General features: G+C 43.5%; 3 protein-coding genes and 1 long non-coding RNA gene across 8 annotated transcripts in view; 1 reads left to right on the top strand and 3 right to left on the bottom strand.

Moving 5' to 3' along the window:
* Positions 1-2448, top strand: part of Hnrnpa3 (heterogeneous nuclear ribonucleoprotein A3) — a 10203-nt gene extending 7755 nt beyond the window's left edge. For 3 of the 4 annotated variants that reach the window (XM_032903517.1, XM_032903515.1, XM_032903518.1), the window contains one exon: positions 1-2446. This exon is cut by the window's left edge and continues 1578 nt beyond it. The gene's annotated coding sequence lies outside the window, so the exon portion shown is untranslated. The other variant, XM_032903516.1, reaches the window with a different exon arrangement.
* A 5606-nt stretch (positions 2449-8054) lies between these two features.
* On the bottom strand, positions 8055-35218 carry Nfe2l2 (nuclear factor, erythroid 2 like 2). 2 transcript variants are annotated; one of them, XM_032903520.1, is made up of 5 exons: positions 35032-35218; positions 11669-11935; positions 10833-10922; positions 10074-10241; positions 8055-9728 (listed from the first exon to the last, which is right to left on the bottom strand). In XM_032903520.1, the coding sequence occupies exons 1-5, from the start codon at positions 35074-35076 to the stop codon at positions 8505-8507; spliced, it is 1794 nt and encodes a 597-aa protein (XP_032759411.1). In that variant the 5' UTR covers positions 35077-35218; the 3' UTR covers positions 8055-8504. The 2 variants fall into 2 exon arrangements, with proteins under 2 accessions (XP_032759411.1, XP_032759410.1); XM_032903519.1 differs by having other exon boundaries at positions 10074-10262; positions 35032-35217.
* Positions 35219-37636: 2418 nt separating this feature from the next.
* On the bottom strand, positions 37637-39503 carry LOC116901538 (60S ribosomal protein L10-like). Its single transcript, XM_032903521.1, has one exon. It carries the CDS (start codon positions 38366-38368, stop codon positions 37751-37753), a length of 618 nt encoding a protein of 205 aa, XP_032759412.1. The 5' UTR covers positions 38369-39503; the 3' UTR covers positions 37637-37750.
* A 25661-nt stretch (positions 39504-65164) lies between these two features.
* Positions 65165-71667, bottom strand: part of LOC116900214 — an 18658-nt gene continuing 12155 nt past the window's right edge. Inside the window, exon 3 of the long non-coding RNA XR_004387926.1 lies at positions 65165-65429. This is a non-coding gene — a long non-coding RNA (uncharacterized LOC116900214). The remainder of the gene's footprint in view (positions 65430-71667) is intronic.

Genomic DNA, 71667 nt, shown 5'->3' on the forward strand with positions numbered 1-71667 from the left:
TTTCAATATGCTCTCTTGTTGCTCTACTTCTGTGCCTCTGTGCATTAATATTTGGATGCATGCAATGCTAGCATGGAACTTTGGTCTTCACAAATACTGCAGTTTTTCCAGAAAACACTCACAAACCAATAAATGTAACAGACAACATTCCATTTGTTAATGGGCATATGTGCATAAGCAGTGTAGAAAATAGGTTCATGTTAGAAACTGGTTACATCCTTCATAACTAAAAGTGTGGTTATTTGAATGGACACTGTCAATGTTCATAGCTTAAACCTGGGTACCTGGTCAAAATGCTTAGGAAACATTAAAATTGAGCTAAATTGTCTCAAGTCCTTTTATTCATATAATAAAGATGGAAGGGATGGGATGGGGGAGGCTGGTAGTTCCTGCTTTGTTTGTGAAATTGTTGGGCACAACCTTGACAGTATCCTTAAATGTAATGAGGTCAATTGTATTGTTAACCAACTTTTTATGTTCTGGAACTAGTATCATAGTGAAACCTTTTTCAGTAAGTTGATGTTTACAACCTATAATCAGGTAAAACCTGTATGTGGCCTGTTTATAAGTTGTACTAAGTTAGGTTTTGTGAACAGTGTGGAAGAGTAAGCCATGAGAGCGATTTAACCAGCTTTAAAGGACCTAAGTTGTGCTTTTTAAGCACTGGATCAAAGGAAAACCCACTAAGACAGGACTTCAGCAGCCAATTGAGTATGGACAAGTCAGCATAAATAAAGAATGAGAAGGCAGCAGCAAGAGCTTCAACAACAGACAAGTGGAGGCATAAGATACTATGGTGATAGTGAGCAACTTCCCAAAAGCTAGTTAAAGCTGCTTATTGCAACTGAAATGTCGAAGAAAGTAGCAGGAAGGAGCTCCGCCATTTGGAACATCAATGAGCTAGTTGCCACAGGCACTAGGTCTAGCGTTTAGACCTGCAAGGAAGGGCAATAAGCATTAGGTAAGGCTTGAATTTGATTTTTTTTCACTAATTAAAGAATACTTTTTGTAAAGCAAGGTAAGAGTAATCTTTTTGATTTGCAGGTGAATGAGAACCCTACCTGCCTAACTGAGGAATGTCTTTCCCACCACCTTAAATACGAAGGTTTCTGGCTGGGTAAGGTTTGTAGCTCACAGTAAAAACCGATGACCGTTGGTTTCCCTACAAATTAATGGCACAGTTTGAGACATTACCCCTCAAGCTCAGTTTTATCTTGGTACCCCATAGAACAAGTTCTAAGCCTTAGGCAGTATATTCTACCATGCCAAGGGTATTTGTCATGAGCCAGATGTCTTCTCTTTATATGTACAACTTGGTGTTCCAAGGGAAAGGCAGCTTTCCATAACGGAAAATCATGTTGGCTTTTCAGAAAGTAATTTTTGGTGTATGACTTTATAATGAGCTGCTAGTTTCCCTAGTTCCACCCTAGGGAAAGCAAGGAACTTTCACAATTGTCAAAATGTCTTCCTCAAAGTTCTCTAGCTTAAAAGTTTACTATTGCATGGACCAGCAGGGACAGTCAGTTTAGTTATGTGTTTTTAGTCTTCCCCCAAACCCATCACACCAACAGGGTCTCACTGTTGTCCTAGCTTGGAACTCAGTCCACCAGCCTTCTGTCACCCAAGTGCTGGGATTAAAGGGTGGTGCCTATATGACAACTCATTCCTTTAAAAAAAAAATCCAAAGAACGGCTGGGTTACTATTAAAATGTGTTGCTGATTGTCCAAAAGGGCTATTTCTGCTGCCCTGAAAGGGCTTCTTTGAAAACTGCTTAATTCAGGTTACTTTTTAATAGAATATTTTCAGGGGACAAATCTGCAAAATGTTTCCTTCACAGGGATACCCTGCATTGCATCAACAAGTTTGTGTGGCATTTAAGTCAGGATGAATTCACAGAAATAGGTAGCAGTCTTTCAGTGGTGGTTACTTAATAGATTTAGAAAAATACGTTTTCTTAAAGGGCATTTACAGTTCATTTCCTTTCTGAAATAAAATTATTTTACTTAATATGGTTCCACTGTCATTTCTGCAAAAACCGTTGGTAGCAACAGTGAACAAGAAAACAAATGAGGCTGACTTTGGTTTTGTTGGACCTGTGGGATACTGCTTCCAGTTTACGTCTGAAAGCTGTGTTCACATTCATGTTGAAATTAGGGAACACATGGAGAAAAAGTTCTGGTAGGGGACTACAGAGAGTTCAACTTGGTTTTTATGAGTTGTGTCACGATTTGAAACGCCTGACAACGGTACGGTGGTTGGCATGGCAGCAAGCATGCAGATGTGCGAGGTGCTGTGAGGATCGGTAGCCTGTCCAAGTATTCAGTTTTGAAGCTAACGTTTTCAGATCTTTATGACAGCAGAGGTGGTCTGTAATTCAATTGTTTCATTTGTAGCATAATGAAATGTTACAGAAAGATGACCTTTTCATTAAAATATTTTTAGAAATGTGTGTGTGGTCTTATTTTTCAGTATTCCTTTGACTTAAGTGGATATAGACATTTTAATGTGAGGTATCATAGGAAGTGGAAGCAGGTACTGCCACTCAATACAAAGACAACATGGGTAATTGGTTTCTGGTCAGATTTTCTGGGTGGTAGAGGATTAGGAATTGGGAAGGCTAGGACTATAAGGTGAGTGCCACATGTGACATCGATTTAATTTTGGAAGGCAATTCCTTGGCTGAACATGAAGGTAAAAGGAAGTGTCTTTCAAGTTTTCTTAGTTTCTACTAAGAAAACTGCAGTAGGATAAGTAGGATAGTAGTTACCTAGTGACAGAGTTAACAGCCTTTACCTTTTGAAATTGAGGCTGCTTTCTCATACCTGAGATTTCATTACCTTGGGTTCTTAAGTACTGAGTTTGAAGGTGCCTAGCCACATGAATCCAGGTGAGAATTCTTGGTAAGATTTTAACATTTGCTTTGAATAATTTTGTATGTGTGTGTGTTATGAAATTAACCACAAATTGCCTTATTTTAAGGAGATCTGTCCTGAAATAAGCTAGCTCAAGTCCCAAAGTGCTGAGGATATGTCCCCATGACATTTGCCTAGCATGCAAGATTCTAGGATCGGTCCCTCCCCTGTACACAAACAGAAAGCTGCTTAACATTAAAGGAAGATTAAGGCCCTTTAATTTTCTTTAGCAAAATCAGGGTATTAAGCAGTGAGTGGGTATACGTTTAGGTTTACTAGAGAGTGACGGTTGGCTATTAGCGTTGAAAACCATGGTAGGCATGTTCTAGTTGCATGTTCACAAAGCTGCAGTGGACAGTTCTGGGAACTGGAAGGTAAGTGTTTTAGGTACAAACAGGTACCAAATTATATATAGGTCAGTTTTGATCTGTAACATAGTAAATAGGTACATGAATACATTTTATACTATGTCCATATGGCATAACCCTATTTTTAGGGGTTATGTTTTGCCTAGATGCACATGTGTATGCCTGGCATCCTTAGAACCTAGAAAAGGACTTCATTCCCTGGAGCCAGAGATTTTGAGTTACTGGGTGCTGAGAATCAAACCTTTGTCCTTTTAAAGTAGCAGGTGCTACTCCCCTGACCCTTCCATTGTAACTTTTAATGGCTTCAAATAGTACATTGGATCCATCTGGAGTTGGAATAGGTGATTTTCTTTTCAAATACACATTCTTTCACTGTGTAGTCATGGAAACATCCTTTAAGCTAAAGATAGTTGCCTGCTGTGAATTTCAGTTGTCTTAATGTCCTCATTTAGTAAGTTAGGATACAGCTAGGTTCTGTTTAGTATTTAAGCTTTGCCTATCAAGTTTAGATAATGAATTTAACCATGTGGGCTTGGACAATTTGAGGATTTTGTGTTTCCTTAACTGATAATGCCAAGCTTAAAATACTAGGTTTTGGGCTTAGTGGCTAAGGATGTTACTTTTCCAGAGCACTGGGTTTGATTCCCAGCACCCACATAAGGCAGCTCAACTACTTCTAGTCCCAAGGGATCCTGTGCCCTCTTCTGGCCTTTGAGAACACAAGTGCAGACAGCCATGATTACAAAACACCCCCAGACATAATTTTTTAGATTTCTTTGGCTGGGAATTGTACATGCCCTTTATCCCAATAGGGGGCAGGTAAGGCCTTTGTCAGTTCAGGGACATCCAGGATTATATGGTGATACCCTGTCCTTTTTTTTAATTTGGTTTGTTCAGAAACCACCCAATCTGGCATAAATAAATATAATCTCACTTTGAATGTCTTATATCAGAGGCTGGAGAGATGGTTCAGTGGTTAAGAACACTGGCTGTTCCTCCAGAGGTTCTGAGTACTGGCTCAGCAGTAGGTGCTTTATACATTAAATTCTCATTTCATTCAATGGGTCTTAGATCTTTGAAGTTACTGCCCAAGGATCATTTGAGTCTTCACTATTATTACTATTGTCCAGGATATGAAAGGAAACGTTAATTTTTGTTATCAGAATTAAGTAACTTTCTCATTAAAATCTTGGTACCAGTTGAGAAGATGGCCCACTCAAAGCTCTTGCTGTGGAAGCAGTTTGAATCTTTAGTACCAATGTAAAAAGCCAGGGTGATCATATGCCCACTGGGGCTTGCTGGCTGCTAGCCTGGCTCCAGGTTCAGCGGAGAGAGCAGAGAGAGACCCATGTTTCAAAGGTAAGGTGGAGTGAAGGCAGTACACTCAATGTCTTCTGGCTACCTGTGCATATAAAATTCCAAGACCTAAATTGGTCCCTTAAGAACTATGCAAATATAGAGAGTATTGCCTGATGTTAAGCGCGGAGATTGGCTAAAAAGGTTGCCTATCTAAAGAGTGCTTTAAAATTATGCTTGGAAGCATACTTAAAATCTAATGAGTGGGGCTGGAGAGATGGCTTAGCGGTTAAGAGCACCAGACTACTCTTCCAGAGGTCCTGAGTTCAATTCCCAGCAACCACATGGTGGCTCACAACCATCTGTAAAGACATCCGGTGCCCTCTTCTGGTGTGTTTGAACAGCTACAGTGTATTTATATATAATAAATGAATAAATCTTTTAAAAAAATAACTTGTTGCTAAAAAAAAAAAAAAAACTAATGAGTTAAGTTAGAATCTTGAATTTTTTTTTCTCTTTCCCTCCCAAGTAGAGATCTATCAATCAATCTATCTGCAGTCTATTAGATGGTAAGAGTGATACTGCCCCCTCTTCCTTTCCCCACCAAATTGAGACAGGGTATCACAGTGTAGTCCTGGCTGGCCTGGAACTCTGAAATCTACCGGGCTGTTGAGTGCTAAGATTAAGGTATGCACTGTCACACAGCTTCATAATCATATAAATTAAGGGTGTGGCAGTACATTTGAATAGTATCTTCCTATTCACTCGAAAACAGAAAAATCTTAGATATGTCTTAAGATTTTTTAATATTAGGGGCTGGGGAGATGGCACCGTGATTAAGAAGAGATTCGTTGCTTTTGCAGATTCCCACTCAGGGTAGCAGTTTCAGAGGACATATTTGCTGGTGAACCTTCAGACACAGAGAGTCATGACTTGGTTAAGAGCGGGTGTTTTTGCAGAACACTAGAGCTCGACTCCCAGTAGTCACGTTAGATGGCTCATACCCACCTGTGCCAGAGAATCCATTCAACACCCTCTTCTGGTCTCCACAGACAACCGGATTTACATACGCGCGCGCGCGCACACACACACACACACACACACACACACACACACACACACACACATCCAGATACGTAAGTTTAAAAAATTAGAATATGTTTGACATAACAACAAAGGTGTGCATTTTAGCCTACAGAATTGAATTAAAACAGTTCAAGTAAGGATTAAACAGACTAGTACTTCAAATGCAGAACAAAGGAAATTTTGTTCTTAATGGTTAGGTAAGCTACAATTTAAGTTTTACATTTCTTATTTTCTTATATATTTGGTTGTGAGCCTAGCCTTTAACAGCTGAGCCATCTCTCCAGCCCCATTTCTTATTTTCTTAAAACTGTGCATGGATGTTTTGGTTTCATGTCTTTCTGTGTAACTGGTGCCCACAGAGGCCAGAGGAGGGGGTTGGGTCCCCTGGAACAGTAGTTAGAGATGGATTTGAGCTACTATGTAGGTGCTGGGATCTCTCTGAAGAGCTCTTAACCAGTGAACCATTATCACTCAACATAAGCTCATGTCTGTAAGGTCCTATGGTGAGTTCCTTTTTAGGAATGGCAGCATCTTGTCAAGTTAGACTGTGATAATGAAGACGGATGCAGTCTACTGTGTGACTGCACCCAAGGTTCCTCTGTTTCATTTTCATTTGGAATAGTGTCTCCTGGGATCATCCATCACTGCTACACCTCCACAGGAGATTGACAGTGGAAGAGACTTGGACCAAGTATCTTACGAGCCCTAGGTCCACTTTTGACTCGACCCTTCAGTCAGGGCATACTCTCTTACTAGTTTTTCATGCTACCAAAAATGTCTTGAAGTAGATGAACAAAGTGTCCACTTATGAGTGTTTCCGTCTTACAGATGAGACAAGGCTGAGTGCTCCAGTGAGTGGCTGGAGGCCATTCTCTAGGAAATACTGGCAACAGGCTCATCTAGTGCCGGGCCTTTACATGATTGGTTCTAGTGTAGTGATAGGACTCTTGGAGGATAATATACAAGCCCATGCTTATCAACATGCACAACTCAAGTGCATCTCTAGACCCCCTTCCTCAAATACCATTATGTAGCCCTGGGACTGCTGAGGCTGGGTTTGACTGTGTACTTCTCCAGAGTGCACCAAAACCCCCAGCACCCAACGTCTACAACAGCAAAACGCCGTACAGTGATGAGATGAAGCTGGTGTGCTGACAGGTTTCTTGTTCTAAAGGACTGCTCATTGTCCAGTTTAGGGCCTTTGTTTTCAACCTATCCACATGTGAGCCAGTTTTCCCACTTTAGAAATGGTGGGGCACACCTTTAATCCCAGCTCTTAGGAGGTGGAGGCAGGCAGATCTTAAGCCAGTCTTCTGGGTGATTTCTAGGACAGCCAGGGCTAGAGAGAAAACCTGCCTTGAAACCAAGAGAGGGGGTTGGGAAGAGAATATATATACATACACCACATAACCGGCCTCTCTCGTCCCACCCCTCACCACCTACACTGCTCAGCTTCAGAACCAGAGGGTAAGTCTCATATCCCACCTCAGCCTTCGCTGCTCCTCTCTGGAGACTGCCCACTCCTGTGCTGCTTACAGCTGTTCTTCCCAGCACTTCCAGCCACTGTGCCTCCTGCTCAGCCCTGGTCTGTGGAGTTGCTGTTAGCATGCGATGCTCTGAGAGCGGTCTGACCTCTGCCTTCAGATGTTGCAAGCTCCTGGAAGTTGTGATGCTTTTTACATTTGTTTGGATTTTTGACACAGGGTATCTTTCTACATAGCTCTGGCTGTCCTGGAACTCTTTGTAGACCAGGCCGGGCACAAACTCACAGATTTGCCAGTCTCTGCAGCAGAGTTCAAAGCCAGCCTTGTCTACAGAGTTCAGCTATTGAAGGTGGAAGCATTATGCCCAGCTTTCTTTTTCCTTCCTAGCCCTCTTAGGGAATGCTGCTTCTGAGAGCACAGGGAGATTACTGGCTTTGTTCTTTGTGTCACAGTACTGCACAGCAGGCATACCATTGTGAATAAACATTTTCATTGTGACATGTACCATTTCCTCCGTACGACAATCCTAGGAACATTTAGTATGAAAAGGGTTTTGGTCTTTTTTGAGACAGGTTCTCATTATGTAGCCTTGGCTGTCTTGGAGCACAGAGATCTGCCTGCTTCTGCCTCCTGAATGTTGAGAATAAAAAGCATCTACTGCCATACATGGCTATAAAATGCTTGTGTGTTTTCCTTTTTCTTTTCTTTCTTTTTTTTTTTTTTTTGGGAGCTGGGGACAGAACCCAGGGCCTTGCGTTTGCTAGGCAAGCGCTCTACCACTGAGCTAAATCCCCAACCCTCTTGTGTATTTTCAAAACCATTCTGAAAATGTAAAATAAGCAAATGTGGTAGGTGGATAACTGTCCTATGGCAAATACTACTGGGAATTAACTCAAACAATCCAGAGTAATTTAAGTCATGATATTCCTTTATTAGTGCTAGCTCCTTTTAATTTTTATCAGAGCTAAACAATTTAATATAAAAATGTCATTTCTTGTTCATACAGTATATAAAAAAGTATAGTGGTTTGGTTAGTTTTCAATAGTTTGCTTTTAGCCAGATGTCATATAAGTCTATGACTGTAACAAATGAGAACAGTATAAATAAGTTCTGTAGTATTTACACTTACACAGAAACTAGCCCAAATGGTGCCCAAGAAATTAACTTGAGAGTTAAAATGAAACTGATTCAACATTGAGACTTTAATGCTTTGTAAAGTTTCATATTATTTCTACACTAGCTTTGGCTATAATTCTGCATAGTTACTTATAAAGTGTTTCTGCATTTCACATCACAGTAGGAAGTTTTAGCCGTACAAAACAAACACTAGCTCAGAAAAGGCTCCATCCTCCCGAACCTAGTTTTTCTTTGTATCCGGCTTCTTGCTCTTGGGAACAAGGAACACGTTGCCATCTCTGGTCTGCTGCAGAGAGTACTCACTGGGAGAGTAAGGTTTTCCATCCTCATCACGTAACATGCTGAAGACTTCCAGATACAAAGTGCTGAGTTTCCTTTTCAGAAGATGGAGGTTTCTGTCGTTTTCTCCCTTTTCTCTGAGTAGTTTTTCTCTCTCATCTTTTAAGTGGCCCAAGTCTTGCTCCAGCTCTACAATGTTTTCCAGCTTCCTTTTCCTACAGTTCTGAGCGGCAACTTTATTCTTCCCTCTCCTGCGTATATCTCGAATTAATGCAAGCTGAGCTTCGTTGAATTGCTCCTTGGACATCATTTCATTGAAGTCATCAACAGGGAGGTTAATGATTTTTTCGACAGGGAATGGAATATGGAGAGCTTTTGCCCTAAGCTCATCTCTTGTGAGATGAGCCTCTAATCGGCTTGAATGTTTGTCTTTTGTGAATGGGACTTTTTGATGACCAGGACTCACAGGTACTTCTTTTTTTGTTGTATTTTCACACTGGGATTCGTGCACAGCAGCACTGTGCCCTTGAGCTGGCGACAGAGGCTGTACTGTATCCCCAGAAGAATGTGTTGGCTGTGCTTTAGGTCCATTCTGTTTGACACTTCCAGGGGCACTGTCTAGCTCTTCCATTTCCGAGTCACTGAACCCAGGCGGTGGGTCTCCGTAAATGGAAGACTCCACAGAGTGCTCTGGGGATGCTCGGCTGGGACTTGTGTTCAGTGAAATGCCGGAGTCAGAGTCATTGAACTCCACCGTGCCTTCAGTGTGCTTCTGGTTGAAAGCTTTACACAGGGACAGATCACAGCCCTCAATGGGCCCGCCCAGAAGTTCTGAGAGCGACTGACTGATGGCAGCAGAGGAAGGCATGCTGCCACCGCCACTGGGCTCTGCTAGGAAAGCAGAGTAAAATTCATCACCGAAATCTGTGTTCAAGGTGGGATTTGAGTCTAAGGAGTTCAGCTGGCTGGCATCATCCGTGGAGAGGATGCTACTAAAAGAATCCTCAAAACCATGAAGGAAATGTGGACTACAGCTGTCCATTTCTTTTTCCAGTGAGGGGATCGATGAGTAAAAATGGTAATTGCTGTCCATCTCTGTCAGTGTGGCCTCTGGGCTGGGGACAGTGGTAGTCTCAGCCTGCTGCTTGTTTTCCGTATTAAGACACTAGAAAAGAAGGTCACATTGTATGAATGTTTTAGATCAGTTCCCTACTCCCAAATCCAAGGTCTTCTTTTCAATAATCCTGATAACTCCCATTTTCAACAGATAAATATTTTATGGTTGTCAGAACTCTAAATTAGCTTTCAGTCTTACAGTGAATTTGTCCTGAAATATTCAGTCTGATTAACTAAAAACTCTGTGTGTTAAGTGAGTTTGGGAAGCTCTCCTGAGTAATTTAAATGCGCCATCAGTTTCTTCCTTTGAGTAGGTAGCATGTCAATAATAAATAACCAGGATGACTAATTTAAAAGGCCCATAGAGGACAGCACACTCATCGAGCTCTCTCACCTGTAACTCGGGAATGGAAAATAGCTCCTGCCAAACTTGCTCCATGTCCTGCTGTATGCTGCTTAAATCAGTCATGGCCGTCTCCAGAGAGCTATCGAGTGACTGAGCCTGATCAGGGGCGGTGAAGACTGAGCTCTCAACGTGGCTGGGAATATCCAGGGCAAGCGACTGAAATGTAGGTGAAGAAACCTAAGATTGACAAGGTATTTACGTGAGTGAGAGCAAAGACCTGTAGAACAGACAGCGGCAGGAGCTGCAGCTTTCAGATCACTAATGGTTGCTTTTATAAAATGAAACATTTCTTCCTCCCCAATGTCTCCACATTTATCCACTACTAGCTTATGTCACTCCATGTACTTAAAGGTAGACTTCAAAATGGATAAAAACATTTCTTACGACTTAATTTGTACCCATAATATTTAGCAAAGTGCTTCAAACAACAGATTAAGATTTTTAATCCAAGTACGGATTAATAGTTGCTCTTTACTAGACAAAATATTTTATATACCTATATCCATTTTTCCAGTTAAAATTATTCTGATTCCTGTTTCTAGCTATCCAGTAAAATGGACTTGTGGTTTAGTATTGTATGCAGGTCTTATTTTTAAATGTTGTATAGATATCTGATACAGTTTATTTGATAATTTCTTTGATCAACTTTTTCCTTCTAAAATTTTCTTTTATTCTCTCAATTGGATACACATGAAAGGGACTAATTCCAGAAAAGAGAGTTTTGCTATTAAGCAAACATTTTTATACCTCATGGTCATCTACAAATGGGAATGTCTCTGCCAAAAGCTGCATACAGTCTTCAAAGTACAAGGCATCTTGTTTGGGAATGTGGGCAACCTGGAGTAAGGGAAAGGCACAAAGGAACATCATTTGTTAAATGTTCTAAGCCCAGGGGCCATGACTAGCATTAAGAGCTGTTCATAACGGGGTTGGGGATTTAGCTCAGCGGTAGAGGGCTTGCCTAGGAAGCGTAAGGCCCTGGGTTCGGTCCCCAGCTCCAAAAAAAAACCAAAAAAAAAAAAAAAAAAAAAAAAAAGAGCTGTTCATAAAATAACCTATGAACTCATTTCAGAAATCAATTTGTTTTACAGATTCAAACCAGATCACTTGTGTTCAAATCATTAGTCCCTAATAAACTGTGCTAGGGGACCGAACCCAGGGCTCTGTGCTAGGCAATAAACTCCCTTCATTTTTGAGTGATCTAGGCAAATGATTTAACCCTTGTGAGCTTTAGTTGTTTATCAACTTATAGCATGGGAATTGTACTTGACACAGCTACATCAGTTACTCATACAATTCAGATCACGCCTGCCACAGCAGTGAACAATGCCCACTCCTCCTACCAACAGAACGCCTGCCATGTCTGCTCCCTCCCAACAGGATGATTCTGTAACTCACAAAGTATGCCCCGTGATCTGTGTCCTGATCATCGAAAGAATTCTCAAAGGAGCTCAGGTACTCAATTCATCAGGAAGCTAAGCTTGGGAACTTAATATCCCCACAAATGGCAGACCAAGAGCTCAAATCCGATGGTCGGCTTTCTCAGTCGAGTTTTCCTCAGACCCCACCAGAACCAAGTGTACCTGGGAGTAGCTGACAGATCCACTGGTGTCTGTCTGGATGTGCTGGGCTGGCTGAATTGGGAGGAATTCTCCGGTCTCTTCATCCAGTTGTAACTGAGCAAAAAAGGCCTTCTCCTGTTCCTTCTGGAGTTGCTCTTGTCTCTCCTTTTCGAGTTTTTTCTGTTTTTCCAGCTCATAATCCTTCTGTCGCTGACTAAAGTCAAACACTTCTCGACTTACCCCAAGATCTATGTCTTGCCTCCAAAGGATGTCAATCAAATCCATGTCCTATGTTTAAAACAGAAAAGGGAGGAGAAACCACGGTTAAGGTGGTCCACATGGGTTCATTCACTGCATGCCATCACGGATGGGGGAGATACAAACTAACTGAACGAGTACAGATGGAGGAAGCTAGAAGACTGTTAGTCCATTCATTCAACACATACTTGCTAAAGCAACAGCATACATATAGCTACCCATTCCAATCAGTTTGGATCACTAATGACTGCAAAACAATAGAAATAGCCAAACTTATGCTTCTAAGAACTCCACGTCTCTCTCCTTTTAAAAGATTTATTATATATCCAACGTTCTGCCTGCATGTATGCCCGTAGGCAAGAAGAGGGCATCAGATCCCATTACAGATGGTTGTAAGCCACCATGTGGTTGCTGGGAATTGAACTCAGGACCTCTGGAAGAGAAGCTAGTGCTCTTAACCACTGAGCCATCTCTCCAGCACATGCATGCACACACACCTACAGACATACCCTACCTCTTTAGAATAGAGATTACAGCAGATGCATGAGCCACTCATGGCTGCCATGAACGCTGTCTCAACAAACACACACCCCAGAATAAAACCAATATCCAGGGTTTTTGCTTTGTTTTAGTTGAGACAGGGTTTCTCTGTGTAGTCCTGGCTGTCCTAGAACCTGATCCGCAGACCAGGCTGCCCTCAAACTCAGAGATCCCCTGCCTCCGCCTATGCCAGGATTAAAGGCATGTGCCACCATGGCCCAGGCAGGTTTTTGTTTTCTGAAACAGAATCATGTAGCCCAAGCCAGCCTTGAACTACTAACCCTCCTCTCTGTTGACCAAGTGCTGGGCTATACCACCACCACCTGCTTCCACTCCTAATTATGCACAAATGAGGACTGAAACAGTTTCTGTTGAACCACCTGTTCACATGTCTGACCCGAGCCCTGAAGGACTTGATGACAATTTCTAGGGACTTACCCTAAAATCATCAGTGCCAATCATGCCCAGAGTTGACTTTAACAACTGTTTTTTCCTGTTTCCACCATATGATAATGCTTCAAAACTTCAGAAGGTGTTAACTATTCTTTCCTACCCCAGCATACAGACAGAGGGTTACCAAAGGAGACAAATTTCTTCACAAATATAAAATAAGCCAGTGTTAACAAATGTTCACTAATGGGAGATCTGCTATAAGCAAGACCAAACTTCAGGCCAATGTGTAACAATGAAATTGTGGACTCTGAATTAACACTAGACTAACTGAACATTATCCCAAAATCAATCATGAATGTGTCCTAATGAAGCTCCTAGGTCTTGCTTTGAGGCATGTTAACATGCACTTTTGTTGTCTTTGAACTTTAAGGGGGCCGAGACATACCCATAAACATGGAGTTTGGTGGTAGTTGGAATCTTGAGAGCAGTGAGTACCTCCATGTACTTTATATTAGCCACAGACCCATTCAGTCAGTCACCACTAACAGTTTCTTTTCCTATGGTGACTTTCCCTCAGTGCACACCCTAAGCCAGTCCAGTAGATCTTTGTTTTTCATTTCCCATAATGTGATCAGAAGAGACACCTTGGAGGATCCTTCTCAAGAACCAGGAAGGCTCAGCTCACCTGGTTCTGAGCTGAAACAGTGGCTCCCCCAGCCTAGCATGCATTTCTAGCAGGAAGGCCACCAAGAGGTGTTTTCACCTGTTCTTTTTTTGTTCTTTAGGGCATGTAGCCCAGGCTGATCACAAACCAAAACAATCTAGCCTTGACTCCATCTTCTCAGCTGCATCTCCCAGTGCTGGGATCACAGGTATATGCCAGCCATACCTGGCTGTTACCAGTGGCTCAGGGGATATTCAGTATGATCACTGTGGCAAGCACACAGGCTTCAAAGGGTCCCAGAAGTTCTTCTTTGTATTTTCAGGTTTGTGCTACCAAGTGTGCAAAAGAAAACTGCTTTTTAAAACCTAGCAGTGCAGACCACGCACTGCCCAAAGGACCCGGCACCCATGTGCCAACTGCCGAGTTCACAACTGCCTGTAACTCCAGCTCTAGGAAATCTGACACCTCTAGCTTCTACACACCACACACACACACACACACACACACACACGCACACACACACACACACACACGCCCTTAAAGTAAGTTTTAGAAAGTAAAGCAAAGTTGATTTTAAGCATCTTTTATACTTTGGATTCCTAAACAGCACACATTTCCCATCAAGCTCGGGCTGACCCTGCTTGGCATCAAAACTGATAGCCCATGTTCACAGTGATGCTCATAGGCCTGAATGCAGACATTCTGATCTGAACGTAGGGAGTTTCTTCTTGTGCCTAACACATTTTGTTATTTTAGATTTCCACACAAGTTTCAGAAGGAAAATGTCTGAAATTTGATTTTTCCCCCTTTTATGACAGACAGGTTTCATACTGCTCACTGCAATCCTCCTGCCCCAGATTTTCAAAACTAGGATTACAAGTGTGTGCCACGGTGACCTAGCTTCAGATACTGTATGAAAGAGTCAAAGCATTACACTGGGAAGAAATCTACAGAAGTCTGTTAACCCACAGCACTGCCTGGGAGGCCCACGAACAAGTGCTATTTTCTGTAATGAACAAAGCACTCAGCATTTCCTGTGAGGAACCTTGTGACTGGCACATGACTTATACCACAAAGTCCTATCCCTGACCCACCGCTCTGTGAAACCGGAACATCATCTAAGAGGAAATACTAGGGTGGAGCCCTTAACAAGCGAGAACACGACAGCAGACAGAGGGAAGAGAAGTGTCTGAGGGGACCTTCCACTATTCACAGCCAAAGCTTTGAAGAGCAGCTAGCTGTCTGACCCCCACCTTGTGGGTCTCCCAGAAGGGAAGGCCACACAATCAGTCTGGGAAGGAAACCGAAAGCAGGGAACCGATAGCGCAGCATTCCAACAGGTATCTTCTTAGACTGGAAAAAGCTGCCCAAGGGTAATCTAAGTGCCAGGGTAAGCCTTGTGACGTATGGGGCAAACACTGCCTGCCACTTATGGATTCCTGGGTGTATTCCAAATTCTGCTGCAAACTTAGCTTATGCAAGAGACAGTAAGAAGCAAAATGTTGGACAAGTCACATCCAATTGCCATCTACTCTAACAAAAAGTTATATTCAAAATGTGGAGTACTTATTTGCTGTCTGGGTAATCCATTACAGGCCTCATAAAATGGTACAGTTTGACAACAAATTCATGCCATTTTGAAATAAACATCTCTGCACAAGGATAAACAGTGACCTTGAACACTGAAGTCACATGTGTTTTAAGCCAATCTTAGTCCTTTGAACAAACATTTAGCAGAAGATTTTAAAACAATCCCACCCAACACTAAAGCTATTTAATAAACTGAGAACTTGGCATATTATTAAAATTAAAATTGTATCTTAAAATAAGATTTTTATTACTTTGTATTGGGGTGGCAGCAGGATGCAGGGGGAACCAGACACAACATGTGCCACAGAGAATGAATAGCAGTCAGAGGACAGCTTGCAGAGCTATTTCTCTCTCTCTACCATGGGGTCCTAGGTAGGCACTAAGGCTACCAGGTTGGGAGCAGGTGCCTTTACCTACAATGCCCTCTTTCCATCACCACAAAAACAGTAGCTCAACAAGCTGTTAAAAATAATAAACTGTACTTGTCATTTAGCACAGAATAAAATACTGGTCTTTGTTTCTAACTTTAAAGTAAAGATTGTTCTCCCCTACCCTCACCCCTTTATTGAGACAGGATCTCACTATGGAGGCCAGGCTGACCTCATCACCCTCCTCACTCACCCTCCTAAATGCTGGGGTTACACACAGGCATAAACATACTCCAAAATACCGACCTTAGTTTAGCCTCTGTTTCTCTGCACCCTCTTCTTCATGCACACATTAGTTACTAGAACGTCTAGAGTGAGAGAAACACTTGGCTACACTGTCCTAACATATATCTCATTATGATATCCTGTGAACATATATTATTCACCTAGAAGGTAAATCTGGTTTAGCTTCCCCCTTAATAGACAACGCCCAAATTTTTTTTAATAAAACTGGATATGTTCTACAGTCTGAAAGTCATCCAGGAGAGAGCTGTCAGATTCTGTAAGGGCAATGAGGGAACGCACAAATCTTAACAGAGTAACAGCTGCACAATCATTTACAAGGTCCTACTGTGTGGTCAAACTGCCTAATAAAGTCTTTATTTATTAATACTTGTAGTATTACTTGTAGTAATAAATAACTCCAGACAGATTTACCCATTTACTTCTCTAAGTTTCCTGTCCCACACTGCATTACACGGTGGACAATATAATGCCATCTGCTTTTCAACACAGATCCCAGAGGCAGAAGACGCCCACAGTTCACTGCAGTCAGCCCCACACCGAGCTCTTTTGGGTCTCGGGTTAATTTTCTAATTCTTTCTGTTATTACTGTGGAATAGGTGATAAAATATATAGAATAATTAACTACAGAATAGTGTGGGTTCAAAGAGGGCCTACAGCTGTCTAGATCAGGTACAAATATTGCTGTTTGTGTCTGTTACCTCAGCAACAGTGGAAAGAACTGGTTAAACAACTCAGAGATATACTTGGCAGACTTTTACACTCAACACCAACCCAAGTTTTCCTCCTACAGAAATCCTCATAGTCAAAAACTAGAGATTTTCACCACATAAAAATTCCCAAATTCATACCAAATACAAACCACCCAGCAAAATTAAAGCGTTTGATCACGAATGTACCGTTCACTCCCTAGGCTGTGGAGACTCCTCCACTTTGTTTAGGCTAGAAAGTGGTCTGCTTCCTCAGCCTGGCAGGTTACCAGGCACCATGCACACTCTCATGGGCTGCCTCCTGTTCTCAAGCAAGCTTCTTAGCAATGACTCACTCAGTCTAAGAACTGTGATCCGGCCAGCTTACTGGAACTCTCATCCACTACGCAGTCCATAACCTGCAATGCATGATGCAAGACAGCGCAAGGCTGGGAAGGGAAGGCAGTCAGAACCCCGACTTTCTCCAGAGGCATTATCTGTAATGTGGTCAAAATGAAATCACAAAGGACATTCACTTTCCAAACACTGGGTAACCCCCTACCTGTTGGAGAAACCACCGAGCTCTGTCTGACTTCTCCACAAGAAGTTTCACAGTTGGCTTTCAAGAGTTACAATCTGGCTGTGCTGGTGCAGGGCAGGGCTAGGGTTTATAAGAGGTTACAAAGGGTGGCCCCAACACTGCCAGGAGAACAGCAATCTTTAGGATACAGTTGTCTAAATCTCCCCATTCTGCGTGAGCAAGCCCCCCAGAGAAAGCACTTGGTGAACACGCTTCAGTTACTGTTAGAACGCCATGCACTCATCATTACCAAAAGAACCTTTGGGAACACTGTCTCCATCCTCCTAATCTACTTTACCGAGTGGAAACAAACCAGGAGACTCCAGGCAGCTCAGTGCCTTGCTGTCTCCACCCTTGACCTCTCTGACCCGGTCAGCTCAAGGAGGGAGGCCTCAAATCAGAGATTCTTCACAGAAACTGCTGGTGCTTCTCAATGCTTCAAGCTTCTTTATCCTCTTTTAGGGTCCCCAAACTAAAGTATTTAGTTCAGTATTCAAGGTCATTTTTAGATCTAACCAATTAACAATTAGCTAAAAATAGCCAACAATCACAGACAGCCAACCTAGGCTGAAGGATAGGTAAAAACTGTTGCAGTCAGACAAAGACCCTGGATCTTGAGACATGGCTATGTTGGTATCAGTGGTGCCGAGGGATTTTCTATATGAATATAATGTAATGAATTATATTTAGATCATAGAGAACACTTAAAAAGTTTTTTTTTTTTTTTTAATGAACCACAAGCACTTTTAGGGTACTTCCCAAAGGCTCTGCTAACTTTTTTATTATATATAAGCACAATGTAACTGTCTTCAGACACACCAGAAGAGGGCATCAGATCCCATTACATGGTTGTGAGCCACCATGTGGTTGCTGGGAATTGAACTCAGAACCTCTGGAAGAACAGTCAGTGCTCTTAACCACTGAGCCATCTCTCGAGCCCCACTCTTCTGCTAACTTTTTTAAACTGTGAACTTTTTTAAAATATGATTCCCCCCAGACAAGGTTATTTGGTGTTACCCTGGCTGTCCTTGAACTTGGGAGATCTACCTGCCTGTGCCTCCTGATTGCTGAAGCCAGCAAGAGCAAGCAATATTACAGTAATATGCACTGATGGCTAAAACTCTGGTCAAAAAGTGGTCGTTAGGAAAGTGGCAGTCAAGAACAACAAGGTTACAGTACAGTCTAAGTAGATCGCTGGTCTATCTACCATCTACATCCACACAGGTCACATCCATGGTGTCAGAAACAGTGCAAGGTGCCAGGGATGCAAGGATAAATAAGCAGTCCCCGTTAGGAGACATCACGAGCAGCATTAAGGACCTCTGGCAGCACCGAGAAGAGCCACTAAATCTGCAGAGACACAACAGAAGCAGTAACTGCCGCCACATACAACTCTCATGAACACCGTGACAAGGGATAAGTCTGGACTCCCGAAGTCCGACTCAGTGAGTGAAAGCAACAGGTGTCAGGCATGGCCGCGCACACCTGTAATCAGTGCAGCAGGGACACTGAGTTCACGAACCGGGGCTCAAAACAAAACAAGCACTAAGGCATACGGTCAACCCAGCCCCAACCGTGTGCTCTTGGTCTTCCTGCTTGACAGTGGCAGTGTTTTCCCTTGTTCTCAACTGTGCGCACCCCCACCCCCAAGCTTCAGTTCCCTAGCTCAGGGAAAGCTGTCATCCCTGGAGCCTTCCTCCTTACATCTGGACTTTTTGGTACATGGGACTCAGATCACATGGGAACCACTGTTTATGCCACACAGTCATGGAATGCCTACTGCTGAAAGGGCCGTGGGAATCAGCTAGATAGTCCTCTCGTCCTGCAAAGGAGAGGTAACTTGCCCCCCCAAGGGCAGAGGGCAAGGAATTTTAAAACTACCTCTAGACTACTTCTCTATCATTTTCTACCATGCTAACAGAGGAAAAAGGATGTACCTCTATTTCACTCTCCCTTTTCAATGAGCTCCCGCCCTGAGCCCCCAGACAAGGCTTCTCTAACTGCCCTGGAACTCAGTCAGTAGACTAGGTTGGCCTCAAACTGAGGGACCCACCTTCTCTGCCTCTCAAGTACTTACTGGGAACCACCACACCTGACTGCTTTTAAAAACCTTTCCATGTTTTCGTGTGTGGGTGCATATGCCAACACATGGGAGTAGAGGCCAGAGGAAGGTGTCCTCATCATCTGGTCTTACCACTTTGAGGCAGGGTCCCTCCTTGAATCTGGGGTTCATGTTTTTTTTGAAAGCCAGGCTAGCAGCCAGCAAGCTCTAATAATCCTGCCCCCCAAGACCCTGGGGTTACAGGCATGCACGAGACCTTGCCTGTTTGTTATGTGAGTGCTGGATTCCCAACTCAGTCCTCATAACTGTGCACCAATCACTCAATCACTGAGCCAGCTCTCCTGCCACTAGGTTCAGTTTACAGAATGGTGAGATGGCTCAGCCGTTAAGAGTACTCACTGTTTTGTTTTAAATTTAATTTATTTATGATGAGTGTTCTGTGTGCACATATGGTGCATGCCAGAAGAGGGCATCAGATCCCATCACAGATGGTTGTGAGCCACCATGTGGTGGCTGGGAACTGAGCTCAGGACCTCTGGAAGCACTCTTAACCACTGAGCCATCTCTCCAGCCCCAATAAACTCACCTGAGTCCATGCTCAGCCACGCTCTAGCCAAGCTCCTGTTCAGCTGCCTGCCATCCACAGGGATAAAATCCAGAGGATGAAGTGTACAAAGGTAAGAGTAGGTGGGGGAAGTCTTATCGGCAGCAACACTCCAGCACAGCAAGCACAGCCAAGCCTCAGACTGCTGAGGACAAGACACAGAAGAAAGGAGACAAGTCCAGCCAGGCTGGCCCATCACTGGCTCTTTAAAGTCTAGGAAAAGATTCCTTCTAAGACTGTGTCTGTCTGTTGGCCATTGACTGACACTTAGAACATGATGCAACTGACCGTAAAGAAAGCTAACAGTGATTTAGGAGCTCACAGCCAACTCCAGGGCTATAAACTAATAATCTGAGGCTCAAGATGCTAGTGGACAACTGATGACAGGCTTTTTGTGACTGAGCAGAACACAGGAGAGCACATCTATCTGGTCCACGAAACACACATTTCATATAGACTTTCTCATTACAATTCCTTAAAATCCTTTTAAATTTACTTTATATGTGTTTTGTTTACATGATTTCATCATGTACGTGCCTGATATGCCTGCTGCGGTCAGAAGAGGGTGTCACATCCTCTGGAACTGGAGTTATGGATGGTCATGAGCCACTGTGTGGATGTTATGACTCAAACACAGGTCCTCTCCAAGAGCAGCCTGTGCTCTTAACTGTTTAGTCATTTCTCCAGCCCCTGCATTACAGTTTCTTCTACTAAGAAAAATCACAAACTTCTATGCATCTCTCTGAACACCGACACTGATACTGTTGCCAGGTGCACTAACACATACCCCATCATCCTGCACGCAGAATGCAGGGGCAGAAAGAAGTACTGCTGTTAAACTGGAAGCCAGGGCTGGCTCAGCGGTTAAGAGCACTGACTGCTCTTCCAGAGGTCCTGAGTTCAAATCCCAGCAACCACATGGTGGCTCACAACCATCTGTAATAGGATCTGATGCCCTCTTCTGGTGTGTCTGAAGACAGCAACAGTGTACTCACATATATAAAATAAATAAAACAAATCTTTAAACTGGAAGCCAGCCTGAGCTACAAGGCAAAACCTAGTCCAAGCAAAGTAGGACAAAAGCAAAAGCCAAAAACAAACAAAAACCCCAAATAACAAAAACCTGCTGTGTGGAACTTGGCTGTGAGGCTAAATTAACATCCTATAAAACCCTGTTAACAGAAACCCAGCTGACATCTGACAAGATAAGGCCTCCAGGGACCCTGAACCCTTCCACAGAGACATGCCTTCCTCACCAGCAGTTCTGAATAGCATGCTTTAATACAGAAGAGCAGCCCTCAGCCCCTGCCACAGCCTATCTAGAGCTGACCTCTAGGGTAACCTGACCACAAACAAACAGCCTGAAACAAGTGTGGATCAAAAAGGCCTGAATTGGACAACGTAGGCCACATACCCACTAAAGCAACACAAAGCTGACTCTAACCTCCCAAGACTGGGCAATTGGGCAATAGCCCTTGTCCACCCCTTGAGAAAGACAATTCTTGGGCACTGGCTCTGACATTCAAGTAACTGAAGGTCACAAAACATTCACTTGTATCTGTATGTCATGTGATTCCTATGCCTCTGTGTAAAGGTCATGTGAGAGAAAGAAGACACGAGGACGGGGAACAGTCACAGACGGAAGATACATAGACTGTGTCTGCAGTTCAAGCTGCCGGCCACCTCCATACCTGAGGGTTCTGGTCACAGATATCAAGTCAGGTCTGGGAAATCAGAACGACACAAAAAGGCCTAAACTTTTAAGTGATCTCAGAACTCTATCTAAACGGTCAAATTCTTTGTCTTTTCTCTTAACAAAAAACTATGGGTTTGGTTTAAAAGTTTTTTTTTTGTTTTAAATTTATGTCTTTGAGTTGGGCATAGTGGCATCCCCTGCTCAAAACCTTTAATTCTAGCACTCAGTAGGCAAAAGCAGGTAGGTCTCTGAGTTTGAAGCCAGCATGGTCTACAGAGTTTGTTTCAGGACAGCCAAGTCTACTCAGGGAAATCCTGTCTCAAAAAGCCGAAATAAAGCATCTCTGGCTTTGGGAGGAAAAGACTTAAGTTCGAAGGGGAAAACCAGTATGGAGTTCCAACATGAATGATCACACAAAGTACGGGAATATGAACATTAGTGTTCGTGGGAGTGTTACTACATTGCCCAGGAATAACACACAGCAAACACCCACTGAACACACTCTTTCCACTGGTGAGCAGACAGCAGCCACATTCCTTTCTACCCGCAATACTGTCTTCTCTGTGTCGGATTTTCTGTTTGTAACAGGAAGAAGATGAAGCTCTGGTCTACTGTGTTGCCAAGTCCACTGTAACAATGACCAGGGCCCAATCAATTTATAAACACGTTCAGACGCTTTCTGCACCTGTAAGAGGGTGGGGTTGAATTAGAAGATTTCTAAAATCTCTAAGTGTTTCTGATTTTATAATGTCTGAACTACAACTGAAAATACGTTTTAATGTAAAAATGCACACTAATTTTAGATTACAGTATGCTCTAAAGGAACTCTATGAGAAATATAATGTAGTGATATTGTTTGCAGCTCAGACGCAATAAAAACACAGAGAATTCAATTTGAACAATGTACTGAACCCAATTTGGTGCAACGGTATTTTAACATGCTAACAGGAATGGTGTGATGTTAAAGGTGACAAGTGTACTGAAGCACACAATAATCTTACCTAACAAGACAGCATGCAGCGTTGTCCTACAACAGCGTGACCAGGAGCCCCCAGCCCCAATTCCTGAACTATGGAGGGCTGCTTACGGCATACTAAACAGAGAGTTAGCTTCTGCTCTTCGTAAATGTCAAGTTCATTAAAACTAAAGTTCCAGCCTCTTGGTTTCACTCATCACATTTGAAGACTGCAAGGTGGCTGCGGGCTGAGGCAGCGCAGCCCTGGAGTGGCTCCACTGTAAGGCCATGCACTCCTCAGGAGTCCTCTAAGCAGATGCTTCTGTGTGGCTAACAAGGTCCTGAGGCTACAACTGTGGACATTAGCCCTTCCGAACTGCCCTAGGTGTTAGCAATTATCTCACAGAGCTGGTGGGACTCTGAATCACAAGGAGGGCTCTCAATGACCTACTCAATCGCTTTTTATGTTATTCCGTAATAGCGTAATTTACAAATGAGATGATTACCATGGTTACTAAACACATCGTGTAAAGAACAGACAGAAATTAAGGGACTCTGTGCTTCCAATAAACATAAATTAACCCTGAGCTTGGAAATTATACTTCAACTACTTTCATATGTATATATCTGAAAATGCATCATGGTACTCACCATTGTTGCTGACTGCTACAAAGCCATTTGGGTCTATTAAGAAGTATTATTAGGGACGTAACCAGTGGGGAAGAGCACTCACTGCTCTTACAGATAAGCTGGGTTCTGTTCACAGAACCTATATGGCAACTCACAACTGTCTGTGCCTCCACTCCCCAGAAATCTGATACTCTCTTCTGGACTCTGAAGGCATCAGGCACACGTGTGGTACTCAGAAACACATACAGCCAAACACCCGTGATATATAGTATATCACTATATAGTTGGGCAAGACGTTGGTCACACTGGGTTTTGAGGATGGAAGGTTATAATGCGGACAGTCTAAGTCCAGAGAGAGTAGACCTTATACTGCAACAGCCAAGTCTACTCAGGGAAACCCTGTCTCAAAAAGCCAAAACAAAGCATCTCTGGTTTTGGGAGGAAAAGACTTAAGTTCGAAGGGGAAAACCAATATGGAGTTCCAACATGGATGATCACACAAAGTACGGGAATATGAACATTAGTGTTCGTGGGAGTGTTACTACATTGCTCAGGAACTGATCACATACTTTCTACGTGCTCAAAAAACTTGTTCCAGAACTGGATGCACAGCAATCCACCAAGCGGGCAGTAAGTCACCGTCATTCTGGAGTAAGGAAATGGAAGCACAACGAGCTTTAGTACTTTTGCCAGCAAACACCCAACGCTTTGTGACAGTGAGAGCCACAGCACGCACAGTGACCTTGCAGAGAGAGTTCTCACCCGCTCTAGAACACAGGCTTCTACTCCTCAGCCCCCTGCTTTGGGGAGGCTGCTTGAAAAATGGACAGCACACTACAGCTCGGAAAGACTTGAGCAACCTTGCTGTTCACCGTGTAGGTGATGATGTCCACTCCCCTACCCTCACAGTGGGTTCGAATTCAGCAGAAAGGCAAGGCCACGCCAGTCCTCAGAATGATCTTTCATATTAAAAAGGCGTGGAAGTGCATCTTTAAAGTATAAAGGACAAGCTGGGGTGTGGCAGCAACACTATTAATAAAGCTATCTCCCTGAAGCAAATGCCAGTGACTGTGAAAGCAGCTACTCTTTCTGGGTTTAGCCACTGCAGGAAAAATAGAAGGTGAGGCCATAACTTGTTTATGTACCCAGCACCTGCATGGCAACAAATGCCTTTCAGCTGTGCCATCGCTCTTCCGGTCCCAGGAGGTTTTTCTTTTCTTCACTGCTCAGCTAACTTTAAAAGTCAAAGTTATTTTGGAAGAGATATTATAAAACAATACTTTAAAACCTTGAAAGAAGGGGTGGGGGTGAGGAGAGGACAAGGTTGGCTCGGTTTGCGTTTGGATTTAGCCTTCCTCCAAACTTATTATCCAGCTGTAATGACAGGACCCTAGGTTCCTAGGCCTGAATCCCTGAGTAAAAAACTTTTGTGCAAGTGAAGAGACAGATCTGAAAGTCATTCTATTCCATGGCTTATCGACCCGCTTAATGACAAGGGATTCAGCAACAGGTTGGAGGGTCCTCAGGGGAACTTGGGCAGTGTATGTGGCCTTTGTGGGCTGAGATTCACAAAAGGCCTGGCCAGGAGGCTCCAGTTTCCAAGCAGGTGGCATATAATAAGGTTGGGGAATGTGTAAGAAAGGCCACACAAAAATAGGATGTTTATGGCAAAGAAAACCATGGGGCAGAAGTCTGAGCTCTGATGAGGCTACAAATGGAGGAGGAATTTTGTTTACAACTGGCCAATGGAAACCTCCCATTGCTACCCATCCAAATTCTCCCCAGCATGACAACCGCAAGTACCACTTGTTGAATATCTGTGTGCTTGTTTTACTGATATACATCACAGACCAAATCTACAATAAAAAAACAATAAAACCCACTGCAGCAATCTATCTCTAAGGCCTCCCGCGAGGCCTCAGTTCTTTGCTGAAAGAGAGCTCCCTCCATCGCAGGTGCGATAGGATTGTGCCCAACAACAGTATTTTGTCATAGCACACAGTGCCATGCCTGATGGCAAAAGACACTGCAGCTCAGGTCAGAATTCTGTCTGTTTCATTCTTCCTTTAGTGAATATTAATAGTCAGTATGACTGGAAGCCAAGGAAGGATTGCTACAGACAACACACTGACCTCAGAAGGGCCAAAAGAGGTACTCCCCCTTCATGCCATTTCAGAAAAGAAAAGAACATATTCTGAAAACAAAGGACCAAGTCTCACTGGGGTCCCCTGACCCTCATCAATGGCACCGAGCATACTGGCAGGGGAGTTCCTACCAGAGCACTCCAACATAGGCCCTGTGAGGCCAAGCACAGCTGATTTTGTGCTGTAACCTATGCAGAAAATCTACTCTTTTAAAAGTTTTATTTTTGGGGGGTGAGGAGGAGCACTGGTGGTTGGGTGGATAGGAATTGAGACAGGGTCTCATATAGCTCAAGCTAGAGTCAAACATGCTCTGTAGCTCTGGCTAGCCTTGACCTCCCGTGTGCTGAGAAGGTACAACCCAGCTGCAATCAGAGATCCTCAATACATGGGCTGGTGGCAAACAAGCCCAGGCATGAGAAGAACATTCACGTGTACTGTACAGCAGGGGCCTCTCACTATCCCCTGCAGCCTCTAACCTGCCCATCTTCTGACTCACCACAGAGCCTGCTTGTCCACAGCCAATCCAGGTACACTGCCCTTTCTAAAACCTTCCAAAACTTCAGGCGCTCTGTGATCCAGACGCAGTGTAATTAACAACACAGGTGAACTGGAGCCCTCCCCAAGTTAACCTGCCCTGCACCTTCGATGCTGAAGTCTTGCTCACACTTGCTCTCTTCCCCAGTTTTCCGAAAGGGCTTCTAAGCTAAAAACAAATGGAATCTATAGGCTAGAAAGTTCAAAAGCCCAGTGAAAATGCTACCTTCTTCTAGATATCCTAAGAACACAAGCTACAAAGGGTAGGTAAGAGACTCCCTTTCAACTGCAACTATTCAACCGCAAAGCATCATAAGAATCTGTACCCGCAAAGGACAGACCGCATTAATGGAATTACGCTAATTACCATATAATTACCATAACCTGCAATTCAGGAGTACCAAGAGCCAAAGGGTTAGAGTAATTAGAAAGGGCAATTTCAGAAACTTACATCCTTGAAGAACAACTGCTGTACTATCTCTAAGATTAGAACAAATCTTCATGCCATGCAAGTCTGGATGTAGACCTCATAAATATTTGTGAAATGAGTAAGAACACATTATTTAGTTTCAGAATCCAATATTTTTATTGTAAACCATAGGTATCTGAAGTTATAGCTCAAAGTAACAAAGCAACAAAGGCACATTTTTTCATATGATTTATGACCAAATACCAGTTGCAAAAAATTATTTAGCTCCATTCCTCTATCAATACTTGGACATCACTGAATACAAGAATAAGTATTGTATCTCAAGGATATTGGCACACTCAAGATAAAAACCTCTTATAGGAAGAGTGGGGAAGTTGCTAGACATCAAGCCTTGGGCCTGGTGCACACTAGGCAAGTGCTCTACTATTCCCAAGCTAGACTTCCAGCCTTAATTCTGGTTTTTAAGAGAACAACTAGGAAGCGCAAGGCCCTGGGTTCGGTCCCCAGCTCCGAAAAAAAGAACCAAAAAAAAGAGAACAAATACAACTATATCTTGAAGTGTTCACAAAAAGAATTCTGTGACCTGGATGCTGGGTGCTGGGTGCAGACCCGGAAGCTCAGCATTCAGGAGGAGGCCAAGTGACTCTGTGCGCCTTAGGCTGGCCTGGACTTCAGTGTTCAAGGCTAACTCTGCCACATAGCGAGTCTGTTTAAAAAGCAAGAGTCAGATGTTTGCAATGCAGGAGGCAGTAAAAAACTAATTAATCCATCAATCTAACTGCTGACTAGGTGTATTTTCTTCATGACATAAGCTGTTCCCCTCATGATGGTCAGAAAAGATGAATTTGCACCCAGAGGCTAGCTTCTTTTAAAGCACTAAGCTATTCCCTAGGCATCACAACTTAGCCAGCCACTCACAGCTTTCCGCACTCTCACCTCATTGTTCAGACTTCTTCAGGTGGAGAACACGAGGAGAAACAAACATGGCGTGGTTTTTAAGTCTGCCCTCAAATACACTAGACAAGAATTATATTGAATCATCTTTTTAGGGCCAACTCCTGGCAGCTATAGGCTCCTGTGTCAGTGTTCTAACACACCAGGCAACACTGCCCTTGGTGGGAAAAGGGGTCTGAGCAAGTTACTCTAGAGTCAAGCAAATGTGTCGGCCTCTAGGGCTGTCCGTGAGCTCCTCTCCCTTTGCCTCCATTACACGCAGTTCACCAAGGAGATGGGGGGGTCCCCTACAAACAAGACAGTAATTATCCTTCAGTGTTCTGCAGCCAGGAGTCTTGTATGGGAAGCAAGGGGTGGGGCCTTCTGGTACCACAGGCCTGTTCTCCATGGAGAAGCTGGGCACAGGAGCACACAGTGCCCCTTTGGCAGGAACTCTCTAGCACTCTGCACAGAGTCCTTCATTCTCCAGCAGCTAACAAAAGAAGACCCTTTCACTTTCAGAGAAAGACTGAAGAAAGGGTGAGGTGGTAACCCAGAAGCCAGAGCAGGGATCAGGGAAATCTGTGTTCCCTGTACTGTCACATGCAAACTGTGATCCTGAAAAGTAGCTTAACCACTCCCAGTAGCTTTTGTCAACTATAACGGGATATCCACACAGACTTAGTACTGTTGTGTGATGCGTGCATGTGGAGGTTAAGGATAGCTTTGTGGAGTTAGTTCTCTCCCTCCACCTTTACATGGGTTTGAGAAGTTGAACTCAAGATGTCAGGTTTAACAAGTGCTGTACAAACTAAGCCATCTTCCCAGTTCCTTTTGTTAAGAGTAAACAGCAGAACGTGTCTAGGGCCTGCTACTAGCAGAACTTCAGCAACTTGTCCTACAAACTGCCAGTGCTGTAGTCTAGTTGGCCCTCCAAATCCAAGTGTCACAATGTTGGTTCAAGCACCCCTCTACTGAAAGAATTCTTTAAATTATCTGTTACTATGTATGCTTTATTACCCCTAGCAATGTACCTCTGTATGAAGCATTTACATTGCATGAGTTATGTGTATTTTACAAGGAAGAGTGGAACACCTGAGGGGTTTAGTACCATAGGTTCTAAAGCTACAGTCCCTGAGACACTGAGGCACAGGTGAGTTGGTAACAGAAAGCCAAGATTGTCTCTTCTCTCAGTTACCATCTTTTGCAGCACGTACCCAACACTTTACAGCCACACAGCCTTATCAAGTGAACTGAACAACTGAAACACACAAGACACAGACCCCTTGAACTTTGGACTTTCTGCAGTTCCAGGACAGGAGAAGAACAGGTTTGTTCCTAGAGGAGCCATTTTGACCCACATCTCTGGAGACAGACAGAGGACTGTACTTGTCAAGGTCAATGAGACAGAGTTAAAAGTGACTAGACACGCCTGCCCAACAACATAGCAGAGACTGGGCCCTGGATTAGTCAGAACTAACTGCTTCAGGCCAGGTAAAGATTTCAAGGGACTGTCCCTAGAGCAGGGCCACTCTCAGCCTGGGAACCAGTAGGAACGACATGAAGCAAAACCCTTTTGAGAGTGGCTTTCAATGTGTATTTCACTGTTTCATTGAGAACTGCCACCAGCAACAATAAAACATTCAAAACATGGCAGTGTTTCCTACTGCAGATAAAAATGGTGAATGTCCTGATTTTCATCACCAACATTTAAATGGTTTAATAACAAAAGTTCATGATTCTTCAGCACTCTCTATTCACAGAAGCAAGATCCTCTGCCTTGCCAGGCCTGGTGTGTTCACACTTGTAAGTCCAATACTAGGGAAGCAGAAGGGAGCAGGAACTGGATTTTAGTGAGTTTAAAGACAACTTGGGCTACTGTAAGAGATCCTGTCTCAAGAAAACAAAAAACAAAACCAAACAACAAAAAACTGAATCCCTGGGTCCAGTTCTGCAAAACGAACCTGGTCACTCCTAAGAGATGTGATGATTCCATCAGAGTCGGCTCTGCAAGACTCTGCTCATGGCAGGCACCAACCACAACCTCTTCCCCTCTAACCTAATGCCGTGGGCTAGACAGAGGTTAGCTTCTGCTCCATGTGCAAAGCTACAAATTCCTGCTACAGCTGAGCAGAAAGAATGTCAGATCTGACACACAGGCAAGTTCCAACTCCCCCATTCAGTGTGCCAGTCGCTTAATCACACAATCACACAGCCCTAACATTCACGGCCTTCCTCTCAACACATATGGCAGGTACTGACACACTCCAAATCTCAAGTCTTTTAAGAACAAAAATAATATTCTATTCTTCAAAATCTTAAAAGCAACAGGAGTCAAACTTTTACCAACTTCCTGACAGGTAAATTATACCCCACTAAGCAACTAAAATGGCTAGGGTGGTGCCAACCAGCTCTGCCTGGGAGCCCTGAGCGGGGGAGGCAGAAGTGTGCTGCAGAGGTCACTCAGCAGTCCACTCGCACTACACCCATCAGCACAGTCAGCCTCTAGTACCAAATGTGCAAATCAGAAAATCATCTGGGCAATAAGTATTGATCATTGTGGTCGGGACTATAAAGTTTCCTCAGTCAGGCACAACCAAACAGTGGAGCTGGCTTGGAGGTGCCAGGGTTTTCTTTGGAGAAAGGAAAGAAGCACAGGAATGAAGAGAGTGCAGGAATCCACACTCACGCCCACCCAGCAGGAGCATTCCATTCTCCTCCTGTTTGTTTGAAGACAGGGTTCTACATACCCTGCAGGCCAGGCTGTCCTCCAGCTGCCTGCACTCCTACCTAGGAGCTGGAATCACAGGAGTGATCACCACACTCCTGACTCGCTGCCTTTTAAACTTCTTACCTGTGGGTGTGTAACTAGTGCACGCAGGCGCCAGGGGAGGTCAGTGACCTCGGTTGCTCTGGAGCTGGGGTTCCGGGCAGTTGTAAGCCACCTGACATGGGTGCTAGGACCTGAACTCGGATCTTCAAGAGCAGCAAGCACTCTTAAATTTCTTAGCCATCTTTCTAACCTCCACCTGACAGCCTTTTAGCATGCCGTTTCTAAGTAATCTTATTGCAAGTTATCCACACTCCTGAAAGAGTCATGGAAAAGTCCTACTGGTCCCTAGGGTACTAGTTCTCAGTCCTCTTTGGAATCCAGTGGGATGCCGTAACACATAGCACTAATGCCTAAAGCCATCCCTCGAGATTTTGACCGAATATAGAATACAGCGTGGGCAACAATATTTGACATACTGGAGGTGAATCTAATAAACAACAAAATTTGGAAGTATAAAAAGTTGAAATGACTCAAATGTTCCTCAATTTGAAATGTGATATGCCTATATAATGTAGTATTCAGCAATCCAAAGGAATAATGATACAGGATACCTGTTATAACAAGGGTATCAAAATATCATGCCAAGCCAGTCATAGAATGGCTCCATTAGTTCCAATAGCTCCATTGTCCATTAGCCTGGACAAATCCAGAAGAAAAAACAGGTAACTCCGTGGTTATTAGGAGTTTGGGGAACTTGGAGAAATAAGTGGTGGCTACTAGTGGGCCCAGGGTTTCCTTAGAGAGTGATCAAAATTGACTATAGGGTTGATTATGTAAGTATAAACACACCAGATTCTAAATGGGTTTAACTGGATGAACCGTGTGGCAGGCGGTTAGACTTCACTTCATCAGACTCTTCAGAAGGCAGCTGCTGCTGGACTATAATGATCTGAGTCTGAGTCAGTCATCAAAGGGGCCTGGATAAGACAGGCTGGGTGCTCAGAATCTAGCCTAGGCCCTGGATTTGTCTTCACACGACAACGGTATGGACTAAGTTTGCTTACATTCTAGAACGGAGAGCCTTTTACAGCTGGGAGGTAAGCTCAGTGGTAGAGGTGATTCATGTAAGGGCCTGGTCTTTCCCTAGCACCCCAACAATGTACCCCAGAAAAGAAGAATCTAACACAGGGCTTTGTGAAATCATATTATTGTTCAGATGTTTGTTTTTTTTTTTTAAAGATAAATTAACATTATGCTGCTTCCCACTGATAGAATTATTCAAATTCTTAACATCATTATAGCGAAGCATATATAGAGAAGCCCAATATAGGAGTCTGTTTTGTTTTTTCTGAGGGACAAACTCTCATAAGAATGCACTTGTATTTTCCATAAACTTAAACCCATTTTTGCTTTCCCATCTATAAAACATATCATTATCAACTGTCCAAGTCTTGGTTTCTTACCTTAAAGCCCTCCTTCCTAAATGCTGTTGGCACTTGTGGCAATGAAATTTCAGTACCTTCTGGATATCACATCATCAAAATAAACTCTTCTACATATCACAGTAATGTGATTCCTTTTACAGCCACGGACGGAGCAAAACAGGGTAATCATTACCAAACTCTTATCAAATTCACCAAGTGTTCAGCACATGCTGAAGTGGGTGACCCAGGCAAGAATCTGGACTTACATACAGGAAATTCAGGTAAATAATCCGACAAACCCTAATGGTCCTTTGAAGTATATTTAACTATTGTCAGTAAAATCAGACAATAATTCCTAACAAAATTTAACAGTAAGTAAGACCAGGAAATAAAGTAGTTAATCTTCAAATGTACTAGTCTCAAAGCTCCAGGTAAACCAGAGAGTCTTGAGGCCTAAACGCTGTTTTCAACCAAGGCAGGGGCTTAGTGTTTAGTTTGAGCCAGCAGGTTTCTGCTAGGTATGTTCAACCCACTGTCCCCCAACCCCAAACCTACCTTCCTTCAAACTAGTCTTCCCCTGTTGTTCACACTGTACAACATATCCTTACTAAACATAATTTTGATCATCACCCCAGAATAAACACAGGAGATTGTGAATAATGAGGCAAAGACAAAGATGCCCACAGCTAAGATTTAACTTAGGAAAGGGTAAATGGTCACTGGAAAATGTGAAGCAGACTCTCAGACACTGCTTTAAAAACGATTATTACAGGAAAAAAACATCCTGCCTCTCCAAACGAAAGCAGCCTGGACCTGCCTCTGTCTTCCTGGACTGGACCACAGGCACCAGCCCACTGCCGGCTTACTCATCCTTGCTGTAATTGAAAGGATCCGCTCCTTCTCACATGGTTATTAAGAACCTAGGTAAGTGTGAAGGGTGTAGAGCCTTTATCATTCCGGCCTCACCTCCTGGGTCCCCCACCCCCTCCAATCTACCGAGTTTCAAAGGGAAGCTTTGTGCTTCTGCTTTAAATTCCCTTTGGTTCAGTTTGGAAGTAAAGACTCAGCCCTTGGAGTTAGGCTACATTTGAATTCTAGCTTTAATACAAAACAGTTGGGTCATCCTGGAGGAGTAATGGCCTCTTTGCCTGCCTCTCTCCTAACCTGGACAGGGAAGATAAAAAGTCGTTGATGGTGGTTTGGAGGGGTTACTGAGAAATTATACATCTGAGGCAGTTACCGTATTGTTTGACTTGAAAGGGAGTGTCCACTAACTCTCTAACATGTAAGCACTTAGTTTTTCCTACATCCTCAAGCTAATCCTAGTTCAAGACAAAGTTAAGAAGGATATAGTTATGAAAATCTTTTAAATATGCTGGATTGTGGCAGAGGAAATATCTAGAAATAAGGGTAACTACCCAAGTGCTCCCCTTTCCTGCGGCTTTGCTGAGCGTGACACATCCTAAATAAAAATAAATATATTAAGAAAAAACATATATCTGGCTCTCAACTCTTCCTGTTAATCCTAAAAGGGGGCTGTTCCTCAGCACTGCTTTCAAGGGCCACTGTTAATACAAATGGAATTTCGAAATGGTCCTGGCTATTTTTAAGGCAGAGAGACTGATGTAGCTGTGTTTAACCACCTGCGTGTGGCTTCTGTAATGTCTCAGAGATTCAGAGATGTTCCACATATCTAGAAGTCAAGTTTTTCTTAGGTTGTTCTCCCTTCTTCTCCGTCACTGGAGAGGCCAATCCTATGTGTCTGTAATAATAATCTCGCATGTCTCATTTAAGAGCAACTTCATCTTTTGTCTTCAAGAAAAGTATTTTATCTCCCCAAGACACCAGGGGAAAAGTAATGGATGGTTTCCCCCTGAGATGAAGAAGCACTGAGTCTACTCGCTGTTGTGAGCATAGTTAAAAAATGTATCATGCCACAACTATACAACTGGCTAACGTCTCTAACCATTTGTTCAAATATAGAACCCAATTCGAATCCTTCTGGACTATCAAACAACTCTTTAAGATTAATTATGATCTTAAATTATTTTTTCAAAGTCTTCAAATAATTAAATCAATATCTGGAGAGAACTAGAATTATCTTTAGCAAACAAAGCTTTCACGTGGAAGAGAAAGCAGCACATCTGCCATTTCTGTAAATGAAATGTTATTCTACACACAAGAGAGAAAAAAAACTTTACAGTCAAAGTTCATTTGTATCCTGTGGCCAGAAAGCATTCCTTTTGATTACTAATGAAGGGCAGAAATCAGAAAGTACAGTTTACTTATCCATCCTAATGAAAACCAGGCTACGAACCCAATCATTTCTAGGGCCAAGTTCAAGGGACGAGTAGAATTAATGTACTGTCAGTAGCTTAAAATCTTACACCAGTACCTTCCAAAGTCGGCTGAAAACTTTACATTTAAACTAACTGTTTATTGAGTTATACATTTCCTTGAGCTAAATGGTTTCTTTTTCTAAAACTCCAATTCAGACTTTTTTTTGGCAGTGTAAGCATTTACTTCTTTAAAAGTGCCTGAAGTATAACCAGAAACTGGTTTTCACTTACATAACAGTGTCGAAAACTTAGCAAGAAAGTGTTATGAAACGCAAGCGTCCCATTCTGTCTTCATAAAAGTGCGCAACATGCTAAGAAAATTGAGGCAGAATCTCAAACAGCGAGGAAAAAAATGTATGAAGGACACAAGGGAAGGATAATAAATGTCTAAAAGCAAAACTTCTGCAACTGTATAAAAAGCAACAAATTCTAATCTATTACTCTTACCCTTGACGGCAAGGAACTGAATATTCTGCCTTATACATTTTGGCATTGCAACTCTGTAATGCTAAATCCAAAGACAAAGCCGCCCAGGGGAAAATAACAATTGCGCAACTGATCAACAGCTCCAACTTGTCCCTTGGCCCCAGAGAAGCGAGGTTTGCACGCTATAGAGCAGGAAAGGGCCAACCGAGGGCCTCTGTGACTGCCAACTGACCGTTGTAAGCCACCCGGAGGCCACAGCCACGCACACAACGTGGGGCCCCGCGAGTCACGATACTCAGAACATACAGCCCCGCATGGGGCCGACTCGAACCTCGAAGCCCGCCGCCCAAGTCGGCACGTCCTTGCGCCGGGCGCGAGGCCATCCCCGGATTCCCAGGTCGAGGGGGCGCGCGGAGCCCTGCCGGCAGGCCGCCCGTCGGGGCGCCTGAGCACGAGGGCCACCCGGTGACTTTCTCCTCCGCCCCCGGAGGGCTGGGCTTTTCTAGATCAAGACGGACAAGCGTGATCCTACAGACGATCAGCTCTCGGGCTGAGGCTACAGACGGCCGAGCGCACCGCGTCGTAGGATGAGAGTTAGGGAGAGCTTCCGGGCCGACGCCGAGGAGAAACCTCAGCTCCCCCGAGCGCGGCCCCGTGACTAGGCACATTTTTACCGGCACCGAATCTAGGAAACTACGCTGCCCCGGAAAAGGCCGGGCGGCGCCGGTTTAGACCGCCAGCATCCACCTCCTCCCGCCTCGCCGCCGCTGTGCCTCCCCACCAAGGGGGCGGTGGTGTCCCTGCCTGGCCCCGCGAAGCCGGAGCTTCCTTCATACCCCAACCCCGCCGCCCCTGGGGACCTTAGGCTAGGACCCCACAATCGTCGCGGCCCCAACATCCTCCGTCGCTCTCCTAGCCCGGCGGGGCAGTTCCCAGGCCTTGCCGTCGTAGTCCTGGCTCATACAGTCCCTCCCTCCCGGGGCCACAGTCCCCTCGAGCCCTTGCCCCATTCTTGGCATAGCTGAGGGGCCCGAAGGCCAGGGCAGCACCTGCTGGGACTGTAGTCCTGGCGGTGGCAATTCCAAGTCCATCATGCTGAGGGCGGACGCTGCGCTAGGGCTCCCCGACGGCGAGGCTACTGGCAGCAGAGGTGAGGCGGCGGCAATGGCTAGTCGGAGCAGCCGGGAACCAGCAGATAGCCTGCTCGCTGGAGTGGCAGGCCAGCCTTAGTCCGCCCCGCCCCCGCCCCCTGAGGGCGGAACAAGGACCTAGGGACGGGACAAGAACTTAAAGGCGGAGAAAGGGCTAGGGCAAGAGGCAAGGGCCAGAGGCGGGACAAGGGCATGGGGGGCGGGGCAAGGGGCGGGGCGAGGGCTTGGAGCCTCGCACAAGGGCCAGGGGGCAGGGCAAGAGCCCGAGGGGCCCGGCAAAGGCCTAGGGCGGGGCAAGGGTAGGGGGACAAGACGGGGGTCAGGGGGAGGAGCAAGAGGCTAGGGGCGGGGCAGGAACTTGAGGGCTTCCGGCCGGAGTTCCCGCGTTCTCCTGGACCGCACTGTTGACCCTCCTCTCGTGGTCCGGGGCATGGTGGAGTCAGGTGGGCTGAAGTCCCACGGGGGCGGGGCGCGAGCTGGAGGCCTTGGCTCCCCAGTCCTCTCGGGAACAGCACCCCCTTGCTAGAGATTAGCAGCTGTTTGCCGAAGGTCGCTCTGGCCCTGGCTCTGTGAAGCAGTTTAAACAGTTGAGCAAACACAGCGGGAGCCTGGGCCCCTGCGCTGCTATCGGAGCTGCGCCTTCCTGATTTGGACCCACAGAACCTTGCCCGCTTTATCTCGTCCCACCGGCTGACTGTGGCGCCAGTCCGGGGTTGGGGCTCTGAGCTGGGACCCGGACTATGCAAGAGGCCAACTGCTCTCTGGCCCAGGTCACGCTTAGTGGCTGGTGCCTGACACCTCTGCCCCAGGGAGATGGATGAGTCCACGCTGCAAGCTCGTGCTCGCTTACTCGAAGGCCCTCCATTTCTCCCACGTGCCCTGGGCTCCTGGTCCAAGCGGCCGCTCAGTATCACTTCACCCACCCAGAGTCCAGCAAGCAGGCACAAATAGAATCACGGAGGTGGATTCTAAGACCACAGGGTTCCTTTCCATGTACTTATTTGGAAATTTTGAGATAGGGTCTCATGAAACCCAGGTGGCATTAACTACAATCCTCCTGCCTCCACTTCTCAAGAGCTGGAATTTAGAGCAGTGGTTCTCAACCTTCCTAATGCTGTGACCCTTTAATGTAGTTCATGTTGTGATGACCCCCAACTATAAAATTATTTTTGCTTCTACTTCATAACTAATTTTGTTGCTATAAATTGTAATGTAAATATCTGATATGCAAAATATCTGAGATTCGTGGGGTAGTTATCCACAGGCTAAGAACAACTGTACTGTAGAATCTGCCACTAGGTTTTGTTGGTGGTGGCGGTAGTGACTTTTTTTTACAACATTCATTCCCAAATATACTTCCCTAACTGCCGCCCCCCAAAAAATCAATTTCTAAAATAGTTCACATGGGCTTAGAATGTGTTAATAGTTGGAAATTCTGAGTATTTTTATCTTTCTCTTTGTTGTTTTAAGTATGTTTGAAATCTACAAGTATCTTCTTTTGAAATGTATTTTAAAAACCATTACCCTACGATGGGCCTGGGGTCCGTTAGAGATTCACCAATCTGACCATTAATACATTTTAACCATTTTAACAAAGAAGAGGCCCTTTCTCAGATACTAGCACTAGATCTATATAGCTGGGACTCACTCAGGATTCCTGAATGCAGTGCCCTGCCAGCCATTTTGATAAGTTCTCAAGCAAGCAGAAGCTCCTCTCCAGCAAAACAAGCTTGTTTACAGAAGCAGAAACAGGAGTAAAAAAATTTTAACCCTAACGGCCCTTAACATTTGAAGGTCTAGTTTTGCTTTATAGTTCTCTTAAACAGAGAACATTTAAACTTTTAAACATAAAGTTAGCCATCAACATATTACTGTCACATTCCCTGCCCCCTTGACCCTGAGCCAAATACTTCACTCCGTGGTGGGTACCTGTTCATACTGAGACTTAATTACCATCATGGTTCCTAAGTGGCAATTTATACACCTGGTTACAGAGTATTGATGATGCAGGGCCAACCTCACTCAGCAGAAGCAGGAGACCTAAGGGCCTTATGACAATCGACAGTAGAGTTACTAGTCAGGGAGAACTTGAGAAAGATAATGGGAGTTTTTTACTTCTTTCTTGTAGGGCCTTTTCCCTCTCTGTGAGACTTTTTTTCAAAGCCAAACTATACTGAATAGTTTGCTTAGTAGTTTGCATAGAAACAGCAAGTTTCCCCAAGGTCATACAGTAACCTCTTTGTCTGCATAAAGCAGATCAAGTGCCCTAACATGCTGTTAGACTACCTCAGCTAGTGAATCAACCGCTTCTTCTAATTTTACAGTAGACTTTTTAAAAAAGATTTATTTATTTTATGTATGGGTACACTGTCACTCTCTTCAGACACACCAGAAGAAGGGCATCGGATCCCATTACAGATGGTTGTGAGTCACCATGTGGCTGCTGGGATTTGAACTCAGGACCTCTGAAAGAGCAGTCAGTGCTCTTAACCACTGAGCCATCTCTCCAGCCCCCAGTAGACTTTTCTTTTTCTTTCTTTTTTTTTTTTTTTTCAGATTTGATGTGAGATTTATTGAACGTGATTTGATAGGGTATAGGAGAGCACTGTGGAAGCCTTCAGGAATGCAGGGCTCTCCACTTGTTCAGAGGACCATGATTGGGGATATATTTGACACCACAGCCATCAGGAATGAGCCACTTATCAGCAACCATGTATTCAAATTCATCTGCATTGAACTTGGTGAAGCCCCATTTCTTTGAGATGTGGATCTTCTGGCAGCCAGGGGACCTGAACTTGGCTCTGCGCAGATGAACATGATGACTTGGCCAACGTGAACCCTGTGTGCCCTGGGGCTTCCCCAAGGTACCACGCATCCCTGTCTGGAGCCTGTCAGCCGCAGCACAGGACAACATCTTGCTGGTCCGGATGACACGGAAAGGGTGCAGCCTCACCCGGATATGAAAGCCATCCTTGCCACAAATCTTTACCATGTATTTGTTGGCACAAATACGGGCAGCCTCCAGTGCTTCAGAAGAGAGTTGCACATATTCATCTGACACCCTGTGGCCACAAAGTGGGAATTCATCCACTTTTGCTTTCTTCCATCCCAAGTCAAGGATGCGGATCTTAACATCAGGGACACCACTACAGAAATGAGACTTTGGGTATGGCTTGTTCTTACAATTGCGATAACACCAGGCGGGGCAGCGGCCCATGATGACAACTAGGATCATCGATGGCCCGCCAGAGGAAAAGAGCCCAGTAGACTTTTCTAATGCAAATAAATACTGGGTTATCTAACATCCTAAATTTTTGTAATGACATCAAGCCATTGTTGTACCTGTTGCCAGCAGAATGGCTTCAGCTGTTAGAACAGCAGTTGTCAATCCTAAGTTTACTATGAGGGGTAGAAGGAGAGGAACTACATGTTTCTCTGTCCCAGGAGGCTGGAAAGATTTGCAAAGACAAGTGCTCTCTCCGTGCCACACCATCATATACAAACACAGGAATACTAAGAGACAAAGTTCGAGGCCTTGATACACGTGCCAAAGAGCTAAGTAGGGATGTAATCCATCATCACATGCAAACCAAATAGTTTCAACCCAGAGGTGACAGCCCAGGAGCTATGAGACATTCATGGCAAGTTTATATTTGTTCCTAAAAGGGGGGTCTAGACATATACTCCATAAAGAGGGAGGGAACATAGACAAAACATTAGTCTACAATTAATACATGATGTGACAGCTACATGGCAGTCTTATCTTTAGTGGATCTTCTCAGGCCTTGGTGACTGTCCATTTTTCTGCATCAGGGTCATCATCCCCTGATGATGTATCCCGGTGTGGCTATGGTCTTCCTTGATAGCAGCAAGGTGGTAAGCATGATGGGGTATGGGCTTTCCAGTGAGGTCCCAGTTTCCTTTAGACCTAACATTTCAGCCTTTTGTTGAGGATAAGGGAAGATGTATGTTCCTCTGTAACTGCTTCTTAGCTGAAATTAGTGTGTTGTCAGGGCCCCGGACGGCTGTAATGCCAGTTAAAGGCCAAGGGGTGGAGCTTTAGACAGGAGCTGAAAAGCAGGGAGCAATCACACAGCTGTATTGGTTTATATCAGCTTTCAGCAAGCTCACAGCCATTTGGAGCAGTTCGTAGTCTGCAGCTGATCCTGGGTGGGGTGCATCAGCCAAGGGAACAGAAGTTAAACTTTAGGAACTTAAAGGAAAATCTTACATTTAGAACGTCCCCCGTCAGGAGTAAGTAGTAGGTGAGGAAGGGTAGGCTGTTAATTGACAGGAAATCTTATCTGGAGTCCATTTGACCTGTGACAGGTGAATCCAAGTCTCAACTCCCTGAAGTGTAAACATGAATTTAAAGTTTACAAAAAGAGATAAAAGTTTTTAGATATGTTAGCATTACCACGGTTTGTAACCTGTACAGAAATCTACATGTAAACACAGCAGCAGACCCATACCTTTGAATCACACTAAAAGCTTTGGGACCACCAAAATTAATTATTTTGAGTTAAAAGCACTAATACATTTTCCTTTGTTCAGAAGACTGAATTACACACACACACACACACACACACACACACACACACACACACACACACACACCACAAGTATGATAAAGATGATTTAAGCACAACAAAGTACCTTTTAGTCTACATTTAAAAACAACCAAAGGAAATTTTAAATTTTGGGCTTGTGACTATGAGAGAGCAGTCAGTGATTTACAAGAACTCCACTGATTAATATGTTAAAACTCTAAACCTGGAGGGGGCGGGTTTGGGATTTAGCTCAGTGGAAGAGCGCTTGCCTAGGAAGCGCAAGGCCCTGGTCCCACCAGCTCCGGGAAAAAAAAAAAAAACAAAAAAAAAACAAAAAACAAAACTCTAAACCTGGGATTGGGGATTTAGCTCAGTGGTAGAGCGCTTGCCTAGCAAATGCAAGGCCCTGGGTTTGGTCCCAGCTCCAAAAAAAAAAAAAAAAAAAAAGAACAAAAAACAAAACAAAACAAAAAAAACCCTCTAAACCTTTATAGTCTTAAGATCACATATCAGCCCTAAGTTTTATTATTATTTTCTCAGACCCTTACACTTACATAAACCTGGAACCTTGTCCATTTAATCATTTACCATAAGTCACAGCGGCTGATTACCGAGAGCAGTCATTGTAACGCAAGCTCTTCAAATAGAGCAATTGTAAAGGCTACATGGAAACCTGTTTTGCGAGCTTGCCTTTTTCAAACCAGGAGACCTAACAGCTCTAGAAAAATCAAGGCCTGCTTTTCATATATGGAATTCATTGACCAGGCCGCTGCTGCCAAACTGTTAAAGCTCCGTCAACCCCACCAGAGACTGGAGACGGATACATCTGAGCAGGCAGTATAAACCAAATGGCCTCAGTATTAACAAAATGACAGGTACTTACCCACCGCCCAGACGATTACTATAGGCTCCTCCTCGGCAATCTCCATGGATGAGGAATAGTTTTAGTTCCCAGGTGTCACACAAGAAACCATTAACTCTGACGGCCACAAAGGGCAGCCTCAGCCTTCAGCTGCCAGGCACAAAAGGGACTTTCCAGTGAGTGGATTAGAAAGTTGAGAGGCTGGCCTACCTTGATGAGGCAATGAGAGACAGTCAATTCTCCAGTGTCTAGGCAGTCCATAGTCTCAGCAGGGTCCTGGAAATGGATGAAGTATGGGGCAGTTTCAACCATTGGTTAGCGTTCCCACAATCCAGGTGGAGTCATCTTTGGAGGAGATCTTAGGGTTGCCTCTAAAAACTAGATTTTAAATGCCTTATTCACCATATCTGTGAAGACTTTTCGAAGGCTATCCATTAAGTACATATTACTTTTTTAAAAAAGACTTATTTATTTTATATATGTGAGTACACCGTATCTGTCTCCAGACGCCAGAAGAGGGCACTGGATTGCATTACAGATGGTTGTGAGCCACCATGTGGTTGCTGGGAATTGAACTCAGGACCTTGGAAGACCAGTCAGTGCTCTTAACCACTGAGCCATCTCTCCAGCCTCTTTACTTGTTTTTATAGTTATTTGTTTTAGGCTTATTCTTGAAAGCACATAAAGAAGTTTAAACGCAGCTTCTCCCTGTTGATGAGTTATATTTACTCAGAACTATACATGAGCATGTTGAAGAATTTGATCATGTATAGTGATTGACTAATAACCTGCATGTCCTATGTCAGCTTCCATTTTTCAAAACCTACTTTAATAAATGTACTTAAATGCTTTACTCACCACGCACTAGAGGTAGTGGGGGAAAAAAGGTTAATAGGGCAAAGGAGGATGTGGACCTGTCTACAAATAATTCTTTGAAGCAAATTCATTCTCTGTTGTGAGGATATCAGCAGTGCAGTTCACACAAATCAGCAGCAGTAACTCGATCCACTGGCAATCACCATTCACAGACCCAGCTATGGCATTTTGATCCAGAAGGAACTTTGATGCTCTGCCAATCAACTTGAGTCAGAGAAAGCATCAAGAAGCCTCCGGAACACCACCAGAAGTTTGTTGGTGTGATTCTTTCTATGAAGTCATGACAAACAATAAGCAGCGAAGAGTGGCAAGGTGAACCAATACCACACAGTGTCAGGGTCGTTGGTGTCCACCGTCTGTTGGGTTCTATTTATACCCTTTCTAAACATCACGTTTTCTCTAGGAAAATATCACATGCCCTTTTTTCCGGCACCTTCCAGAAAAATACCACATATCTGTTCCCAACAAAATATCGTCCCATGTGTCTTCAGCAAAAACATCCTCTTACAAGACAGTTTCCAGAAAAACATCACATGATATAACTGAGTTTTCAAATAAACCAGAAATTTCCACTTCAGTCCTACTTATAACCTTAAAAATTTACAATTTTTGAGTTGAAGCTCCTTTAGTAACAAAAAATAAAACTTCAAATCATAAATCTATCTAATAGAGAGACTGTGAATCTTAATTTTTGATCCTTCTACAGTGCATCATTACAGACTATCACAGTGTCTTGTGTCAATCGGTTTATCCAAATAGCTAAAGCTTAACAAAGCCAGACATACATTTTCAAGCCAGCTTGTTAGCCTGACTAGATTTAGGTGAGGAGAGATATTCCATAGACCCTTCCAAACTGCTTAGGGCAACCTCTTGCTGTATCGTAAGATAGGAACACCTCAGTTCCTGGTCCTCAGAAGCTGTGGCTCTAACTCCTTAGCTTTACCTCTCCTTCCCCATGCTTTTAATTTTTCTCATATCTCTTTTCATCCCAGGCCACCTTGTTTCCTGAGCCTCTGTTATTCTTTATCTAGACTAATACAGATCAGTACATCTTAGCTTGTCCAAAACCCTGGCCAGATCCTATGTCATGTCTCAAACTTCTGCTGGTCTTTTTTTTTTTTTTTTTTTTTTTTCTTTTTTTCGGGGCTAGGGACCGAACCCAGGACCTTGCGCTTCCTAGGCAAGGGCTCTATCACTGAGCCAAATCCCCAACCCCTCTGCTGGTCTTTTTAAGTCATATTTTTAAACCAGAAGACCCAACTAGAAGCCCTAAGCCGGGAGGCCTGGGATGATTTACTTTTAAGATAGCTTCCTTTCTGGAGCTTTCCGTCTTCTTTCTGTTTCTGGAAACAATTTCTGTCTTGGCCCTTTTAAACGGATTTCTCAGGCCTAGTCCTCTGGGTCCTGAGCTGGTGTATCCTGTTAGCTCAGGTATGTAGCTGGCTATAGCCCTCCATTTAACATAAAAATTAGAACTGGCAAAATGGGTAGAATAATCTTTGCATATATCAAACAATGCTTGCAGATTCAAAGGATTTTGAGAACATTCACTGAGGACAAACATTTTGGTTTAACCCATGACATTATTCTGAGATAAAGCTGACCTGTTATTTAGCCACATTTTTCAAAAAAGCAAAAAGTTACTGAACACAGAAAATGAAACCTCACTTATGTTGCTTTGATGAGGAATAAAAATCATTATATTTTCAACCATTATATCTTTTTCAGTGTTGTTTCCCAATCTTTAAAAAATAAACCTTATTTTCCTGATTTCCTTCCTTATCTGTTGTTTTTATTCTCAGGACAAGAATCACCACACAAAAATCTACCCCAATCTAAAATATCTTAGAGACCTACTGTTACCTAAACCAGCCATTTCTTTAAAACAAGAGATGAATCCAAGTTACACATGTAGTAGGCAGCAGGAAATTAAGGTTACTTATGTATAGATTTCAACCTTCAGCCCTGATGCTGTAAGTTTTAACCTTTCGTTAAATATTTTACAGATCTTTAACCATACTGAATAAACTCGCAAATTTTGAGTTATAGAAAGTTTACGTAATAGTCTTATAAGTCTTGAGGTAAGATTCATATGTTAGTAAACATTTGGTTAAACTCAAACCAGAGAGTATGAGATGAGGAACAATAATGCCCACTGGAAATAGTCTGTCCTTTCGCCCTGTTTTGCTGTCCTTTCGTCCTGTTTTGCTGTCCTTTCTCTGTCACATGGTCACATGGCTTGCCTGACATGGGACAGAGACGTTGGAGGAAACCTTTAAACAAACGTGTTTGAGTTTAGAGGAGTGAGAGCCATAACCCAGCTGCAGAGCCAGTTTTTCACTGAAGTAGAACAGCATAAAACTACAATTTAACATCACCCATACCTGAAAGACACCTGAATCTCTAGAAATTTGAATCCAGGGACCATGTGGAAGAAACAGAGAAAGCTGAGAGCAAAGCAGGCTCAGAGACAAGAATTTGTTTCAGAAAGAAGATGCGACACCACAAACGCAATCTAAGCAACATAGAACAGACTGACAAAACTCTACAGTCTGGCAGTCATCCAGACAAACCATAGTCAAACAGGGGCCTCTGACTTGGAAATCGGCACCGTACCAGCTCTTCTGTAAGTCTCACAACTGCACACTGCAAACAGGATCCTTACCTACACCACTGGAAGTTTTCTGGTGCCTCTTTTCTCACAATCTAAGTGTTGAGAACCTGCTGGTGGTTCCCTCCAAATGCTAGGCCTATCTGATTTCTTGGCTCCCAGAAGGCCAAGAGCCTCCTCCAGGTTCCCAAGGCCAGCCAAAAAGGAAGGTAGATCCAGGTGAATGCCCAAATCTCAGACAAGCCCCCAGATGTTACAGGTCTGGAGTTTCTCAGAGATTCACCAGTCCGACCATTATTACGTTTTAACAAAGAAGAGGCTTTATTCAGACACTGGTGCTAAGTCCATACCCAGACTAGGAATTCCCAAATGCAATGCCCAGTCAGCTCAGTCAACGCTTTATAAAAGCAAAGACTACAAAGTAACAATTTGTTTTCTTGCAAGCAGAAGATCCTCTCATGTAAAACAAAATTGTTTATGAAGCAGAAACAGCAGTAAAAATTTTAACCCCTAATAGCCCTTAACATTAACATTAATAAGATTTAATTTTGCTTTATAGTTCTCTTAAGCATGAAGATTTTAAACTTTTAAACATAAAGTTAGTCATTTATATGTTAGCCATCACAACCCTAAGTCAGGTGTGGTGGCACATGTCCTTTTAAGTCCAGCATTTGAGAGGCAAAAGCAGATAGATCTCTGAGTTCAAGACCAGCCTGGTCTAGAGAGGGAATTTGAGGACAGCCAGGGCTATACAGAGAAGCCCTGTCTTAGAAAAATAAAACAAGGGGTTGGGGATTTAGCTCAGTGGTAGAGCACTTGCCTAGCAAGCGCAAGGCCCTGGGTTCGGTCCCCAGCCCTGAAAAAAAGAAAAGAAAAAAAGAAAAAGAAAACAAATATCACCAACAACAAAAAATAAAATCATCACCCATACTGCATAGGCACGATGGTGTCAGACTTTAGTCCCAATGTTGTGTGACATGGGTAACCTCAGATAGGGAGCCAATTTGGTGAACCAATAAGTTTTATTGGGATAAATCTCTGGAATATGGCTAAGAGGTTACTTACTGTTAGGCTGGCATTTGTGTTCCTGCTACAGCTCCCACTGTATTATAAAACAGCCCCTTACCCAGACAGCACCAAAGCCAAGTTCTAGATAGCACCAGCCCCCTTCCTGAATGACCACCAGGCACTGGAAACAGGATCTTACATGGAGACAGATCCAGCTCTTGCCTGACATTTCACCTTTCCCCTTGCCTGGGACTGTAAGAATTGTCTATATGGGCCCTGGGTGTGATTTCTCTGGCCTTTTCCCTGGGACTGGTGAACCTTGCCAGAGAGCTGCACCAATAAACCTGAGCTTGTATGCTGCCAATTTGTTCTGATCTGGTCATTTCACGTTGCTCCAGAGCCTCTGTCTTACAGAGGCAGAAATGACTCAAAAGCAGTTCCGTCACCAAAGCCCACTCCCGCATTGGAGACAGGTTACAACGCTGGGAACCTGGATCACACAGTACAGCCTGCAGACAACACAAAGTTCCAGGTGCCTTGTTTGGTCTAAAGCTCTTGAAGCTTCAGTGATATCTGAGGCTTCCAGGCAGCTAGTCTAGTCTCAGAGTCTTCTTTGTAGCTTGGCTTTTCCTGAGGGGAACTCTTGCTTTTACTCTTTACTCTGGCAGGAAGGGGCCTAGTAAATCTGGTCAGTTTCAGGGACTTCCGGAAACTATTGTAAGTTGTTTACCTTCCTGCCTAAGGAGTTTTCCTGTAGGATGGAATGTTTCAGTCTGGAGGAAACTTGTACAACACCTAGCACTAGCAACTTCTGTGAGTTGCAAGAAGTCTGATCTATACAAAATGAGTTCCTTCTTAGCCAGGGATACATTTGTCTCAAAGAAGGGAAAAACCATTGCCTATAGAAAACACCAAGAATTTCAAAACATAATTTGAGATTTGAGCTCACAAATTATTTTTAAAGAATGGATTTTGTATTTTCTTCTATGCTTTAATAATCTAAGTCTTTAATGTGAATTACAGTTTTTTGTCTTTTTTTTTTTTTCTTTTTTTCGGAGCTGGGGACCGAACCCAGGGCCTTGTGCTTGCTAGGCAAGCACTCTACCACTGAGCTAAATTCCCAACCCCGGAATTACAGTTTTTTAACTCCTTGGAATTATTATTTATTTTTTTTTTGGAATTATTTTTTTAAAAAAATCGAAGCTGGTAATTTTACTGTTTCATTCAAAAATTTGACAGAGTATGCACACTGACTACAGCAGATCGACTCTCAAAAAAAAAAAAAATGCAGACTAACTTTCTCTTGGTTGCATAATTTGACACTCCCAGGATTTCTGTGTAAACTTTATGTTCAAACACTCCTTGAGATACATGGAGCCTAAATTCACTCCTTGTAATTGAAGCAAGATTCTCCAACTTGAATTAAACCTTTCATCTCTTAGATGAAAAGCCTGCAAAATGGTCTGCACAGTACAAACAAGCTTAGGAGAAACTATTTACAAAGACCTTAACACAAAAGAGGTAGTGATGTAATAACAGTGAGATGACATTTCGGCATCAACGGGAGGGAAGTGTATAATGCTAACAATTCAGGTTACTTATTAAAACTATGGCATCTGAAGAGGTAAACAAAGAGCCCAGGAGGTAGATCATACCAAAGTCCTGTGTGACACAGCTACTGCCCTGAGGGAGCTTATAAAGTATTTTCATTTCCTTGTTAAGCAGTATTACCGGGGAGTTTACACTGAATGAAATAGCCATTACCTTCACAAAATAAATGTACTGGGTAGATATTGTTTTAGGCAGCTGCAAAGTACATTCTTTCAAAGGGAGGAGAGCTGTATGATAAGAACCCAACACATTAAAGAAAGAAAGAAAGCTAACGACAGGAAAAACTCGTCGGTGGTTCAGCTTAACAAAATGGAATCTCAGCTTCAGACCACCCAGGTCAAGGAGGTTTCTCAGTCATCACTCTGGGGAGGTAGGGCTAGGATCCAGCCCAGGGCCTTGGGCATGCCAGGCAAGTGCTCTATCACTGAACTACAGCCCAGTCCTACGGTTTATCCTCACCCAGGTTGGCCCCAGTTAGTTCGAAGTTCTGCTGATCCTTGTACATTTCCACAGACGTCTGAATTTCTTGTTTCTGAAATGCCTAAAATCCACACCTGCTCCGGATGTGTCTGCACTACTGCACCTAAATCCAGAGTTTTCTAGGAGGTGTCATCAAAGGAGGCTTCTGAGGGCAACAGGATTGGATACCGGTGATGCTCCGACCCCACGTTCTACCTTCCCCCGAGCTAATCTACCAAGTTTCAAGGCCTCTTCCTCTTACTGTCTCCCCATTCTGTCTCGTTGGAGTTGGAAAAATCCTCAGACCCATTACAATTGAAATGTTCTTTGGCCCAGTAGGCTGAGTATTAAATCTGTAAATGACAGCCAGGTTTATGCAAAGTTCCTGGCCTGCCTGGCCTTCACCGAGAGACCTTGCTTGCCTCAAAAAGAGAGTAACAAAGGAAAAACAAACAAATAACAACAACAACAAAAATGAAGAGGAAAAGAAGGAAAAAAATAAGGCAGACAAGATGGCTCAGAGGGGTCCTGCAAGTTATCTTCTGACCTATGACCTCTACATTTGTTCTGTGGGACATGTGCTGCACACGCGCTCACACCCAACACACACACACCCAACACACACACACACACACACACACACACACAGAGAGAGAGAGAGAGAGAGAGAGAGAGAGAATACATTTTTATATATAAAAAAGCAGAGAAACAAATTGCCCTGGCCCTGGCTGTCCTCAGCTGCCATCTCTAGCCCTAGGCACGGTGAGACTGCTGCCAGGTAACAGAGACTGCCTGTTTGCACCTGGTCAACCCCGCAGACCTGTGACAGATGACATAAATCACTTCCAACTACTAGGTATTAGGTAGTTTGTTTCGTAACAGCAGGTGATCTGATGAGCATATGTTGAGCCTCGGAGGCAGCGTGCCTCCTGGGTGCCTTGTTTATTAACTGCCGCTGAGGGTGTGCACAGGGACCGCTCTTAGTGATTGCTTTAAATAGAGCTTCAGACCCTCAGAAAAGAATTTACTTCTCAGGTGAAGGAGTTTGTAACCCCATAAGAAGAACAACAATATCAACCAACCAGATCCCCCCAGAGCTCCCAGGGACTAAACCACCATCCCAAGAGTACACAGGGATGGACCTATGGCTCCATCCACATATGTAGCAGAAGATGGTTTTATCTGGCATCAGTGGGAGGCAAGGCCTTTGGTCCTGTCGAGGCTGATGCTCCAGTGTAGGGAAATGTGGGGGGAGGAGGGAGTAGAGAGTAGGTGGGGGGGATGGGATAGCGGGCTTCTGTAGGGGAAACCGGGAAAGGGGATAACATTTAAAATGTTAAAAAAAACAAATCTAATAAAAGGAAAAAAATAATTAATTTCTCTGAGAATGAGGAAAGTATTTTTCCCATAATATATACCTTTTTCTATCAACAGAGTAAATGACCTCATCACATCAGGCATTCCTTTCTGTCCAATAGAAGGTGGACAGGTGAGATACTCTTATTAAACACCCAGAGCACAGACACCATCAGCTTCGTACTAGACAGTGATGCATACCCGGATACCTGCCCTGCCCAACTTCATTTACACCAGTTATGTAAGATGCTTGTGAATAGCTACTAAAGAAATTTGAACTTGAGGAGTCGCCTGCCCAGTAGTAGATAAGTTGAACTCCAGCACATCAAGGTTCGGAATAATTGGTGTGTTAACTCCCAAACACGCCCATAACCTTGAGTCTTGGACTTAGACACCTCACTGTGCAAACGGTAGCTATTTGTCTATACAAAGCCAGTTCCAATCAGTGAAGTTTCCTGTTCCCCTCGGAAACAGAGCCCAGCAGGGGGAGCGGTGCTGGGAGGAAACAAAAGAGCGCAGATGTTTGAAAGGGATCTTAGAACTGCACCTGCTGACCTCCACAAAAATCTACACGGATGGAAGGCAGACAGAATGAGTATCTTCCAAAATGGCCACCTAATCGGTTAATTAGGCCTGTCTGCTGGAGACAGATGATCTTATTCTTCTTGGTTTTGCCAGCCTATAGTTTCCTGAGTAAATTGATTTCATAAGAAAAAAAAAAAGTACGTGTGTGTGTGTGTGTGTGTGTGTGTGTGTGTGTGTGTGTGTGTGTGTGAGGGTAGGGTGCAGAGGTGAAAAGGTAATGCTTCCTTTTGTCCTAAGCCACTGGGCTTGTTTTATTTTTAAACTGGACTTTACTTATGTATTTTCTTTTAAATTTTATTTTGTTTTTACTGTAAGTCAGGGTTTCTCAGTGTAGCTCTGGCTATCCTGGAACTCACTCTTTAGGCTAGGCTCTTCCCGGAACGCAGAGATCTGCCTGCCTCTGCATCCAAGAGCTGGGATTCAAGGTGTGCACCACCACTACCTGGCTTCTTTTCTTTTCTTTTCCTTTCTTTTCAAGCTGGATTTTAATCACAGACTTTGCAAGTATATTCAATCTGTATTTACTCATGCAGAGCCCACGGACTGGATTATCCTGAATTGTGGATATTATGAGACCCTTAAAGAGCCTTTCTTCTTTCGATAGACTCTGTATTTGCAAAGTTTTGTGCAGCAGAGTAGGAATTCCCAAACATGAAGGTTTATGAGCAGAGATGAAGAATTGAATCTTCAGAGTGTATAACACTGTTGTATGGGGGAAATGAGCAAAATATATAGGCCCAAATTTATGTCCATCTTGCTGCTCCTCGGAAATTAATAATGGAGGAGAAAACCAAATACTCTTCATTTTCATAGTTTTCTTTTTACATTTTAAAATTAATTAATTAACTAATTAATTAATGTTTGCCTGTGTGCATGTGTGTGCGTGCCATGGAGCATATGTGGAGATCAGAGGACAACTTGTGAGAATTGGTTCTTTCTTCCTACCACACAGGTTTTCGGTCACCAGGCATTAACAACGGCACCTTTATTGGATGAGCTTTCTTGCTGACCTTCAATTTTGTCTTCTTCTATGTCCAGAGTTTTACAGAAAACAATTTTAAAACAAAGGGGAAAGTAATTAAACAGCTTTCATTTTGGACAAGCAGACGTTGGAATGCAGTGAGTGGAAGAGCAGTGTGCCCCTGTGAACTGGCTGTGCAGAGAGGATTCAAAGTGGAGAGGGAATGTACGTATGTTTCTGAGAGAGCTGTCTTCTCTCGTCATCCCCACTGTCCCCCCCATGGACTTTGACTTTTGCCCTTTGAATAATGTTAAAATTAAAACAAATCTTAGACATCTTGTGGTTTAGTAACTGTCAGTTTCTTTTTCTTTCTTTTTTTGTTTTTATTCCTTTTTCTTTTGTTTTTTTCTTTTTCTTTTCTTTTCTTTTCTTTTCTTTTTTTTTTTTTTTCCCTTCCTTCTGGAAGGCTCTCCTTCCTTCCTTCCTTTATATTTTTTTGTAACAGGATCTTGCTTTGTAGCCCAAGCTGGCCCTGAACTCAAAAGAATCTTCCTGCATCAACTCCACTATTACAGGGATTATAATGTGCTCCAGTGTTCCAAAGGAAGTGGATTTCATTTAGATTGTCAATTCAAATCTGTTACACAGTGGCTCCTCGACACGCTTTATTGAGTGTTCAGAAGCAGTTATCCAATGTTCCTTTCGTGAAGCTCCCTTAACCCCACTACCTCTGTGTTCAAGATCAGTCCAGAACGTCACACAAACCAGGCAATCATTGTACCACACAGCGCTCAACTTCCTAGCTTCTCAATTTGGTATAAAAGATCAGTGGTTGATTATTAATGTTTGAAATGGCACAAAAATTACAGGATATATTCTAGGTATTTTTTTCTGGTCAACCTTTGACTTTTATGTTTGAGGAGACTGAGGGTTCAACTGGTTACTAGTGATCACCCACCTGCTATGGACAGAATCAGAAGAAGGATGACATTTCTCAAGTCTTGGTCTTCTGTTTATCCCACACAAACAGATTGAGCTCCCCTTTGAAGGCCATACTTCATTGAGCCATACTGAACCATACTCAGTTCAGTATGTAAATATTAGTAACATATTAAATTTTGGATTTTGAAAGGGATTGATCTAACCTAGTTTATTGAGGATACGTTATTGTATTTATTTTTTTATAAATATTCCTTACAAATCTAGGAGATGTAATTGGGTCTAATATAAATCAGACCATGGCAGTTTAAGTAACTGTCTGAAAGTTCAGGAACAACTGATCCTGAAATGGTTGGTTTCAAAGCCTGGGCTTAGTCCATGGGAGGTCAGGGCTCTGGAGTCTCTTGGCACACACAGTATTTACTGAGCTCACGCCTAGCAGAGTTCCCTGAAGATTCCACTTTTCCACATTCTGTTTAATTGGTTCCCCAAGGACGGAACGACAATGTGTTTTTCACCAGAGAAAGCATGCAAACAAATACAAGAAGAGGATTTCCACATGGAAGACCTCTGAAGTGGAGGGCAGAGAGAAAGTCAATGGCAGGTCTTCATTTCTCTCCTCACGAAGCGGTCTAAGGACAAAGTATAACATATGCTGACAAGACCTTAAGCTGCCGCTGCCCTTGCAATTGTTCCAATAATTAAATTCCTCTAGTTGCACGCTTCTCGAGGCCGTCAGGTGACCTTTAATAGCGGCCTGGAATGGTTCCTTCCTCCAGGGAGGTTCAGGTCACACTGTCCTAATGAAAGATGGGAAATGCCTGTCTGTGGAGTTCATAAACTAAAAAGTTTGTGTTCGAGATGTAATAATTCACTTGCAACTGGATATGAGGACAGGAGGTTTTCTCTTCTAGCCTACATTGTATGTTTGCAATGTATGCTGACAGTTTCTTAGAATATTTTTAAAAACTTTAAGGATTCTTTTCCTTTAATAACATACTGGACCTGCCAGACAGTAGTGGCACATGACTTTAGTCCCAGCCCTTGGGAGGCAGAGGCAGGAGGATCTCTGAGTTTGAGGCCAGCCTGGTCTACAGAGTGAGTTCCAGGACAGCCAGGGCTATGCAGACAAACCTTGTTTTGCAAAAACCAAGAAAACAAAACAAAACAAAAAACAAAAACATATTGGACCTGTAGACTTATGAATAGTAGTAACAACATAAAAACTAAAGCCAATATTTAGTGGTTACCGTGGGTCATGTGCTTTATACAAATTGGTTCATTTTGAGTCTCTGAGAAAAAAAGCAAAAAGACATAGGTAGGTTATTATCCCTTTAACAACCTAGGAAGGGTAGGTGAGATGGCTCAGTGGGGAAAAGTGCTTGCTGCTAACCGTGGCAACCTGAGTTCAATCCCCAGGACCCATGCCTGGGAAGGAAAAAATTGACTCCTGGAAGTTGTCCTTTTTTTAAAATCTCCAGCACACAAGCAGACACACAGACACACACAGACACAGACACACACAGACACACACAGACACACATAAACACACTCAGACAGGTAGGCACACACACCACAAAAAGACGTTTTTTTTTAAACTGAGAAAATAAAGCCAATAGAAAATACCTTTTCTCTGTACTCAAGCAGCATGTAGCTGAACACTGTCTTGCACTTTTGTCCTTTTTTTTTTTTTTTTTTTTTTTTGTCTCTGAGACAGAGTCTGACTTCAGAGCCCTGGCCAGAATCTTATTACAAAGGCCTTCCTGTCTCTGCCTCCCAGGGGCTGTGATTACAGGAACAGAAAATGCCCAACTAATGTTCTTAAGTGTGATGACAAACTGTGAACCATGGGCCATTCCAAAATTGCAAAGTTATTTTGGAAAGTTACCTAGAACCATTTTGATGTTTTAAAAACACTTAAAATATGGGTAAAAAGTGTCCAGATAATTTATTATCCATTAAAAAAAACAACAGCTGAATATTTAGTGAGCACCAGCCCACTCACTGGTGGGGCAGGGTGGGGGTCGAGGGACATGAGTTAAGAATCGGTTTTACCCTTAAAGCCCATCAGCCCAGAGATAAAATATCACAATTGCCCATCGTCAAGAAGTAATGAAGATCCACTCTCAGGACAGAGGGCTGGAGTTTCCCCTTTATTTTATGCTAAATTGACATAATTTTTTTCCTTCATTCCTTTCTTTTTAGGTTCTAGGAATTAAACTCGGGGCCCTACCTATGCAGGGCACTTTTTTTTAAATTGAGATTTAATCTGACGTACAATAAATGGCACACATTTAAAGTACATAATCTGGTAGATGCATGTCCATCCCTACACACTCAGGTGTCTACAGGTCTACGTTAGGTAGGTATGGTCTAATTTGATATTCTAGAATACCATAAACCGAATCTTATAATATGGTCTCTCTTTAATCTGAGTCCTTTAATTTAGCACCATTGGGATTCCACTACACTGCTAAGTATATCAATAGCTGTCAATGGTGTATGTCAGTGGAGTACTGAATGGTGTATGTCAGTGGAGTACTGAATGGTGTTTGTCAGCAGGACGTATATCAGGCCATGTTGATCATTGCACCTGTTGACAGACTATTATTGTAATAAACAACTTTCATCGGATTGGCTCCAATTATCTTCTAACTACCCTACAATATCACTCACTTTTGTATTATCTTATTTTACATTTTATTTATTGTGTATGTGTGTGTCCATGTACGCACATTCACATTCATGCCACAGCATCACATGAGACTAGACGACAGCTTTCAGAAGTGAGTCCTCTCCGTCTAAAGATCAAGCTCAAATTGTCAAGCTTGGTGCCAAACACATGCTGAGCCTTCTAGAAGACCCAGATTTATTTTTTGAAAAGGTCTATAATATTGCTAGGTAGATGTTTTCCAAGCTGGATTTGCCGATGGATGTCTGTGATTCCAGGACTTGAGAGGCTAAGCCAGGAGGATGGCACGTCGTAAGCTAGCCTTGTAAGACACTGTCCCAGTCGCAACAACAGGGATGTGAGCTTTGGAACAATACTGATTGACACAGTAGATGCTTTCTTCCTGTCTTGTCAGCCCCCCCAACCCCCCGCCCATTTTTGATTCTTCTGAAACGGAACATTATGGAGGCATTTCTTACTGAAATTTAACCAATCTAGGCTATTGAAGAGCTTGAGTTATATGAGCAGCACTAAATATGTTTTTACAGCTGCCCACTCCAGTGGGAAGGTCAGATAACACACAGCTGATCATCTCATACTCAATTTGACTTAGCAAAGCTGTGTTTGCCTTGGGAAGGGTTCTGGAGAGACTTGCTTTCTTGAGCAGTGTGACCAAAGTTCTGTATCCTGATGCCTTGATTTGCCATTAGTAATCTTCACAATGACCGTTTCCAGGTGATAAAGTCTAGTTTGGTTTGATTAGGGGAACTTGGCCAAGGTCACATAGTTCTGTGATTCAGTCACTCAGCTGAAGGTCCAAGGCAGACCTCCTGTGTGTTAACTTGTTCCAAAAACCTTTGCTCTTTTCACTGCATCAGCCTAGGCCACGAATACATCCCAATGCTTTGTGAATAATTAAACACCATAGGGCTTATGATCTATAATTTTGCCCCTGACCCTTTACTATATGACATAATTTGAAGGGTGAAGCATAATTCTGTGCTATTGGATGTAATAAAGCTATAATAGCTGTGTTTTTCATGTTGAAATTCAAATTAAGATGCTCATAAATTTACTTTTATTTCCTTTCCTTTTTTTTTCTGCGTGGCATTTGTTTAGTTTTTATTTATTTAATTACTACTACTATTTTTTTTTTTTTTTTTGGTGGTAAGCACAGAAAGGGGAACTCTACTAGGGAAATAAAAGAAACCATATTGGTGGAGCTTCAAGATCTTACTTCTCTTACTCCTGCCTTGATTGCTGCTTATCAACCTCTGCCGTTGACTCAAATCTGTAAATGGGAATTTAGGGGCCTCTGAATCTCTGTATTTGATTGTCAGTGGTTCGTAGGTTAACCTGAGGAATATCGCTCCAAGGAAATTGGTTCTTTACAGTCTGGTTCCACAGTCCAACATCTTCAAAGGCAACGTCGAGTCAATACCGGATTTGATGACTGCACTTTGCTCCGACTATCTCTTTTGCTAAGGATCAATTTCATATCTGAAATGTCATATTTACATCCACTCTGAGTGCACTATGAATTGATAAGTCACAAAAGAGCTAATGCCTCGGCTGGCTGTGGTGCTGCACTCCTGAAATCCCAGCTCTCAGTACGCTGAGGCGAGGGTGGATGGCGCATCATAGGTGCTTGGCCCAGATCATAATAAGAGCTTACCTCAAAATAAATAGGTAAACAAACATAGAGGCAAAAAGAGGAAAGAATTGTTTCTCAGACGGCTCAAGGGGAGGAGATAAAACAGAGTGCACTGTTAGGGAGACGCATCAGTGTGGTTAAAAGAACAACTAGGGGCCGGGGAGATGGCTCAGCAGGGGAAGTGAGAACCTGAATTCAATCCTCAGTTTGGTGTGCATAAAAGCTGGGGGTGGTGAATACTGGGGAGGCAGAGACAGGAGGACTGCTGGGCTTGCTGGCTAGCTAGCTTGGCTGAATCAATGAGTTTCAAGTCCAATGAGAGAGACAAAGACATCTGTCATCCACCTCTGACTTCCACACACACGCCCTATTGATTGTGCATATGCAAACACACACACACACACACACACACACACACACACACACACGTGCGCACACTCGAAGAGGGGGGGACACACACACACACACAAAAGAACAATCAGATACTTAAAAACCTATAATATAATCCTATAGAGACATAAGAGACTTGGAATGGGCACGTAAAAGGGACGGCGCCGAGGAGTTCACAGAAAAGATGAGGTTATAGGAAGGGTTGAGAATAAAAGGCAAGTAGATATAATGAGGAAAATTAGGACTCCATTTAATGTAAGGTACGGTAGTGGCTGATGCTAATGGGACCTATGGTCATCTGATAGGCAATGCGGTCTTCAGAGAAACATCGCACTTACACCTATGGTGTGGTTATCTCTAAGACATTCTCTGCGAAGCAACTGAAGCTTACATTGAAATGAAAACCATGCCAAGCAGTTCTTTACAAACTGCGTTATATATATATATATATATATATATATATATATATATATATATATATATATATATGTCTGTGTGCCATGCCTGGTGCCTAAGGAGGCCGGGGGAAAGCTTCAGACTCTCCTGAGACTGGAGAGTTATAGAGGGTTGGTGGGTGGGTGCGTGGGAATCCAATCCAGGTCCCCTGGAAGAGCTGCCTTAACAGCCGAGCCATCTCTCTGTCCCTCTACTTATATTTTGAAAAGTCCTGCTGGGTGCTACGAAGGAAAGTGTAGATCTGGGTTGAGTTCCTTGGCTGTGTGATCCTGGGAAAGTTGCCCAGTCTCACTGACAGGCTTCCTGAACCATAAAATGGAAGCTGTCAGGAGGCTAAGAATGCCTCAGAGGTTACTTATGAAGGGGAAGAGCGGATGCAAGTCCTGCCACGACCATTTGGAAACCGAATTTGGGCCAATGAGATGGCTCAACAGGTAAAGGTGACAAATCTGACCACGAGAGTTTCATCTCTGGGGCCTACTTAGTGGAAGGAGAGAACTGATTGCCAGAAGTTGTCCTCTGACCTCCGTTTGCATGCCATGACACACAAATGCCCACACACGTGCGCATGTACATATACACACAGAAACGCAAAATAAACACAATGGAAAGGAAGGGGGGAAGTAAAATCTTACTCTGGAAAAAGTACTGATGCAATGCTCAACTTCAGCCAAACTCTAAGTGCAAACTAGTTAGTGATTGTTTTAAACAAATGCATGTTATTTGACATAATAGAAAGAAATGCCCTTGGGGACTGGAGAGATCTCTCAGCACCAGAGTATTTGCCCTTGTTACAGAGGACCCGAGTTTAGCTCCCAGCACCGACATGGATCGAAAGCACTTGTAAGCTCACCAGTCCTTGAGGATCTGTTACTCTCTTGTGGCCTCTGCAGGTACCCACAGGCGTGTATGCAGACACGTACAAACAAACGTACATACACATACATTAAAAACATTTCCTAACCAAATACTCATTTGAGCTTGAGATGCGGAATGACTCCTAAGATCAGAATCAGGGAGTTGGCTAAGACTTCGACTCCTCAAGAGTTGGAAGCTGTCCATCGTCTCCCTAGGTTTACTTTTCTTCATTTTACAGGGCACACTGGATGCCAGTTAACTGAGTTAGAGGATGGCATGTGTAAAGTGCCAACTTCTAAGGTTCCTCCTAACAGCACGCCAATGTGGGGGAGCCTGCTGTGCAAACACAGTTTTGCTGCATCTGATTAGAGCAAATGTAAAATATCAGCTGCTGGTTGGCAAGGGCCCTGGGTACTTAGTTGAAGGGAAGAGTCAGTATATCTAATCTTGTGTGTCCTCTTGTTGATAAATATTTACAAGACTTCAGTTTCCTATCTGCTAAGACGTTTTCTGATATAAAGAAGCTAAGTCTTGAGATGGAAATGGTCTCTGGGATGTTTGTTTGTTTGTTTGTTTGTTTGTTTTAGCCAGAGTTTCTCTACGTCATCCTGGCTGTCCTGGAACTCACTAGACCAGGCTAGCCTTGAACTCACAAAGATGCAATTGCCTCTTCCTCCCAGGAGCTGAGATTAAAGGTATACCACTCAAAAGGATTCCAAACTCTGTTTTTCATTTTCTAGATTTCCTCCCTTCTCCTTGCCTTCATCATGACTGTTCTTGGAAATGTTTATAAAAACACTAATAATATGGCTAATGTGTGTTTTTTTAAAATAGTTGAGTACACACTGCTGTACAATTTGTGTTTTTTCCAAAATGTATTGTAAGTTTTTGTAATTGTACTCATTTATTATGTAGTATGCATGTGTGCATGTGGGCCAGCATGGATATGAAGGCCAGAGGATGCTCTGGGGCTTGGAGGAATCATTTCTCTCCGTCTACCATATGACCCCAAGGATTGAACTGGGCTGTTGTGCTTAGCAGCAAGTGTGTTTTGTTGGTCCAAAGAAAGGTTTTTGTTTTCAGTGCTGGTGACTAAACCCAGGACCTCATGCATGGTTGGCAAACGTTCCACCTCTGAGCCTCATCCCCAGCCCTATGTCACCCGATTTTGAACCATATTTATGAGGATCTAAATATAGACTGTTGCATAGCACACCTTCATTCTCTTCCTGTATACTTCGTTTGTACTGCTGGATAATATTTCATTCCTCTGATGAGTTATAGTTCACTGGACTGGTGAACGCAGCATCAACACATATCAACACATGTTGTGTTACTCACAATGCTGCTATTGTAAATAATGATTTCATGAATGACTTTTATCTTGGTCGTTTTTAAGTTAAAGATTTACTTTTAATTGATGAATAATAAAGTGTATATTTATGGTTATAATGTGATATTTTATGGATGAAATATATATACATATATTTCATGTATATACATATGTGTGTTTGTATATACACATATACATATTATGTTTGTGTACATATATGTATATGTGCATATATGTGTGTGCATGTGTGTATATGTGTACATATATGTATTATATACATATGTATGTGTGTATATATACATATATAATATATGTGCATGTATAATATAGATGCATATGTACATATGTATGTGATATTGACATATATATATGTATATATACACAACACTATACAATGGTTAAATCAAGCAATTCATTGTGTCAAACACATTCCTATATATGTTGTAAGGGTTTGAGTCAAGGATATATGTGCCTTTTAGTTTAATGCCATAGAATAGTATTAATCTGTAGTTTCATAAGACAGATTTTAGAACATATCAATAGATATGCAAATATTTATTGCCTATATTTCTATTGGAGTGTCAAATTTTAATCTCATATTTCTAGTAATGTTTTGTGTATAAAGGGTATTTAATCTTATATTTCTAGCATGTTTTTATTGAGTCTTTTTTAAAAAGTTTTATTTATTTTATGTGTATGAGTATTCTGTTTTCATGCACACCAGATGAGGATGTCAGACCCCATTACAGATGGCTGTGAGCCACCATGTGGTTGCTGGGAATTGAACTCAGGACCTCTGAAAGAACAGTCAGTGCTCTTAACCACTGTGCCATCTCTCCAGCCCTTCTAGCAGCTTTTACTCTGAAGGATATCAATGCTTTGTCTATGATATGAGCCAAGGACACTTTTCCTAGTGTGCCTTTTAACTCTATGACTTTACATTTCACATAGTTGAATTTATTTATCTTGTAAAGCACAGAGGATGGAACCTGGGACCTGGGGCCTCCTGTAGGCTGGACAAACTCTCTAATGCTAAATTGCATCTCTATCCCAAATTTATCAACTTTTAAAATAGCTTTTAGATTTTAAGCCACATGGATCTTTCAGAACACAAATAAGTTTTCTCACAATACAGAAATATAGGAGGTAGAAAATTAGGTTCCCATAACCCTAAACAGACAAGAAAACTAGCGACCATAGTCTGTAGCATACTTACAGGCTATGGTCCTTGAGGACAGGCAAGAGACTTTTAACACTTGAAATACTTTTGGCAGCCAGACACAGTTGCACAGGCCTTTAGTCCCAGCACTCAGGAGACTGAGGCAGGCAGATCTTTGAGCTGGAGGCCAGCCTGCTCTATAGAGCAAGTTCCAGGACAGCCAGGGTTAAACATAGAAACTGTCTCAAAGAACAAAAACGAAAATATATTCCTGGATCTTTCCCCTTTCATTCTAAAATCATATTTAATAACTATCTTGTCAAGTATAAAAAGAAAATAAATTGGTATTTTAATTGGAATCATGCTAAAATATTAATTTAAAGGGGTGACATTTTAAGCATTAAAATATCTTATTCAATGTCTGTCTGTCTGTCTGTCTGCTCATTTGAGACTTTTCAGGTTCTTTGGTTTTTCTTTTAGTTTCTTCAGCTAGAACTGTCCGTGTCCTGTCGATCCATTTCTAGGCACTCACTGCTTTTATTGTTCTTGCTACTTAAGTAAGGCCTTCCTTATGTTGCCAGACAAGCAATACCATTGCTTGTAAGTGTGAGACCAATTGGTGTCTACATACTAATTCCGCATGCTTTATCAAATTGTCTTATGTATGTGAACTTTTCAGCTGAGTCTTCAGTTTGAAAGCATAACAGTCGCACTCCATGCAGAGAATAAAATACATTTTCCTTCTTTCTATTTTTTTTTTTCCCCTCTGGAGCTGAGGACCAAACCCAGGGCCTTGCGCTTGCTAGGCAAGCGCTCTATCACTGAGCTAAATCCCTAACACATTTTCCTTCTTTTTCCATTTTTATATTTGTATTCTTTGGGGGATGTTGTTATGAACTGAACCAAGGGCCTTCTGCATATTAAATCCCAACAAGCTACAGCCTAAACTCCATGACGTCCTCTGGGTCTAATCACAATTGCTAGTGCCCTTAGGAAAGGTTGACAAATGACGGCAGACAACATTCCTGTTGTTTTGGCCCTTAGTGGTTCTGTCTGTAGGATTTCCCCGTCAGTCATAAGGCACGTGAGATTATACCTGTTGAAAAAATTCACCTGCTTCTATCTTGTTGGTTGTTGAACTAAGAGCAATTTTTTTTTCTGGTTTTGTTGTTGTTGTTTGTTTTTTATTTTATTTTGAGACATGGTCTTACTACATAGTCCTGGAACTCACAATATAGAGCAGGCTGGCTTCAATTTTACATAAACTCATCTGCCTCTGCTTCCCAATTACGGGCATTAAAGGCATGCATCACCACTACCCCTGGCTCAACCGTGAGCATTTTAATGGATACACACAATGGTATTCTAGACTTCTGATTTTCTGCCCTCCAAAGGCTTGTACAGGTCCACCACTGACTGGACCTGAGAACTAAAGATGCAGAGATGCCTATGCCGGGGATGGGAGTTGTGGGGTGGGGGCGGCAAAGAGACGGATCTGGAAGTGACATGCTGGGTGGGCCAGTGTCCCCAGCACAGACATAACAGGTAACAGAATAGCCTCTTCAGATGTTGAAAAACAGAAAGATACGGGTAACAAAAGCAATTTTCTTGGAGCTAGTACAATTACCTTCGTTGAGACAACGTGAAAGGAAAGTGTGGCGTCAAGGACATTTTTTAACAGAAAACTGTCAGTACGAGCCATTTCCAGATTTGACTGGACTGACTGTGGTTTCTTTGCCTTGCAGTCGATTTCATGAGTAAGCTCCTTGGATGCACCCCGCCCTCCTTTATCTGTTACCTTATTTTTAAAACCTCGCTACTCCTTCCTTGGGCCTAAAAATACTGTTCTAGGCTGGCGGCTATCGGACAGCCCAGTTGTTGGAACCACTCCCCCTTCTGGGAAGGACCCAGCAGAGCATGCCTGTCTTCTCGCATCTTGGCCGGACTGCAGGAGTATTCTGTTCAGGACAGCCTCGGATGCCCCCTTGCATCAGCTCGCCCAGCTCCATCGCAGCGACTTCACCGAAATGTACTGTGTGATCCTCTCCCTGACTCTTGGCTGCCGTCCCAAACTCCACAGTGATCCTGGCTCTCTACAGCACAGGCGATAGGGTTGCAGATAAAGGACTGGATGGGATGGTGGACAGTTAAATTTGACTTTGAGTACAAGTGTCACTCGTGGATGTACCTGTACCAAAATGGTATTTGTTGTTTAGATGAAAGCCAAATTCAACTGGCTGGTCTGTATTTTTCTTTGCTAAATTTGGCAGCCCCTGTCATTGACCTCTTCCCAAAATAGCCAACTATGCTTCTCTCCACCACCTCCCTTTCTTCCAACTCCAAAATATCTCCCCTAGGGCTAGGTTCATTAAAATGTTAAGATAGCCTAGTAGGGGTGTTAAATCTGTGGATCACTGTTGAGGTTCATTTTTGAAGTCATTGATTCTGGTTTTAGCTCCATTATCCAAGGTTAGTTTGTCAGACTAGTAAATCTGTCACATGGGCACTAGGGACATGGTGGTGATTGGTGACACGGACAAATTACCAAATACCTAGATTTTAGGGGCGGGGGATATGGCTCAGGTGGTAGTCTGCTAGCAAGATTGAAGCCTAGGGTTTGGTTCCCCAGCACGGCATAAACTAGCATCGTGGCAAACATTTATAATCCCAGAAGTCAGATGGCCGAGGTAGGAGGATGGAATGTTCCAACTCATTCCTGCTACATAAGATTTAGGTCAGCCTATCTCAAAAGAAAAAAACCAAAAAGACAAGCATGTTTATAAGGATGGGTTTAGGCTGTTCTGATCTTCGTAAAGGATGCCTCTAAGGAAGAGAATAGACACACATACACACAACTCAAGCAGCCTCAACACTGCCTAAAGCCTTGGCGTTATTTTGTCTTCTGTTTCCCTCTCCTTCCCTTTGTTCAGTCCATAGGAAGGAGGGAGAGGATTAGATCTAGAGAGTGTGGGTCTTGAAGCACAAAAAGCAGAAGAGGCCATGGAGACAGAAAACAACAGCCAAACAACCAAAGGCTGGGAGCGAAATAGCCTAGAAAGAGAAGTAAAACCAGGAAAAATGTTAAAACGAGGGGTTTGACATTTAAGGAAAAAGTCCAAAGTTGGCCAAGGACGACTGACTATTGCAGGACTCAAAACCTCTGAATGATGAAACTTTTGAAAAAGGAAGTCAGGGGAGCATGGGCGTCCTGCTGATCTGTCTCCCCACTCCACACTTCTCCATTCCCAGATTATAGGAAGCCACTTAGAGCAGAAGCCACCCTGCCCCATTGGGGACTATGAACACATAAGACCACGGCCTCATTTTGAGAGACAGACTCCCTGTAAGCAGCTTTTTCACATCTTGCAGTCCAAGAGGCTAAGAGTTTGGTCAGTCATGAGTCACACACACGCTGCAGCTGCTCCCCTGTGACATCCACACCCATGCCTGGAGAACTGGCTGCTGTGCAGAGCCATCCTGATAAAACTGCGTTTGAGCTACGCTGTGCAGCCTGTAATCCTAACAGGCCTGTCCACATCTGACCAGGCCACAGAGGCCGCCGGCTTGAGGCTTCACATCCTTGACGGTGGGCAACTTGTCAGGGCTTGTCCAGGACTTTACCTGATTTGAATACTCCAAATCCTACAACCCTGTGCCCACGCTGACAGGAAGGCTCACCCTAAAGTCAAAGTTCTTAGGCAGTAGTACCTTAATATCAGTTTCCTAATCTGCAAAATGTTGGGACTGGCTGGTGCAGTTTGTAATGTTACGGTCAGATCTGAGAGACTCTGGTTTACCTCCGGGCTTCCTGCTCTTACCCCTCTGCAGCTCAATTACCAAGAGACAATCACTTGATCCAAGTCCTGAGTTCACAAAATCAGTCAGCAGTGTGTTAGTGGGAAAGGTCTGTCAAGTTTACAGCTGACTGTCGACAGTGGCTCTGGAGGACAGCATGTGTGGCTCACACAGTGGCAAGCTCCACTGGGGATAAGGCAGTGGGTCTGTGCCATTGTAATTACACATTACCGTGTGCAATTTTGGGTGGGCAGTTTGTGGGGGACCGGATTAACGATTAGTCTGGTGGGCTAGTTTAGGGCAAGATAAGGCCCTGTGGTGATCTGAATAAAAATGGCCCTTATAGGCTTCCATATTTGAGTGCTTAGTTCTTAGTTGCTGGACTGTATAGGAAGGATTAAGAGGTATGGCCTTTGTTGGAAGAGTATTATGTTTCTCTCTCTCTCTCTCTCTCTCTCTCTCTCTCTCTCTCTCTCTCTCTGCAACTTTAAATCAGATTAGAAGTCTCAGCTACTTCTCCAATGGCTGCAGGCCTTCTTCCCTCCATGATGATAATGGACTAACCTTCTGAAACTGCACACAAGCCCCCAATTTAATGCTCTCTTTTGTAAGTTGCATTGATCATGGTGACTTTTCATAGCAACGAAATGTAACTAAGACAGCCATAGACAGGGCAATCCTGTCTGACTCTAGTCAACTTTTACCCAAGGTATATAAACCCTGAATATATACGTGTGTGTGTGTGTGTGTGTGTGTGTGTGTGTGTGTGTGTGTGTGTGTTTTAACCTATCAGTGGAGATATAAATATGGAACTCTCTCTTTTGGGGAAAGTTGAGAGTTTAAACTCTGGAGTTGGAGGCTGGGTGTGAGTTCTACTCCAGCAGCTATCTGTAATGCCATCACCGGAAGGCAGATGGGAGGATCTCTGGGGCATGGTGAACTGTCCGTCTAGCTGAAGCGGGACGTTTCTAGGTCAGTAAGAGTCTATCTCAAAGAATAAGGTAGATGGAGAGAGAGGAAGTGAGCCTGTCATGAACCTCTAACCTCCACAGCCACAGAGAGTTCGTCTGGAATCAGTGCCCACTCATTTCGATACTGGGGAAGTAGATGGTTGACACACATAAATTTGCTGATATTTTGATTTACAAAAACAAGGAAGGCCACATGATCCTGTTTAATAACCTGATCTCTTTCCCTTGGCTTTCTCATGCCAGGAATGCAGAGGCACCAACCTGGAAAGGACATAATGAGGGCTCAGAAAGAACACATACAATCAGTTCCTGATTCACCACTCACAATGGGGCAGTACAGCTAGGTGGCTGTCACTAATGGTACTGTTTCTTATAAGGATACAGGACAGGTTGAGTCCACCAGCTGATCTAAGGAGACCTAAGCCCTTCATAGGACAAGTGTTAAGGACAAACCAAGCCTCTTGCTTCCTCACCTTAGCCAAACTCCAGAGCTTCATTCTAATCTCAGGAAGAGTCCGCAGTGTGCACTTTCCAGATGGCTTGGAGAACCGAAGGTGTCTTTTTTTTTTTTTTTTTTTTTTCCGGAGCTGGGGACCGAACCCAGGGCCTTGCACTTGCTAGGCAAGGGCTCTACCACTGAGCCAAATCCCCAACCCCCGAAGGTGTCTTTTGATATGAACTGTCAGCTGCTGAGCATGGCGGTGGGCTTTGAGAAGGGGTCTGCTCCTCGTCTGCCTTAACTCTGCTTGTAAAAACCACGTGACATGCCTTCTTACCACACACTCTGAGAAGCACACAGAAAGCAAACATGGAAGCCTCAGCATTACCAAAGTACAAAGGAGTCACACTGGCGTCCTCTCCACTAACAGGAGAGAATAAAAGCCTACTCTAGTATCATCATTGTAATTAAGTAAAATTTATGAAGGTAAATAATACCTTTATTTGGGCTTTTTAGTGCCCCAACATTAGGAAACAGCTTCCTTACATAGGCTAAAGAAATGCATTTTGGGTTTTGTTATATTTTTCTGCCCTAGGACACTCTCAAGGTCATTGCTTTGAAGCTAAGGAGATCAAGTTTCCAGAAAGAACAGGGAACGGGCCTGTGTTTTCGAATGATGGTTAGGGGAACCGTGAGACTCCAAGGCCAGGACTTTCCCATTGTGCAACTCCCACAGAGCTGATGTCAGACATCTGAAAAAAGAAAAAAGAAAACAAAAGAAAACAAAAAAAACCTTAGACCTAGCTTGGTTTGAAGTTTCTCTTAAGCAGGCTTCTATCAAACGTGAGAAAGTTCAGGTCTAACGTGCGTTAACAAAAGGTATTTACCACAGGGTGCCTGGCTAGCCCTAATAATGGCTTTGCTTTTAAAATAGATTCCTCCCTGATGACAAAGACTGAGCTTTTGAACTTCTGAGTTTGGCTAGGCAGGGCCTTTTTGACTTGGCTTGAGTCTCTTACACTGGTGAGAGAGGCTGAGCTAGGCACCTGGTCGTTTGTACTCCGTAATTACTGTACAATTGTCAGTGTGCATTACTGAAAATTTAGTTTTTGACTAAAAGCCAACTGTACTCTTTAAGACAAACAGCTTTTGAAAGCCCGGCATGTATTGGAATGACCCCAAAATCCATTTCATAAATAGATTATTGCACACTGGTGTACTTTAGGGTGGTTTTGTTGTCGTTTTGTTTTGTTGGTTGGTTAGTGAAAAGGTTTTGCTTCTGTGGGGCATCGTACTGCCAGCTCCTGGGCTCGGGCTTCTTCAGCTCTCATAAGCAGTGTGCCTCTGCTGAAGCTGCCTGAACGTTCTGGTGGGCCCACGCCACCACCGCCCCCACCAGGCTTCCTCTAAGGTATGCCTCACAACGGAGGCCGAGGCAATGTCAAACAACTAAAAAGCCCAAGAAACAAAATGTTTTCTTATATTTAGAAGACAAAATTGAGGTGGGGCTGGGGGGGCACGGTAAGCAGAGAGACGGCTTAGCAGTAAAGGCCAAGGAGTTCTCAGATGGTGGAAGGGAAAAAAAAAAAACAGTTCTTGCAAGCTGTCTCTCGACCCACACATGCCCACACCCTACCACACACAACATAAATACATGTAGCAAAAGAGGTTTTGATCTAACCACATCACCTGTAGATAGACTTTCACAGATGCAGGTCTCCTTTTGAGAAGACCAGGCCCCTGGTTCACTGAAAATTTAGTCCGCATGACTGTGGGGAAATGATCCGGTGGCTGTGGCTTGTTGCAAGTCTGAGGACCAGAGTTTGGATGCTCAGCATCCCATGCAAATGCCGGGTGGGCATGCTGGTCTCCCAGGTAAGACCAATTGAATTGGTGAGTTCTGGGTTCAAATGGTAGACTCTGCCTCAATATCCAAGGTGAAGAGTAATTGAGGAAAGCATTGGCCTCCATACCTCGTGCACCCAGTCAGCTTCATGCGTGTGGAACCACATACATACAGGAGCATGCATATACATGTATGCACTCCATATATGCAAATGCACATACATATGTGTGTGTGTGTGTGTGTGTGTGTGTGTGTGAGAGAGAGAGAGAGAGAGAGAGAGAGAGAGAGAGAGAGAGAGAGAGAGATAGGGCGGAGCCTTGGGGGTTCAGGTAGGTGAGTCCTTCAGGAAGGAGGAGGCTAATCTGCCAGCTTCCAAACGGAAGAACTCCCACCAATGCCTCCTCCCCTCCCAGTTAACATGGCAAGGACGCTCGCCTTACATGGACATCACGTGTGTCCACATGTGATGGGGAATCTCTTTTCATGGCATTTTCCTACTCTCTTCTTCTTCATGGTACACACATAAAAGTGTACACTTCACAGTGTACCTTTCAGTTGAGATGGAGCCATGCAATTGGATTTTGACTAAGGAGATATGGAACAAGTAGTAGACGGTAGTTGCAGAGCTAGCCACAAATCCTGCTGTGGGGTCTTATGCATCTCTCTCTGTGGCATTGGTCAGGGCTCAGTGATGGAGACAAAGACATCTTAGGGTGAAAGGGTCCTGAGTCCCCATGCCAGCTAGAATTTAGAGAATCAGCCAGAACTGTGATCCATGAGACAAGTCTATGCTGTTCAATCAATAATATTTTAAGATATGTGTGTTGATGCTACCTAACTAGGCTATCATAACTAAACTATATAACTAGTGATAATAGACAATAAGTAGTATCATGTATGCAAACACATGTATATGAGATGCCTTGAAGTATGAAAAGAGTGACTAGGCCAATTAGCTCCCCTCATGATGTAAAGAACACGAAGTTCACCAGGTGCCGCTTTGGGGCAAAGAAGCCACAAACTTGATGACTTTGGAGAATGTGTCTGGTTTATGTAGTAATATACATTCACCTAGACACCTGGGGAGACCCCTTGCCTTGAGTAGGACATGCCAACCTTGTGCACTACACCATCTCAGCTACTGGGGTCCTTCCTAGCACAGTCCTTCCTCATCTCTCCATGGACATTCAAACCAGTAAGACTCAGGGGATGCATCAGAGCTACAGAACATTCCAAAGCCAGTTTTGCCTGTTTGCTTGCTGTTTCATGCATTACCTGAATAATTCTAACATGAATGATTGCGCCTGTGTCCTCAGGCCAGCGAGCAGAACCTCACGGTATTCTGGAGGCTGCCCAACTAGTGCTTACCCTATAAACCACACTCTTTGTCCCTACCTGCCAAGAAAGCCCAGTTATCTTTGAGGACTAGGCTTCAAATTACCTCTACTACAAGCTGGTCACTACCTCTCACAAGATAAAGCTTTATGCTAATGCCTGTAGGTGGGTGTGAAGGATTCATAGAGAGGGTCAAGTAACCATTAGTGACAGATACTATCCTTGTTTGGATCACTTAGGTGGCTTTGACCCATGGCGGAGATGCCTGCCCAGTGGGAATGCAGATTTGGGCCATACAGGGTAAAGGAGGAACCAGGACACAGTGGCAATCTGAGCTCCCTTCAGAACAAAGGCTGATAAGTACTTTCCCTTCCCCCTCTCCTCCCTCTCCTCTGCTTCCCTTCCCCTACCCTTCTCCTTCTTCCCCCCTCTTCTTCCCTCTTTCCCCCCCCTCTCTCCCTCCCTCTCCTCCCTCTCTTCTTCCCTTCCTCCTTTTCTTCCCCCTCCCCTCCCTTTAGGATCTCATTATGTGGCTCTGGCTGTTTTGGAACCTATTCTGTAGACCAGACTGCCTTGAACCCACAGACGTCCACTCTTCTACCTTCCAAGTGCCAGGCGGACATGGTACCCAGATATTCATGCACGCAAAACATCCACACACTTAAAGCTTTTTTAATTCAAAAAACCCAAAACAGAGGTTTGTATCCTATACCCCAATAATCAAACAAAACCCTGTAATAGAAAGCACCAGAACCTAGGGGCAATAACACAAAAAAACCTGGTCTCTGAAGTGGGGTAGATGGAATCTAGAGTCCACCTCTGGTTTTCTGCAGCGATTGCCCACAGGAAAGATGCTTAAACCCCTTCAGACTCCAATTCAATAACAGCTTGGCTCTGGTCACTTTTCACCCAGACCCACGCTTATGGGGTGATGGAAAGCTACAGCAGATAATCGCCCTGGTGGGTCACTAACTCTGGGCTAACTCAGCTTTAGTGCCGAAAATGACATACCACGATCTTTAGTAAAACTGGATAATGGGCCTATGGAAAACTTCATCTCGCCATATCTGGTTTTTTCTTTTCTTTTTATTTCAGTGTTGGGATCGAACCCAGGGTCTTGTGCATACTAGGTAAGAATGCTGCTGCAGCAGTTCATTCCCCAGCCCCTAGTCGGTTCTTAAAGCTTATCAATGGAGGCAAGACAACACTCGGTTTATTCCTGTGTCCTTGACAAGGCCATGAGGCATCCAAGGGAAGAGGAAGGAGGGTATCCTCTTAATTCTGCAGCAGAGACCTGGAATTCATTGGTCAATGGTTCTAATGACTACCACACTCATTTTGCTTTCTTGCCCAATTTGGGATTAGAGTATCCCCAGGTGACATTCAGGTCTAGCACTTGCTCCCAACACAATCATTGCCACGAGACTGCCATTCCCTGGGTTTTACTCCAAGAATGGCGACATGCTGGACTTTGGATGCCAGAGACAAATACAAATTCAGTTTCTCCCTCACTGATGCCATTTATGGATTGATTGATTGATTGATTGATTGATTAGTGAATCCATTCATTACACAAGTGATGATTGAACCCTCCGAATGCCGGAGATGTGCTAAGTGAGATGACAAGACCTTCAGCACAAAACACATAAATCTAAGAAAGAATGGGATGGTAATAGCTGGTCATATTAACCTTTTACTATGCCACGTACAAATCTCATTTCCTCCATTCAATTATTTTGAGGACGGTTGGAATTTTCTCCCCTACATCTTCTCAACATTCACTGGAGACTAAATTTATGAGTTTAAAGTAAGGAAGGCTTTAGAAAGTGCTCAAACTAATAAGTTTTTGCTTACTTAGCCAGAGAGCATTTCCCAGCTGTAGTGGAGGAAGAGATAGAACTTAAACTTGGGAAACTGGGCTGCTTCCACATTGGCTAGTCCCTGCATCTTTACTAGACTACGAATGTGCCTTTGGTGGCTCCTGAGGAAGGTAACTGCTCCAGAAAGTACAGCAGTCTCCATTACCTGTGGAACTTTAAAAAGACCGTTGTGGGGACCTCATCCTAAACCAAGTAAATCTGACTCTCTAGGGTAGTGTGAAACACAGGCATGTGAATTTTGAAATGTGTGCTGAGTGACGTCATTGGCCTAGGAGCGTGGTTCTCAAGTTGTTGTTTTTAAGAATTATTTATTTATTTTATGTATATGAGTACACTGTCGCTGTCTTCAGACACACCAGAAGAGGGCATAGGATCTCATTACAGATGGTTGTGAGCCACCATGTGATTTTTGGGAATTGAACTCAGGACCTCTGGAAGGGTAGTCAGTGCTCTAAACCACTGAGCCATCTCCCCAGCCCTAGTTCTCAAGTTTTAACACATGCCAGAGTCACATGGACGGTGGTTTAAACCCAGATCTCTGGGCCTCTTCCCCAGAGTTTGGGAGTCAGTAAGTCTGGAGTAGTCTGGTGGTTTCTTTTTATAGCTTCCCAGATGGTGACAATGGCACTGGCCTGGGGACCACACTGTGAGGACACCTGGTCTAGGACACCTTTACTGTCATTAATAACTCAGGGGAATGGGGCTGAGAAGAAGAGGGAAGCAGGGTAGGCTGATTAGGTCTCTTTTTTCTTTTTCTTTTTTTCTTTTTTTGCTTTTGTTTTTGTTTTTGGCCAGCCAAACTAGATCACTTCAGAACTGGAAAACCCGAGCCTATGGGAGATTTTTCTAATTAACAATTGATGTGGGAGGGCCTCGCCCATTGGAGGCAGTGCTACCCCTGGACAGGTGGTCCTAGGTAGTATAAGAAAGCAAGCTGAGCAAGCTATGAGGAGAAAGCCAGTAAGCTTGGGCAATGCTTCAGTTCCAGCCTCCAGATTCCAGCTTGAGTTCCTGTTCTGACTTCTCTTCACAATCTTGTGTAAGCTGTAGGATGAGATAAACCTTTTGCTCCATGGGTTGCGTTTGTTCACTGTGTTTATTTAGCACAGCACTGAAAAGCAAACTAGGACAGTCTGTGTTAGGTTTGATTCTCTTTGCAGAACCTGACTGCCACGGACTCAGATCCACTTGAGAGATCTGTAACCCAGAGAGTTAGTGGAAAAGCCAGGTAGGTGGCTGTGACATTTCAGTGAGGTATGGCTCTTAAAGCCCTTAGTTCCATAGATGGCCACACGAGAAGCACTCGGTCTCACCAACCTAAGTTTGGCAGGAGTTGACCTCTTCAGGAGTTAAGGTTTAGCCAGGTCCCTTTGGAAACCCAGAAACCAGACTGGAATCTTTGAGGAGGGGGTCTGGGTCTGACATCTCGCTACTTCACGTGTCCTCCTGCCTTTACCTATCTCTCTCTCTCTCTCTCTCTCTCTCTCTCTCTCTCTCTCTCTCTCTCTCTCTCTTTCTCCTGTATGGTGAGGTGGTTCAGAGGTTTAAAGTACTGGTTGTTCTTCCCCAGGATCCACGTTGGATTCTCAGCCCTCACATGATGGCACACAGCCCTCTGTAACCCCAGTCCGAGGGAATCTGACCCTCTTTAGGCATGAACATGTAGAGACATATGTGCAGGCAAAACACCCATACATATAATAAAATAATTATAAAAAGAAAAGTTTTCAGCTCCGAAAAAAAGAACCAAAAAAAAAAAAAGAAAGAAAAGTTTTTATTTACTTTTATATGGATGGGATCTCCCACTGAGCTATCCCCCGACTTGTTTTTTAACTTCAAGTGCATCAAAGTGGATTAATGGTATTCATTAGACTATAGAATACTCTCTCACTAGTCTCTTTAATCTCTCATTAGTCTCTCTCATTTATT

This window comes from Rattus rattus, chromosome 5, assembly GCF_011064425.1.
Source record: "Rattus rattus isolate New Zealand chromosome 5, Rrattus_CSIRO_v1, whole genome shotgun sequence".
NCBI classification, from domain to species: Eukaryota; Metazoa; Chordata; class Mammalia; order Rodentia; family Muridae; genus Rattus; species Rattus rattus.

Bases quoted from the DNA above. Each gene is read 5' to 3' on its own strand.
- Nfe2l2 (XM_032903519.1), bottom strand. From the start codon at position 35,076: ATGATGGACTTGGAATTGCCACCGCCAGGACTACAGTCCCAGCAG. The intron at 10,263-10,832 runs GTATAAAAATGT...TGTCAATCTTAG, and splicing joins CATTTGTAGATGACCATGAG to GTTTCTTCACCTACATTTCA. The intron at 9,729-10,073 runs GTGAGAGAGCTC...CTTCTTTTCTAG, and splicing joins TTTCCATTCCCGAGTTACAG to TGTCTTAATACGGAAAACAA.
- LOC116901538 (XM_032903521.1), bottom strand. From the start codon at position 38,368: ATGATCCTAGTTGTCATCATGGGCCGCTGCCCCGCCTGGTGTTATCGC.